A 71,383-nucleotide genomic window follows, 5' to 3' on the forward strand; every position below is an offset into this window, starting at 1 on the left:
TGAAAACGGTGCTGAGCTCGAGTCTCCATGTGTGTCCTGTTTGGGGTGGCCCCGCAAGGCGGAAGGTGCTTTATAACTGTCCCCCTCCTCTAGGTCAAACTACAGGAAGGCTGGGAAGATAGCCCAGGGGCAGACCACCTGCCTAGCATGCACAAGCCCTAAATTCAGTCCCCAGTATTGTAAAAAAGAAGATGAAGTTAACAGGAGAAAATTCTGCCCAGTTTCTTAAACTTTAAGTGGTGCAAGTGTTTCCATAATGACGACTGGGGGCTGGTGGGTGACTCGGAGGTGAAGGAGCTTGCCACTCTGGCCTGTTGGCTTATCTTTGATCCCTGGGTCGCACATGGTGGGAGAAGAGACTGACTCTCCAAGCTGTCCTCTGGCCTCAGCACCCATGCTCCTGTTCATTTACATGTGTGGATGCACACACACACACAGTGAACTTATAAAGTATTATGACTCTTAAGTGCCAGGTGTGGTGTGTGCCTGTAATCCCAGCAAGCAGGAGGCTGAAGCAAGGGCATCTTCAGTACACTCCCTTCAAAAGGGCCCTGCCCACCTCCCATCTCTTTCCCTCTCCCTTTCTCTTTCTCCAGTTTTCTCTCTCTGTCTTCCCCTCATTTCTGCTGCTTCTGTCCCACAGAGGCTGTCTCTCCCCTCCCCACGTTTCCATTCTCTTCTACCCTCCTCTCTCTCTCTCTCTCTCTCTCTCTCTCTCTCTCTCTCAATCACAATAACACCACACACACATTTTTCACTTCCTCGCTGTTATTGTCTGTCCTGTCCTATTTTCTTCCTGGTCCTGATTTTCCACTTTACCCAACTTCTGTCTCCAGCACAAGGAAGGAACAAAGGAAAAGGAACAACAGGGTGGTTCATTTCCCAGCACCCACACTGAGCAGTCTTCCCCCCATCTCTCTCCATTTTATTCATTTAGGGTTTTTTTTTTTTTTTGGTTTTACGAGACAGGGTTTCTCTGTATTGTTTTGGAGGCTGTCAGTCCAGCCTGGCCTCGAATTCACAGAGATCCGCCTGCCTCTGCCTCCTGAGTGCTGGGATTAAAGGTGTGCGCCACCAACGCCCGGCCCTAGTCAGGATTTCTTAATTGAGCCCAGAGCTTGATGATACAGACCAGGTTGCTGTGTGGTGGTGGGGGGGGTCCCCTTTCTCCAACTCCCTGTGAACTGGGATTCCAAGAGAGTTGTCATACCCACCAGCATTGAATGAGTTCTGGGGATTTGAACTCGGGTCTTCATGCTTGCATGCAAGCACTTTATCCACTGAGTCATCTTCCCAGCCCTCTCCTCCCTTTTAATTATTCTTTTCTTAGTTTTATTTCTATGCATAGGTGTTTGACCTGTGTATGTATGTGTGCCATGCAGAGGCCATGCAGGTATTGGGAACTGAACCTAGTCCTTTGGAAGAGCAGACAGTGCTTTTAACTTCTGGGCCATTTCTACAGCCCCTCCCCACCCACCTTTATTTTCAGACATGGTCTCACTCTGTAACCCAGGTCGGCTAGGAACTCACAAGTGTCCTGCCCCAGCTTCCCAAGTGCAGACATGAAACCCTACCACCCCTCTCTCCACCGCCACCACTTTCAGGCGGTGTGGCTGGGAACAATCGTCTGCCTCTTGGAGCCCACCTCATCAGATGGGGAGGATGGCTTCAGGAGACCCGTGGCTGGGAATCTTGGGCTAAATTCATCGATTTCTGTGTCAGGCCTGCAGGAGCGCTCAGTAGTGGCAGCAAGCAGCTCTTGGAAGCAGTTCCAGGAAGCAGGAGCCTTATCCTTTGAGGACCCAGCAGATGTGACCTTGACCTTGCTGGAGTGTGGGTATGCTGGCACCTGAAGGAGTCAAGAAGCTATCGGGGGCTGATCTTTCCACTAGAGATTGTGGGCTTTTTTTCCAGGCTGGGAGAGGAGGTGCTCACACACCTGTGCATGGATTTCCGCCAGCAGAAGCCAAGGCCCAACAGAGTGCAAGGGCCTGGGGAGGTCTTCGGTGACTGCAGACCATAGTTGTCTCTTAGCGTGGTCTTTCTGTGTGGCCCACACTGTTAGACCATCTCTTCCCACCGAGGGTTCTCAGCCTGAGCCCCTGCGTGGGAGAATTTGTCCAGACTGCCCTGAAGGAGTCTGCAGCACCCACTGCCCTGAGGTGCCACTGGAAGGATGTCATTCAACCTCTCATCTCCGAAGAACCCTCTGGAAAATGGAGTTTGCTGTTATTTGTGGTTCTGGGGATGTAACCCAGGTCCTTCCACACACTAGGGAAGTGATCTATCGTCCAACTACATTTCCAGTTGTTTTTGTTTTTGGAGGGGGGGATGGTTTTTTGAGACAGGGTTTATTTGTGCAGCCCCTGGCTGTCCTGGAATTCACTCTGTAGAGCAGGCTGGAGGAGCAAGAGTGATTCTGTAGCCCAGGTTACAGGACTCTCAATTCTCCTGCCTCAACCTCCTGAGTGTTGGGATCACAGTCACATGCCACCATGCTTGTTTTATTTTCTTGTGGTCATCTTTTTCTTCTGAGAACATGTGCACCCATGTGCGTGCATGCCTGTGGTGTGTGTGTGTGTGTGCGCACATTGGTAGGTGTTGATCTCAGGGCCTCTCATGAGCTAGGCAGACACTAAGCACTCTGGTGCTTCCTCAGGAACTGGGATCATACATGGCAGAGGTTAGAATTGAGTTTATCACTCACTTAGGAGAGGAACAGTTGATTCTGCAATGACTCACACAGAGGACCACACTCCAGGAGAGGTTGGGAGTGGCTTCCGGTATGCCAGCAAAGAGAGAAAATCAGCTGGCTGGTACTCTAACTCTCTGAACTCACAGGTTTTCACCCTAGCCTTTGAATCTCTAACACATAGAGATTTAGTTAGAACCACCTTTAGGGATTGCAACAGAGCCATTGTCAGAGGAAACAGAATTCTTCCCAGGTTACGATCTTAGCGCCAGACGCTAGTAGTCACTGTAACGAAGGTAAAACAGCAGAGTTCGGATCCGCAACATCTATGGAAAAGCTGGGCACGGGGCACAGAGACAGGCAGAGCCCTGGAGATTGCCAGCCAGCTAGCCATTCTAGCCGAATTGGTGAGCTCCAGTTCAGCAAGAGACCATGTCCCCCTAAAATAAAGTGCAGAGTAACTGAGGAAGAAACTCTGATATTCACAGCCACCAACATACACATGCACGCACACACATACGATACTTGCGAACACACATGTACACACGCCAGACACAAGGTACACACAGGCAGGCATGGTAGTGCATGTCTGTAATCCCAGCCAGCTGGAGGTGGAGGGAGATGGACTGGAACTTTGAAGCCAGCGTGGAATACACAGTGACCAAAGCCAGAGTCTGGAGATGTAGCTCAGTTAAGTGTTTGACCAGCATCTGCAAAGCCCTGGGTTCCACCCAGAAGAGAGAAGTCCATGTCGACACAAGGAGGATTGATTGGTAGTAGTCATTGGTGGGGGAGGAATAATTACCAGTTGGAGCAAGGTTCTTCTTGGGATGATAAAAATGTTCTAATTAGAGGTGATGGTTGCACAACGTAGTGAAAGCATTCAATGCCACTTATACACTTTCAGCCCCTAATGTCATGGTATCTAAACTGTGAACCCCCCCAAAAGTTACACGTTGGTCAGAAGGCTCAGTGGCTACATATACTCTGGGCCAGGCTTGACTGTCTTCATTTTGATCCCTGGAACCCACATGGTGGAAAGAGAGAACCAATCCTTCAAGTTGCCCTGTGACCTCCCCATGTGCACCATGTGTACGTACACACATAATGAACAAACAAACACAAGTTTTTGTTTTTGTTTTAGTTTTTGTTTTTTACAAGACAGGGTTTCTCTGTATTGTTTTGCAGGCTATCGGACCAGCCTGGCCTCGAACTCATAGAGATCCGCCTGCCTCTGCCTCCCGAGTGCTGGGATTAAAGGTGTGCACCACCGCCCGGCCAAACACAAGTTTTTTTTTTTTTTTTTTTTTTTTTTTTCGAGACAGGGTTTCTCTGTGGCTTTGGAGGCTGTCCTGGAACTCGCTTGGTAGTCCAGGCTGGTCTCGAACTCACAGAGATCCGCCTGCCTCTGCCTCCCGAGTGCTGGGATTAAAGGCGTGTGCCACCAACGCCCGGTCAAGCACAAGTTTTTAAAGTGTAATGCCACATACACACTTGATATATCTCTACTAAAAGTCCTTGCTAATCCACAAGTCACACCTAAGGCTTTAGAACTTCACATCCAAATTTTCTCACAAACCTCCACTGGGGAGTGAGAAAGGGAAGCGATGTTTACATGGTAGAAAAAAAATTAAGATGTGTGCCTGGGATTCGGCAGATCTACACTTGAGCAACCTTGCTCTGCCGTTTGCTGGCTGTGTGACCTCAGGTAAATCGCTTCAGCTCTCTGAGCCCATTTCCTCCTGTGTGAAGTGCATGGCAGCACCAGGCAGTGACAGTCCCCATACAAACCCAAGCATCACAAGACAACGAAGGCAGCAGCAATCATCTCCACCTTGTCCCCTTCTCCCAGGTGTCCAACAGGATAGATGCCCCAGCCCTTGAAGCTAGACTGTGGATGGAGGACCAGATTCTCAGTCAGGGCTGGGGAGGGCTTGTCCAGCAAGCATGAAACCCTGGGTTCAATCCCCAGCACTGTGTAAACTGGGCAGGGTGGGATGTTGGGGGGCACGCCTGGGGCTCACCTGCCACCCTGGCACTTGGAGATAAGCAGGAGCATCAGAAGCTCAGGGTTGGGCTTGGGTTAGGAGTGTGCTCTTGTTGCAGAGCACCAGGTGGCACCCCCAGCACCTCTGTGGTGTGTGTGTGTGTGTGTGTGTGTGTGTGTGTGTGTGTGTGTGTGTGTGTGTGACAACTACCTGTAACTCCAGCTCCAGGGAATCTGACACCCTTCTTGTGGCTTTTGCGGCATCTAAACTCAGCACATGCACACACTGACACATGGACATACACATGATTAAAAGTAAAATAAATCTTTTTTTTCAAAAGATATTCTGGGTTATCCTCAGCTACATAGCGGGTTGAAGGTTTTCTTCAGGTACCTAAGTGAATTCCAGGACAGCTTGAGACTTGGCAAAAAAGGAAAGAAAATAAGAGATTTCAAGGTCGGAAAACTCCAGAACCCATCCCCTTGGTGAGGAAATGCCAGCTACAAATCCATGACACTGTTTTCAGTGATCTCTGACTGGCAAATCCCTCGGGGTTGTTCCCCCAGCAGGCTCAAGGCCAGCCCACAGTGGTTAAGTGAAAAGCAAACAGCCTTATCGTGGAAGCGTGGGGCCCCCGACTATAAAGAGAGCAGTCACTTGAGTTCTCCCTTCACTCAAGATGAAACTCCTTCTGCTGATCACTCTGCTCACAGGTAGGACCCTTGTCCCCTCTGAGTTCCCCACCATCCCTCTTGTCTTCAATGCACAGCCCCTTGCTGGTCACACCTGAAGTTCTGATTTGCGGTTCCCATTGGGGCTATAGCCTGTGGATTGGGTTTCCTTCCTTTCCTCCATGTCTGCAAGACTGGCACCTTTATTCTGTATGTCTGAACTCAGATGACTCCTTAGACGAGTCCACTGCATTCACCTACCCAAGCTAAGAAAGGCCTCTCTCTGCCTCTGCCGTATTGCCCCGGCACCCGTTTCCCTGGCCCTAAGGTGGCCTGGCAATTTGGTTTTTCTCATTCTTTTAAAAAATGTTGACTTTACTTTATGTGTATGAGCGTTTTCCCTGCATGTGTGTCTGTGAACTGTGTGAGCAGAGCCTACAGAGGCCAGAAGAGGGGTCTGATCCTACAGAACTGGGGTCACAGACAGCTGTGAGCTACCATGTGGGTACTACATAAGCCTAGCAGGTGCTCGTGACTGCAGAGCTGTCTCTCCAGTCATCATCATTATCGTTATTACTTTATTATTATTGTTATAATTTTATAATGCAGCCTAGGAAATCACCCAACTCAACATGTATAGCCCAGACTTGCCTCAAACTCTCAAGTGTTAGGATTACATACATGCCGGGATTATGTCTACAATTCTTTATTTCTTTTCCTTCCTTGTTTTCATTGTTTTGAGACAGGGTTTCTCTGTGTAGTCTGGCTGTTCTGGAACTCACTCTTTAGACCAGGCTGACCTCAAACTCAGAGTTCTACCTGCCTCTGCTTCTCAGTGCTGGGATTAAAGGCATGCGCTACCACCGCCTGGTGTGTCTGCAAGCCTTATCTTGTTAATTCATTTATGTATTTTGGATTTTGGCCCCATCTACACACACACACACACACACACACACACACACACACACACACACACACACACAGACACAATGTTTTAGGTGCAATGACAGAGTCTAAAGAGTATGAAAACCATGAGACCTGCCCTTGGGAACTTCGTGTCTTACAGAGAAGGAGGGAGAATGTTAGAACATAGGTGTAAAGGGGATTAGAAATGCTATGAAGGCTGGAGAGACAGCCCAGTGGTTAAGAGCACTGAATGCTCTTCCAGAGGACCTGGGTTTGATTCCCAGTACTCATACCCATAACCTTCTGTGACTCCAGTTATAGGGTATCTGAGGCCCCCTTCTGGTCATCAGAGGCACCAGGCATGCAAGTGGTGCACATGGGCTTACGCATAAAATAATCTTAAAAAAAAAGAGAGAGAGAGAAATGCTATGAAGCAGCATGACCCTGAGTTAGGGTGGCTGGCACCCACAGAAAAAGCCAGGCACAGTGGTGGCACACCCCCATAATCTCAGCATACTTGGAAAATAGAGACAGGAAGATCTTTGGGGATTGCTGGTTAACAGCCATAGCCAAACAGCAAGCTCCTGGCTCATTGGGAGGCCCTGTCTCAAAAACTAGAGAGTGATTTAAGAAGACTCCAGATGTTGACCTCTGCATACATGTACACACACTCATGAGCATCAGCGTGTGAACACGAATACAAATAGAAACCAAAGTATTACGCAGTAAAAAGAAGACGGAGAGAAGTAACGGCAGAGGATCTCCTGGGGTGCGTGGCCAGGAAGGGCCTCTTTAATGGGGAAAGCACCGGAACCAAACTCCCTCTAGCCTTTCAAGATGTGAGATGACTCTGCCTGCATGGTGGCTGGTGCATGCCGGTAATCTTAGCATTCAGGAGGCTGAGGCAGGAGGATCAAGAATTCAAGACCAGCTTGGAATATAGGCAGTCCCTTAAATAAGAGCAAAAGATTAAGTAAATAATAAAAATTCTGCCCAAGCACTTGTAGAGAGTGTCTCAGAAGAGGCCAGTGTGTTGGCACTTCCGGCCTCTTGTTCATCTGTGACCTGGGCAGGCACGCGAGTGGAGAGAAGGAAGAAACGAGGTAGAGTCCCAGGCCACGGAAGGGAGAAGCTGCGGGTTGAGGCGCAGGAATGACACGGGGAGGGGGGGGGGCCGGGGGCGAGGCTGGGAGGGGGAGTCTGAGGGCAATCCAGGGCATTCCGTGTATTTATGAACACAGTCCTCCTGAAAGGGTACATGGAGACAAACCCAGAACTGACCCACACTGACCTGGCTTCAACATGAACCTCCTAGCTGATCGACTTCCTATTGGGATTTCCTGAGTGTGAGGGTGTGGGGACCACTCTGCGTTTCCATCCCCGCCTCTGTCTTCTCTTCCTCCTCCCCCCTCTAGTTCCTTCTTGTGAGGCAGGGGTACCACATGGCCTCACATGCACCATTCCATCCGGTGTTTCCTTGAATTTCTGATCCTCCAGGGATTTGGGGGATGTGTTTGTGGTGCTGGGAGTGGAGTTAGAGCTTCCTCCGAGCTTGACAAGTACAACCCAAACTGAACGGAGTCCTCAACCCCTTGCCTGGTTTGAGTGCAACCGGGTCTTATATTGCCTAGGCAGGCCTTGAACTTTCTTTCTTTTTTTTTGAGACAGGGTTTTTCTGTATTGTTTTGGATGCTGTCCTGGAACTTGCTCTGTAAACCAGGCTGGCCTCGAACTCACAGAGATCTGCCTGCCTCTGCCTCCCGAGTGCTGAGATTAAAGGCGTGAATCACCAATGCCCGGTAGCCGAAGACCACCTTGAACTTCTGATGCTCTTGCCTCACCCTCCATAGTTCTGGGATTACACACTATGTGTTACACTGTACCTGGCTTCTCCTTCATTTTAATGGCGGCCAAGTATCCTGCTGCAGATTGAATCCTGGCTTATTTACCTACTCCTCAGCTGATGAACAGTTTATGTCAAATACAGATGTTACACATGATGACCTGACCGTTAGCTTTATATGTGAGCCTTGTGTGGTCATACAACACATTCCTTCTAATTCTCCAGTGTAAAACAATAAGCATGTGTTGGCTGCTTCTCTGGTTCAAGGTCTCAGCTAGAACTGTGATGAATCCCACTGCTGGCTAAGGCTGGGGTTTCACCTAGGCTTGAGTGGAGGCGGAGCAGGTTTCACACTCAAGAGACGGTTGGGTTGTTGGGTTATTTAACTAAGAGGTCAGTACATCACTGACTTAAAAAGGTAGACACCTTCCTGCTCAGGCCAAGTGACTTGAGTTTGGTCTCTAAGATGTAGTGGAGGGAGAAACCAGCTCCCTAAAGCTGACCTCTGACCTCCTCATGTGTAGCATGACTATTATAAGTACTCCCAAGTTTGTGCTTTTAAATGGGTATGTGGGCAAACACACACACACACACACACACACACACACACACACACACTCCCATCTCTATTCACTGCTCTTCAGATGCAGCAGCTGGTAGGAGTCCAGGAGGAAGCCAGCAGGCAGGCATCAGACCCTGGTAAAGCCAAGTGGGACTGATGGAGTGTGCTGTGCATTCTTGCAGCAGGCGCCGCTGCACACAGCGTCAGTCGTCGGGCTCTATGGCAGTTCCGAAAGATGATCCAGTGCACCATTCCTGGGAGTAGTCCCTTGAAGGATTACAACAATTATGGCTGCTTCTGTGGTTTGGGTGGCTCAGGCACCCCAGTGGACGAATTAGACAGGTGAGTGAATCAGGTGGGGACTGGGGTGTCTGTGTTGGCATGGGAACAGGGCACAAACAGAGACTCTCATGAAGCATGAATAGGAGACAGACATTTTCACTAAGCATCACACACACACACACACACACACACACACACACACACACACACACACACACACACATATATATATATATATATATATATATATATATATATATATATAAATTTACTTGTTATTGTTGTTTGTGTTTTCCAGACAGGGGTTTAAACCTCTGTGTAGCCCTAGTTGTCCTGGAACTCTCTTTAGACCATGCTGGCCTTCAGCTCAGAGATCCTTGAGTCTCTTCCCCCCAGTGCTGAGATTTGAGGTGTGCATCACCACCCAGCATGTATTTTCCCCTCTTGTCATGTAGAGAAATCGTCCAAGAGAACCTTGTATCTAGTGGTCCTGGAAAGCAGAATGTGTGAGATGTAAGTAGTGGACAATGCTGCCATCTAGTGCCAGACTAGGGCATGGCCAAGCATCACAGCCACTGTCAAAAAGCATCACAGCCACCGTCAAAGTGTCAGACTTGGGTTTAAAAAGTCATCACAAATTCAGGACACATAATTTCACTATGCTTGAGAAGTTTTGTTTTAAAAAAATCACTTTTTTGAGACAGGTTCTCATTTATGTATCAATGACTGATTTTGAACTGATCCACCTGCCTCTGCCTCCAAGTACTGGTATTAAATTCCAGTACCAACTACACTTGGCAAAAAAACGGCTTTCAATGAACATATCCTAATACTGGGCGGTGGCTCCACAAACCTTTAATCCAGCACCGAGGAGGCAGAGACAGGTGGATCTCCGTGAGTTTGAGGCCAGCCTAGTATACAGAGTGAGCCCCTGGACACCCAGGGCTGTTGAGGAGAAACCCTGTTTCGAGAGACAAACAAACAAACAAACACCTAAAAGTAAACACATACATGCTAATAGAGATCACAGGTTCTCGAGTCTTAGGGCTCTTTCTTCTGGGACATCAGGTTTAGTAACAGTAACATGTGAGAAAGATGAACAGATTTGAAAAGAACTGACCTCGTGTGTGTCCATGCTCCTCCTCAGCTGTTCCTTCCTCTCTCCAGGTGCTGCCAGACTCACGACCACTGCTACACTCAGGCCAAGAAGCTGGACAGCTGTAAATTCCTCATAGACAACCCTTACACTAATTCGTACTCATACTCCTGCTCTGGGAATACGATCACCTGCAGTGGTAGGTTTACCTTCCGGGATGACTGGACTCGCAGGTTTGGAAGAGGCATGGAAGTAACAAGGACAGTCACCAATTTAGTGGACAGTTCCTTGGCTTCATTTGACCCCTCAACAACCTTATGAGGCAGACGCTAAAATATAGATGAGGTCACTGACCAGGAAGGAAGTTGAGCAAGGCTGGGCACTTGCCCAAGGCCACCCAGCTTAGAAGTGATGGCGTTCGGTTCTGGGACAAAGATCTGCATCATTCCAAAGCCTCTTCTTAAAAACATTTAAAGATTTTATTTGTGGTGGAGGCATGTCTGTGCCACAGCACAGGTGTGAAGATCTGAGGACACCATGCAGGAGTCTGTTCTCTCCTTCGACCATGTGAGTCCTGGGGATGGAACTCGGGTTCACACGTGGCAGCAAGTGCCTTTATTCCCTGAGCCATCTTGCCTGCCCAAAGCCTCTCCTATTAGCTGCTATGTTATGCAGATTCCATATTTACTAAACTATTAGAATCTGTGTCATTGGGTATAAGCCAAACACTGGATTAAACAGGTATTCAGGACAAGATTTATCGTTCCCATTTTACAGGTGAGGATTTAGAGGGCTGGGACTATGGTTCACTTGCTAGAGAGCTTGTCAAACCCTGGGTTCCACCTCCAGAACCCATACATTGAGTGTGGTGGTGCACACCTGCCATCCCAGCATTTGGGAGGTGGAGGCAGGAGGATTGTCTTAAAGCATATGATTTTAGAAGTGGTGGTTGATGTTTGTACTTTTCCTGGTTTTAGGGTCAAATACACAGGCTCATTTATTTTTATGTTTAGGAATGAGTCAGCATCCAGTGTCTTCTTCAGTCACTCTCTACCATGTCTTTAGAGGCTGGGTCTTTGACTAAACATGACACTCACCTTTAGCTAACCTGGCTGACCAACAAGTTTTGGGGATCTGTGCTCCCCACTTCCCAAAAGAGTTGCAGATGCCCAACCACACCTTGCTTTTCACGTGGACTCTGGGCATCCTAGCTCAGGCCTCGTGATTGCATGGAAACCACTTTACCAACTGTGCCATCTCCCTACCACACAATGATGAATTTTTAAATTTTTGTATGTGCCAGCAATTTGGGCAACGCAATGTCCTTTTGTGTGCTTTGTCTCTCAATCCCGAGTCTGCACCTGTGGGAGGGCCACCAGTGTCTTTGGTTATAAATTGTACAGAGCAGAGTCATGGCCTCCACTCAACTTCCTTTCTTGTTTCTCTGCAGACAAAAACAAACCCTGTGAGGCCTTCATCTGCAACTGTGACCGGGAGGCCGCCATCTGCTTCTCCAAGGCTCCATACAATAAAGAGAACAAAGACATTAAGTGTTAGACTTGTCACATCAACTGCTGCCTACACCACCCCTGCCTGCCTGGCTGTGTTCACCACACACTGTGCCCTCTAATAAAGCACCTATTGAAAGAACTGGGCTTTGGCGCCTGTATTCTCCATCTACAGAACATAACTAGATCCTCAGAGAACATCATTGCCTGTAGTCTTGGAAGCTGAGGATTAATGGGAAAGACATTGCCATTGGGGGAGCACCTTGAAGAGTGGGTGATGAGCCCAGCCATGCCTTTAACTCGGCATTCTGGGATGCAGAGGCAGAAGAAGGCAGATATCATGAGTTCAAGGCCAACCTGGTCTAAAGAGTTCCAGAGCAGCCAGGACTGCTACACAAAGAGACCCTGTTTTGAAAAACAGCTACAACAAAAGGATAACTCAGCCTGAGATACATAGGGGGTAGGGACAGGCAGAAGGGGATGGGGAGGGGAGAGATGAGGCAGGGACAGGGACAGGAAAGGAGGGGGAGGGAAGGAAAGAGAAGGAAGAGAGATAGGCAGAGAGAGAAGAGAGAAGCAGCGCCATCACATGGACACTAAAGGAACATCTTGGCCCTAGAAATAGTGGATTGAAAGAGCTTCTGCTGTGCGCTCATTATAGGAAGTCGGATGTTAAGACACCAAAGTGGAGTGACAGCAAATGACCTGAGGGCAGGATTTGAGTTTTCACTGTGCCTAAACAAATATGGAAGTGCACAGCAACCTAACTTTTTACAACAAACAAAAGAGAACACTTCGTCTTCTCTACCTTTCTCTATCATGGGACCTCCCAGGTGAAGCCAGGTTAATCTCTGGTTCCCTGGTGAACCAGAGCTAGGAAGAAGCTGTCTTATTGGCTGGTGTAAGGCTAACTGACTCTCAGTCTCTCTTTTCCTTTAGGGAACAGCTGCACAGTCCTCTGCCTTTCCACCCCCACCCCCATTCTGACTCCTGCCCGAACCTCAGGCCTTGCCCTCCCTAGGTCAGGCCTGGTGAGCCACAGGTGCAGCTAGAGGGCGCCCCCCCCAAGTGCAGTGACTGGAAGTCTCTGTTAGTGGCTGTCCAGAGTCTGCTGGAAGGGTAGGGGGATCCTGAGCATGCAGACAACCAACTCAACTCACCCCTACATGGTGTTTATCCAGGGAAGAGGTGAGAAGTGGGGAAAAGGGGGTGCTGGGGTGCTAAGGGGGAGGGAACCTGAGAGATGGCCAAACACAGAGACCAGAGGGCATTGGACCAGCAGACACTGTTCAACAGCCACCATGTGGTTGCTGAGAATTGAACTCCAGTCCTCAGCAAGAGCAGAAAGAGCTCTTAAGAACTGGGCCATCTCTGCAGCCCCTGTAGTGGTTGATGGTCAGCTTCACACACTGGGGAGGAAGAGCCTCAGCTGAAGGATTGCCTGCATCACATTTGCCTGTGGGCACAGCTGTGGGACATTTCCTTTCCTTGTTTTTTTTTTTCATTTTTCTGTTTTGTTTTTTGAGACAGGGTTCTTTGTGTATCTCTGCCTGTCTAGGAAGTCACTAGTAGACCAGGCTTGTAGTAGTAGTAGTAGTTGTTGTAAGTTTACTTATTTATTTTTTTGGTCTTTTACTCCTTTGGCTCTTTTGTTTTTGGGGGTGCATCACCAAGCTTCCAAATAAATGAAACGGAGTATTCTTCTTTCTTATGAATGTCCGGCCTTAGCTTGGCTTGTTTCTAGGCTGTCTTGCCAAATTCTGCCATCTACCTTTTGCCTCTGGGATTTCATCTTTCTGTGTTCTATATACGTGTCCTCACTTCTTACTCCATGGCTTGCTGTGTAGCTGGGTGGCTGCCCCCTGGTGTTCTCTGTCTTTTTTCTCATTACCCAATCTGTCCTCTGTATCCTTTTTCCTGCCTTGCTATTGGCCATTCAGCTCTTTATTAGACCAATCAGGTGTTTTAGACAGTCACAGTATCACAGCTTCACAGAGTTAAACAAATGACACATAAAAGAATGCAACTCATCTTTGTATGTATCTGTAAGCAAATGTTCCACAGCATAAACAAATGTAACACATCTTAAAATAACATTCCACATTTCCCACTTTTGCCTATATAAAAATGAAAGGTTTTAACTTTAACATGGTAAAATTATGTACAACAAAAACAATTATCAAGTCAGAATTACATTTACAATATTCAGTCCATTTATATTTAGCAAATTCAGAGAAAATACTCACTTATCTATCATATCTTACTAGCTCCAAAATTTTACACCTAATTTACTTTCTAACATAATTAAGGAAAACTACAACTATATCTAGTGTTCACCTCCAATCAACGCCCCAGAAGGATATAATACTATATGAGTTAACAGGAAGTGCCTTGCAAACAAATTCCAAAACTCTTGAAATGACAGAGACATCTGACTGTCTTGAAAGTCACCCAAAGTTCTCTGCAATGTTGGGCATCCATCTTCAGCCTACAGGCCTAGAGTATCTGACAGACTTTTCAGTGAAGCAGGAAAATTGAAGGACTGTCATTCCTTGTTTTGGCAAAGTTCAGTAGTCACTCTCCTGTGGGTCCTGCAAGTCCAGTTTACACAACATCCTGTCAAGCAGTCTAGGCGAGGGCAGTTTCTTGCAGAAATGGCTAGCATTGCCACCTTGAAAGCAAACTATTATGCAGTTTCTTTAATGCCCATTATCTTCTCTAAAGTAAATTGGTACTGCCAGGAGCAGATGTGTCTCATTGTGATGAAAAACCTTTTGTTAACAAAACATTTTCAGTGTCATGTTCAATAGGTCTTTGAAGTGCTTGAAGACCATTTATCTATCTAAATATGTCTATTTAACCTGGAAAACATACCCAATGTGACTACAATTTTGATTATTATAGATTAACTACTAACCTCATTTAAAAAAAAGATTTATTTATTTATTATGTATACAGTGTTCTGTCTGCATGCATCCCTGCATGACAGAAGAGGGCACCAGATTTCATTACAGATGATTGTGAACCACCATGTAGTTGCTGAGAATTGAACTCAGGAGCCTCTGGAAGAGCAGTCAGTGTTCTTAACTGCTGAGCCATCTCTCCAACCCTAACCTCATTTCTTAATTATACATTTTTTTGTTTGTTTTCCAGAGACTGGGTTTCTCTGTAGCTTTTGGAAATACATTTTTAATACCTGTTTTTTTATTTAAATGAGAAACAAGCTTGCTTCACATGTCAATCCCAGCTCCCTCTCACTCCCCTCCTCCCCGGACCACCAACCCCCTGCCCAATTCCAACTCCACTCTCCAGGGAGGGTGAGGCCCTTCATGGGGGATCTTCAAAGTCGGTCATATCGACCCTGGGCAGGGGTTAGGCCCTCCCCCATGTGTCCAGGCTGAGAGAGCATCCCTCCATGTGGTATGGGCTCCCAAAGTCCATCTGGATGCCAGGGATAATACTGATATATTGCCTGAGGCCCCAAAGAATGTCGAGACCACCTCACTGACACCCACGTTCAGGGAGTCTGAATCAGTCCCGTGCTGCCCTCTCAGCTACCAGTCTGGGGTCCATGAGCTCCCCCTTGTTCAGGTCAGCTGTTTCTGTGGGTCTCACCAGCTCGGTCTTGACCCCTTTGCTCATTGCTCCTCCCTCTCTGCAACTGTTTAACTGTGGGTGTCTGCCTCTGCTTCCATCAGCTACTGGATGGAGGCTCTAGGATGGCATATAAGGTAGTCATCAGTCACATTATCAGGGAAGGGCATTTAAGGTAGCCTCTCCACTATTGGTTAGATTGTGAATTGGTGTCATCCTTGTAGATCTCTGGAAATCTCCCTAGTGCCAGATCTCTCCTCAAACCTATAATGACTCCCTCTATTATGGTATCTCTCACCCTGCTCTCCTCTATTCTTCCCCTAACTCAACCTTCTTGCTCCCCCATGCCTTCCTCTCCCCTCTCTTTGACCCCTCTGTTCTTCCCAGCTCCCTCTCACCTCCCCCCATGCTCCCATTCCCCTCAGGAAATCCTGTCCTGTTCCCCTTCTCTAAGGTACCATGCACATCTCTCTTAGGGTCCTCCCTGTTTCCCAGACTCTCTGATGATTGGATTGTAGGCTGGCAATCCCCTGCTCCATGTCTAAAATCCATATATGAGTGAGTACATACTTGTTTGTCTTTTTGTGACTGGGTTACCTCACTTAGGATGGTTTTTTCTAGTGTCTGGAGATACAATTCTTAAATGAAATGCATTAAGTACAATACCACAAACAAGAGTAGAAACATATAATCAGTGTAACAAAAATAACTAAATTTGTATCAATATACTAAAACTCACATCAATGCAAATATATGAGATTAATAGTTGTTTTGTTATCCTTTAATCATATATTCCCCTAAATATAGCAAACGTCCATGACCCACCAAATAACCAAAGGCCTTCCACAACCCAACTCTTGGGAATGTGGGTGTCATTTTCTCTAGACTGCTCCCTGTTGTCTGTGGGAAAAGGAATCTTTAGGGGTCCCTGAGAAAAACTGAGGTAATGGTCAAGTACTGAGAAGACCAGTGGTGATCTTTTTGTTCTATAGCACCTGTCAAGATTCAGGAGTTTTCCTCCAGTTAAACCTGACCCATATCGATCCTGAAGGAACCCTACAGCCTCTCCTTTCCTGTGGAAATAAAAGCAAAGCCTCTTCTCCGAAGCATTTTTTGACTTGCATTTGACAAATACATTTTTGACTTCCATTCTAAAGGCATTCTTAAAATATCTAGGCTGGTTTATTTCAGCAGTACTTTCAATCCCATGTCTCTTGGCACCCATTGTTTGCTTATCAATAATCAAAAAATTCAAAGCCAACATAACTAACATACAGTATCCAGACTCCCTATGCTTTTCCCGTCTTGCATGGCTTTTTTCCTTTTATATTACTTTTACTCTCTCTTTAAAGGCTCCAAAAATTTTTTAACTGTTCATGTCTTTCTATGACTGTCCATTGCCATTTTCTTAAGCCCAAGCACACTGTGAAACACACTGGAACCTGTTTAGAGGTTTTCCCATCCTGACATCTTTTACTGTGTATCTTTTAGCCTTTTTTGACTCTGTGAGCAAACTTTATACTTCTAAGCTATAGCTGGGTCCCCCACACAGCTCTACGGACTGACTCCACTGGCTCGGCATGCTTCTAGGTTTGTGAGAGCCAAGCTTAAAGCTTGTGGCCTGGTCAGAGGTGTGTTTGACCAGGAACTGCATTCAACTCCCTAGCTGTGGAATTCCAGTGCCCTGCACCTTGGCAGGTGCATTCTCTCAGTTCTTTTTGTTTTTATTTAGTGTGAGCTAAGCTGTTTACATGCTCTGCTATACTATATGGCAGGACCTTTTAAAGGAGCTGTGTGTTTTTGTTTTTGTTGTTTTTTTTCTAACTTTCTCAGACCCTATGGAAATTTGAGCCCCATGTTGGGTGACAAATTGTAGTTTTTTTTTCTATTTTGGCTCTTTGCTTTTTGGGGGGCCACCACCCAGCTCCAAATAAATCACAGGGAGTCATATTCTCTCTTATGAGGGCCTGGCCTTAGCTTGGCTTGTTTCCAGCTAGCTTTTCTTAAATGATCCCATCAATGTTTTATCTCTTGGCTTTTGTTTCTCTATTCTATATGCCTTTCTTTACCTCTTACTCTATGACTTGCAGTGTAGCTAGGTGACTGGCCCTCAGTGTCCTCTCTCCTTTTCTCATTCCCCTATTTATTCTTTTTGCCTGTCAGCCCCCCATTCTTTTTCCTGCCTTGCTATTGGCCATTCAGCTCTTTATTAGACCAATCAGGTACTTTAGACAGGCAAAGTAACACAGCTTCACAGGATTAAACAAATGAAATAAGAAAGAATGCAACAAATCTTTGCATAATTAAACAAATGTTCCACAGCGTAAACAAACATAACACATCTTAAAATAATATTCCACAACAGAGAATACAGTCTCCAAAGCGCAGTTCTTTTCCTAGGTTCTTTTTTAGAGGGCTCAGCATGTAATGAAGACAAGCAGGCAAGCTGGAATGGTGTAGGCAGTAACTGAGATGACAAGTCTAACAGTGAAAGACTTTGTATTGTTTGTTGATGGAGCCTTGGAGAAGCAGATGGCTGCCTGGCGGTCACAGTGGCAGATGAAGGCCTCACAGGCTTTGTTTTTGTCTGCAGAGAAACAGGAAAGGAAGTTGAGTGGAGCCCATGGCACTGCTCCCTATGATTTGTAACCAAAAGACACTGGTGGCCCTCCCACAGGGGCAGACTCAGGGTTGAGAGACAAAGCAAACTAAAGCCATTGTGTTGCCAAAATTTCTGGAACACACTTATAATAAGAAATTACTTGTTTTCGGGCTTGGGAGATGGGTCAGTTGGTAAATCAGTGGCCATACAAGCATAAGCGCCTGAGTTAAGATGCCCAGAGTCCATGTAAAAAGCAAGGTCTGGGTCTGGAGGATGGTTCAGTGGTTAAGAGCACAGGCTGCTCTTTCAGAGGACAGGGGTTCAATTCCCAGAACCCAAATGGCAGCTCAGAGCTGTCTGTAACTCCATTTCCAGGGGATCTGAAACACTCACCCCAATATGCATAAAATAACGTTAAATAAATAAAAAAGCAAGCATCTATAATTCTCTTGGTAGTGGGGGTACACATCCCCAAAACTGTTGGTCAGTCAGGCTAGCTATATGTTTAGTGAGAGACCTAGCCTCTAGAGCCATGGTAGGGAGTGACTAAAGAAGACACATTAGTATACATAAAAATAAAGAAACCCACATATTTAATTCTAAAACCCAGAAAACTACAAATATTAACTATCACTTCCAAAATTATATGATTTAAGACAATCCTCCTGCCTCCACCTTCCAAGTGATTAAAACCTTCACTTTTTGTTTAGACAAAAAGGGGGAAATGTTGTCAGACATTTTGAATGTATTCTGACAAAAAAACTTGCTTGGAGTCAGAGGGTGGAACTAACCACTAGCTACCATAGAGATCTGGAGTTGTAGACAGAGAGGACACATAAGTGGTCAGGTGAGGAGGAGAGGGGATCTTGGCCTTTATGGAGAGAGGAACGGAAGAGGGAGGAGCCAGAGGGAGGAGCAACTGGTAGTTGCCCCCTGCTCTCTAATCTTTCAGGCTCTTACCCCAATATTGGACTCCCCATTTTTTTTATTGATAAAGATAAATTAGTGTTGGGTCCCGGCTCCCACGGACCTCTGTGAGTTGCTTGTCAGCTGATAGTCACAGATGAATCATGTTGTCTAGTCCTAGCTTACAGCCTGGCCTTGCCCCACTGACATCAACATCTAGTACCAGGGAAATGCGGACTTTTATGCCTGGGGTTTCTCCACTGTGCTCTAAGTCTGTATATAAGACTGCTCCCTCCTTGCAATAAAGACACACACACACACACACACACACACACACGCACGCACGCACGCACGCACGCACGCACGCGCGCACACACACACACACACACACACACACACACACACACATTCTCTTAGCACAAACGGCTGGACGTCTTGTCTTTCACTTACATCTCCAGGTTTTGTCCCATATGTTAGACTTGCTCGTGGTGCAGGCACCACAAGTTAAGTTAACTCTTCAGAGATCTACCTGATGCTGATACTGCAGGTTTTTTTTTAAACTTAGCTTTTTTATTATTATTAACTTAATGTACTCTCTGCTTAAGGGCTTGATGTAAGGCAAAAACTCCTGAAGTAGCCCCGAATTTTAAGTTTTCTTTGGCTCTAGGGATATTCAAGCTCACCTTGGTACACCAAAATGTTGTTGTTTTTACTCTTAACTCTTTGTGGGGCCTGTCACCCACCTCTCAAATAAATACATGGAGGGTTATTATTACTTATTAATGCCTGGCCTTAGCATGGCTTGTTTTTAGCCAGCTGCTCTTAAATTATCTTGTCTATCTTTTGCCTCTGGGCTTTTACCTTTCTCCATGTGTGTGTATCTTTTCTTGCCTTCTTATTTTGTGGCTTGCTCTGTAGCTGGTGACTGGGCCCCAGAGTCCTCCTCCTTGTGCTCCTCTATTTCCCGTCCCAAATTTCTCTTCTTATTTATTCTCTCTGCCCACCAGCCCCACTTATCCTTTTTCTTGCCTCACTATTGGCCATTCAGCTCGTTTCTAGACCAATCAGGTGTTTTAGGCAGGCAAAGTAACACAGCTTTGCAGAATTAAAGAATTGTAACCTGAAAGAATGCAACACATCTTTGCATCATTCAACAGATGTTCCACAGCATAAACAAATGTAAAACATCTTAAAATGATATTTTACAACAGGACTTCATCTATATTTAATACATACCTAGTAAGGCTGTTGTGATATCAAATGGAACCAAGGAAATGATGCTAAATGGTGACTGTCCTTGTCACTTCTGCACCTCTTCCAAACCCACTGAGGTCAAACAGAATCCAGAGGTCCCATAGGGTAAACCTACAACTGCAGGTAAATTAATTCCCAGAACATGAGTATGAGTAGGAGCTGGTGTAGGGGTTTTCTACAAGATATGTACAAATTTCCAGATTACTGCTCTGAGTGTAGCAGTGGTCCAGAGTACTGCAGCACCCGGAGAGAGGAAGGGACAGCTGAGGGAGGAGCATGGACACATATGAGGTCAGTTCTCACCTGCAGTCTTCCTCAATCATGTGAGGTTAACAATGTTTCAGAAGAAATGGCTCTGAGGCTCAAGAATCTGTGATTTCCATTAAGGATATGTTTATTGAGAGCAACTTCTGTAGAGTGTGGTGGTGTATGCTGTTCATCCCAGTACTGGGGAAGCAGAGGCAGTTGGATCTCTGGATTTGAGATCAGCCAGGAATATATGTTAGACCCTATCACAAAAAGTGTTTTTTTAAAAACAAAGCTACAGGAATACAGTGAAATTATACATTCCGGAGTTTCCATAAATTTAAAGCCACAGCTGACACTTTGATGGTGGCTGTGATTGTTGGCCGTGCCTTAGTTTGGTGCCTGAGGACAGCGATGCCCACTATTTGCTTCTCACACATTCTGCTTCCAGGATGGGGATTGGTCAGATTTCAATGCCGAGCTCAGATTGGCTAGAGCTCCTGCTCAATGATGGTTACTTTTCTGCACAGGGTTAGGGTCAGATTTGGCTTTGGTTTCAGGGCCAAAGTGTGTTTCTTTCACTGGTTCTTTTTAGCCTTTTGGCTCTAGTTTTAGGGCCAGAGTGTATTTCTTTCACTGGCTCTGATTCCAAGGACAAAGTGTGTTTCTTTGGCACTGGTTTCAGGATCAGGGTGTATTTCTTTGGTTCTGGCTGCAGGGCCAAAGTGTGTTTCTTTGGCTCTGCTCAGGGAGTGTTTCTTTGGCTGGCCCCTTTTCCCTTCACTCTGCCTCTGCCATATTGCCCTGGCACCCATTTCTTTGACCCTAAGGTGCCACTGGCAATTTGATTTTGTTCATCCTTTTAAAAATATCCACTTTTATGTATATGAGCATTTTCCCTGCATGTGTGTAGGTGAACTGTGTGAGCAGTGCCTACAGAGGCCAGAAGAGGGGTCTGATCCTATAGAACTGGGGTCAAAGCTAGTTGTGAGCTGCCATGTGGGTGCTGGAACTGAGCCTTGGTCCTACACAAGCTCAGCAAGTGATGCTGACTGCAGAACCATCTCTCCAGCCCTGATTATTTTTTACATGATCTTATAATATGACTCAGAATGTCCTCCAGCTCAACAGTGTTGCCCAAACTTGAAAGCTTACTGCCTCTACCTTCCAATTGTTATAATTACATACATGCCTAACTTGCTTCTACAATTATTTTTTCTTTTTTTTCTAAACAGGTTTTCTCTGTGTAGCCATGGCTGTCCTGGAACTCACTCTATAGACCAGGCTGGCTTTTATCTCAGATATCCACCTGCCTCTTCCTCCAGAGTACTGGTATTAAAGTCCTGATCCTCTTGCCTATGTCTCCAGATAGCTGGGATTAACCAGTGTGTGATCCTAATAACTACATACAGATTAGATAAAACTCCTACTATTGGTTCTCCTGTAACTAAGAGCTCTTCCAAAGAAGCCCCTCCTCATCCCCCGTTCTTTTTTGACAATACTGATCCCATCTCCTTGTCATAACATCTCTTGTTTAAAACCTTAATCTCTACATATCAGTTATTAAATAATGCCTTGCCTAACCACTTTAAAAAATGCTGATTGTTTGTCCCTCCTGGCTCAAATTCACAACCATTTGTGGCCTTATCCATTGTCTTATCAGACTTTCCTACCTTGCCACTTGTAAACTGCTCTGAGCCAAACGTAACTACCATCCTTATCTTTCCCGTCTCTCTTCAGTATCACAGCCTGCTTTAACTCCTCAGCCACACCTTGTGTGCACTCTGGATTCTGCAGATTACAATAATACCACAATGCTTAGTACTACCACACAGCCCCTATGTCCAAACATTCACAGTACTTTTTTAACTCTCTGTAACACACAAGTATACCACTGCCCACCTGCTAGGTGGACAGAGACATACGCCCCGGTGTTCCTTTCCCCTAAATTAGGGATGGTACCAGTTGAAGAGCCCTTGACAATTCCTATCACTAAATTTATGGCAACATGGAATGACATGAGTAATCCAGGTCATATCCTTCAGGCAGCCCTGGGCATAACTGCAGGGATAGCCACTGGAGCAGCAGGACTGACTACTTCTCTAAATAGGTACCATAGGCTTTCCTCATCCTTCAGTTTACCTAGAATGTTGCTTCTATGTCAAGCAGGTGTAGTAAAAGTTAAGATTCAACCTCAGACAGACCTTCATAAACTTAAGGAACAGCTTGATGCTTCTGGCCAGTGGATCACTAGTAATCCAATATAAAACTGGATGCTACCTTTCTAAAACCCTCTTCCCTCTATTTTCTTAATCCTACTAGTGGCACCCTGCCTTATAAACTTCTTGTCTAGATTCCAACAACAAGTTCAAAGGGTTTCTAACCAGACTTTCAACTGGTTGCCATTGCAGGATTACCAGTCCCTAGCTATGGAGCCAGAGAGCTGCAACACCTGGACACATCTGGACAAAGATGAAGACTGTCCCATGAACCTCGACACCCCAATTCAGCAGGAAGTAGTCTAATGATAACACCACCCCTTTTCCAAACCCCAATCAAAAAAGGGGGAATGTGGGGAAAAGGGGACAGCCAAAGAAACAAACCCTGAGCAGAGCCAAAAAACACACTTTGGCCCTGCAACCAGAGCCAAAGAAATGCACCCTGATCCTGAAACCAGTGCCAAAGAAACAGACTTTGTCCTTGGAATCAGAGCCAGTGAAAGAAATACACTCTGGCCCTAAAACTAGAGCCAAAAGGCTAAAAAGGACCAGTGAAAGAAACACATTTTGGCCCTGAAACTAGAGCCAAATCTGACCCTAACCCTGTGCAGAAAACTAACCAATTGGCAGGAGCTCTAGCCAATCTGAGCTCAGCATTGAAATCTGACCAATCCTTACCCTGGAAGCCCTATATAAACCCTGCGTCTGTTAAGCTTGTGGCTGTTTGTGCTACCACTGTGGCAGAGGGCAGCCATTCTCCTGGATTCTTCCCTCCCAGTAAACCCCTTGGATGAGCTTTGGGTGAAGACCTTCTTTTGCGCTGGAGCAGAGGAGAACCTGGGTAGAGCCGAGCGAGGGCAAGCGGGGCTGTAACACTTTTGCCTGGGAAACCTTCCCTTGGCAGAGTGGAGTTGTTAACACTCCGCTCTCCACTCTCCCGGGAGCAGAGCTGAACTGTAGCAACTTGGCCTGGGAAATCTCCTTCAGGAGCAAAACTGCTACACTGGGCAAACATCCCCAGCTAGAAGACCCTCGCCTGCTGGAGCAGAGCCAATGCACTGGGGAAGCCTGTCCGTGAGACAGTGCTGTAAGATGCTATGCTTACTGAGGCCTGTGGTGGTCCTTGGCTCCCGATCTTCAGGATACCTTTCCATCTGAGCTGTGTAACACTTGGTATTCCCTGACTCCTAAGTGCCAGAATACCTGTCCCTCCTGATCTGTCCAAAATGTTTACACAGAGGGTCTTTCTTTGCTTGGACAGTGGACTTTTATAATGGGTCATCTGAGTTTAGATCCAGAGACTACAGGTGCTGGCTGTTGTGGACATGGGGGAGAGGAGAGAACACCAACCCAGAGGCTGTTAGACCCCAATGGGAACCCAAAACCAGAACTTCAGGAGTGACCATTGTGTGCTATGCATTGAAGACAAGGGAGATGGTGGGGCACTCAGAGGGGACAAGGGTCCTACCTGTGAGCAGAGTGACCAGCAGAAGGAGTTTCATCTTGAGTGAGGGGAGGACTCAGGTGACTTCTCTCTTTATAGTCCTGTGGCTGTGCTCTGACAGTGTCCAGTCAGCACACGGGGCCTGTGACTACTGTGTGTAGCACAGAAGTAGAACATGTCCATCCTCACAGCTGTCAGAGCTACTGTAGATGGTGGCAGAGCCTGGATCAGTGCTGTCTGTTGTCTGATATTCTGTTTGTGTTCTGACAAATAAAGCTTGCCTGGAGATCAGAGGGCAGAGTCGGCCACTAGTTAACCATAGAGGCCACGGTGTGATGGTGCATGCCTTTGATCCTGCATTGGAAGAGTGTAGAGTCTCTGATGCTGGCTGATCTGCTTCTCTGATCTTTCAGCTTTCACCTTTGATATCTGACTCCAGGTTTTTATTGTTAAGACTAATTAGGCTCACACTTCAGCTGCCACAGAGGGAAAGAGAAAGTTCTGCCTCAACACCCCAACCAGATCACGTGCAGTGACTGACAAAGTGCCAAGTCCCTCCCCCATGGAGGCTTTGGGGTCATAAGAAGATATAGACATCGTTCTTAGTGTTGGGTCTGAGGGATGCTGATAGCAATATGTGGTCTCAGGCAGGAGTAGCTGACACCAACAATCTTCCATGTTAACTGTATAAAGTAAGTACTGAGTCTGCCCCAAGACCTGACACAGCCTTTGAGGCAGATCCAGTTACAAATTTGATTTTAATTAATTAACAAACTAATATGAGAGAGAGAGAGAGAGAGAGAGAGCACACTTGGAGGTCTGAGGACAACTCTGTGGAGTCAGTTCTCTCCTACCTTTAAATGTGTTTGAGGGATTGAACTCAGGTCAACAGGCTCGCATCTTAGGCTGCTTGTTAGTAGCCCACAATCTCCATCAGAAAACTGGTAATGTAGGCAGATGGTGGTGGCGGTGCACGTCTGTAGTGTCAGCACTCAGGACAATATTTGAGTTGGAGGCCAGCCTACTCTGCAGAGTGAATTCCAGGACAGTCAGAGATATACACAGAAACAGTGTCTTGAAAAACTACAAACAAACAAACAAATAAGACAGACAGAGAGGGAGAACAAAAGGAAGGAAGGAAGGAAGGACAGCAAATGCCCAGCAACTGTGACCACAGGCCAATGTGATGCAGGCAATCCTTCAGCTGAGGCTCTCCCTCCCCAGTGTGTGAAGCTGACAATCAACCAGTACAGAGCCTGGAGAGATGGATAGCACTGAAGAGCACTTTCTGCTCTTGCTGAGGACTGGGGTCCATTTATCAGTAACCACATGGTGGCTGGTGAACAGTGACTGCTGGCCCAATGCCCTTTTGCCTCTGGGTTTGGCCATCTCTCATGTTCCCTCTAACATAGCACCCCATCACCTCCTTTCACCCACTTCTCACCTCTTCCCTGGACAAAAATCATGGAGTGGGTGAGTTGAGTTGATCCCCCTACCCTTCCATCTGTCCTTTGTACAGTCACTAACAGCCTCTACCAGACACTGCACCAGTGGGGGGCTCTAGCTGCACCTGTTGCTCACCAGGCCTGATTTGGGAGGTGCAAGGCCCAAACTTTGTGACACTAGTGGGAATAGGGTTGGGGGTGGAAAGGCAGAGGAAAAGAGCAACTGAGAACCATGTAGCCTTAAACCAGCCAATGAGACGTCTTATTCCTAAATCCAGTTGAGCAGGAAACCAGAGATTAACCCGGCTCTACATGCAGATAGAGAAGGTAGAAGAGATGATGTGAGATGATGTGTTCTCTTTTGTTTGTTCTAAAAAGTTATACTGCTATGTACTTTAGTGGGACAGTTATCCTTAGATTTTTGTTTAGACACAGTGAAGACTCAAAGGTCACCAGGATGTAATCCTGCCCTCAGGTTATTTACTGTCACTCCACTTTGGTGTCTTAACATCCAACTTCCTAGAATGAGCGTACGGAAGAAGTCCTTTGAGTCCAGTATTTCTAGATCCAAGGAGTTGCCTTTGGTTCCCATGTGACACTTCTTTCTCCCCTCCTACCTCTGATTCTCTTTCCTTTCCTCCCTCCCCTCATTTCCTGTCATTTTCCCTGCCTCATCTCTCCCCTCCCCTTCCTCTTCTGTCTGCCCTGTCCCCTATGCACCTCATCCCGAGTTCTTTTTTTTTTTGGTTGTTTTTATGAGAATGGGTTTCTTGGTATAGTAGTCTAGGCTGTCCTGGAACTTGCTTTTTAGACCAGGCTTGCATTGAACTCAAGAAATCTGCCTGCCTCTGCCTCTTCCTCTCTATCCCAGAGTTATGGGAGGAAAGGCATGGCAAGGATCCCCTAATGGCAATGTCTTTCCCATTAACACTTAGCTTCTATGGCTAGACATAATGATATTCTCTGAGGATCTAGTTCTGTTCTATAGACACAGAATACAGTCACCAAAGTCCAATCTTTCAATAGATGATTTACTAGAGGACACAGTGTTTAGTGAACACAACCAGGTAGGCAGTGATGGTGTAGGCAGTAAGTGAGGTGACAAGTTTAACAGTGAATGCCTTTGTACCGCTTGTTGTATGGAGCCTTGGATAAGCAGATGGCTGCCTGTTGGTCACAGTGGCAGATGAAGACCTCACATGCATTGCTTTTGTCTGCAGAGAAACAAGAAAGGAAGTTGAGTGGAGCCCGTTATCTTACTCTATATAATTTATAACCAAAAAACACTGGTCGCCCTCCCAATTGTGTTGCAGACTTTAGGGTTGAGAAACAGGCCACACAAAAGGACATGGGGTTTTCCAAATTCTGGAACACACAAAAAATAAAAAAATCATTGTTGTGGTGTTGGGGAGAAGACACAGTTGGTAAAGCAGGTGCCATACAAGCATGAGGGCCTGACCGAGGATGCCCAGAGCCCATGTAAAAGGCAAGGTGTGCTTGGTGCATCTGCAACTCTATTGGGAAGTGGAAAAAACAGATCCCAACAACTTTTTGGTCAGTCAGGGTAGTCAAAGGTGAATCTCCTGTTTAGTGAGAGACCCAGCTTCTAAAGGCATGGTAGAGAGTGACTGAAGAAGACAGAGGATGCCAACTCATTCCTATACATAAAAATAAATAAACCCGAGTATTCAATCCTAAAATCAGGAAAACTACAAACATCAACTACTACTTCTAAAATTATATGATTTAAGATAATCCTCCTGCCTCTACTTCCCAAGTGCTGGGATGCCGGTGTGCGGGGCCACACTCAATGTATGAGTTCTGGAGGTGGAACCTAGGGCTCTGTGTACACTAAGCAGGTCTTCTATCAACTGAGCTACTTTCACAGCCTACAGAATCCTCATCTGTAAAACGGGAATGATAAATCTTTCCCTGCACAGGTGTTTAGTTCAGTGGTTTGCTTATAGCCAATGATAGCAGCTTTAAGTTGTTTAGTAAATGTGAAATCAGTGTGACATAGTAGCTAATAGGAGAAGTTTTGGGCAAGCAAGATGGCTCAGTGAATAAAGGCACTTTGCTGCCATGTGTGAACCCAAGTTCCATCCCCAGGACTCACATGGTTGAAGGAGAGAACAGACTCCTGCATGTTGTCCTCAGAGCTCCACACCTGTGCTGTGGCACAGTTATAACTCCACCAAGAAAAACATAAAATATTTAAATGTTTTTAAAAAGAGGCTATGGAATGATGTAGATCTTTGTTCCGGAACCAAATGCCATCACTTCTAAGTTGGGTGGCCTTGGGCAAGTGGCTGGACCTTCCTCACATTTCTTACCAGGGACCTCATCTATATTTTAGTGTCTACCTGATAAGGTGGTTGTGATGTCAAATGAGATCAGGGAAATGCCCACTAAATGGTGACTGTCCTCGTGCCTTCCCTGCTTCTTGCAAGCCTGTCCAGAGTCCCCATAGGGTAAACCTACCACTTCAGGTGATCTCATTCCCGGAGCAGGAGTATAAGTAGGAGGTGGTGTAGGGGCTGTCTAGGAATCTGCAGCTTTCCAGCTCCTGGGCCTGATCGTAGCAGTGGTTGTGAGTCTTGCAGCACCTGGAGAGAGGAAGGAACAGCTGAGGGAGGACCATGGACACACAGGAGGTCAGTTCTTACCTGCAGTCTTTCTCAAACAAGTGAGGATGACTAAAACACAATGTTCCAGAAGTAATCATCATTGGGCTCAAGAATCTTAGATTTATATTAAGCACATGTTTATTGAAGTCATCTTCTGTGGAGTGTTGGTCGGTGCTCGACTTTAGTCCCAGGACTTGGGAAGCAGAAGAAGGTGCATCTCTGAGTTTGAGACCAGCCAGATATACAGAAGAGACCACCCAGGGATACAGAAGTGAGACCCTGTCTCAAAAAAGTGATTTTCGAACAAAGCTGCAAGAATAGTTAAATTATGTACTCAGAAGTTTTTATGACTTTTCAAAGCCAAGTGTGACACTTTGATGGTGGCTATGATGGTTGGCTGTGTCCTAGTCTGGCAACTGAGGACAGCATGGTCCACTATTTACATATCACACATTCTGCCTTCCAGGACCACTAGATACAGATTTTTTGCACAGATTTTTTACATGACAAGAGGGGAAAAATGCATGCTGGGTGTGGTGGTGCAGACCTTTAATTCCAGCACTCAGGAGGCAGAGGCTGGAAGATCTCTGAGTTCAAGGCCAGCATGGTCTCCAGAGACAGATTCAGGAAACCTAGGCTACACAGAAATCCCCTGTAGGAAAACAAGCAAATAAAATTAATAATTAATAGACAAAACAAATATATGATGTTTGGTGAACATGCACATCTCCTGTTCTTGCTTTAGGACATGTTCTCCTTATGCCCAGTCCCCACCCCACACAGACTCTGCAGTCTCCCACCAGATGGATCACTCACCCGTCTAACTCATCCACTGGAGTGTTTGAGCCTCCATAGCCACAGTAGCAACCATAGTTGCTATAACCCTTCAAGGATGACCATCTGGGATGGTGCACTCCATCACATTACCGAATGGCAACAGAGCCTGAGGGCTGATGCTATGTGCAGTAGTGCCTGCTGCAAGAATGCACTGCACATTCCAGCAGTCCCACTTGGCTTTACCAGGGGTCTGATGCCTGCCTGCTGGCTTCCTCCTGGACTCCTACCAGCTGCTGCATCTGGAGAGCAGTGAATAGAGGTGTGAGGCGGTCAGAGGAGTTGGTTTTCTCCCTCTGCTGTGTAGGTCATGGAGGCCAAACTCAAGTCACCAGGCCTGAGCAAGTTGGTGTCCACCTTTTAGAGACAGAGAGCTGCCCTGTATCCCAGGCTAGATTCCCTGTCTGTAGCAAACCTCTGGCATCAGTCTCCCAAGAGGTATGATTATAAGCAAGCACCACTCTAGTGATCCTGGTCCCTTCTCTGAGATTAAGTTCATAACTGTTGCCTTCTGCCTTGCTTGCCCTCTCATTTCTGACTCTCAGACAGACAGCTGCCACATAGTGAGCTGCCCTGAGGTCCCTGTGTTGAGGAGCTGAGGACACTTTCCAGTTAACAGCCACGGACAGACTGACCTCTTAGTTCAATTACCCAACAATCCAGCCATCTCTTGAGTCTGAAATCTGCCCCATCCCTCCTTAAGCCTAGGTGAAACTCTAGACTTAGCAGTGGGATTCCTCACAGTTCTAGCTGAGACCTTGAGCCAGAGAAAAGGCCACACATGTGTCGCACATGGGAATCAAGATTCGCTAGACCCAGTACAGGTTAAAAGGTTTATTTAGAGAGATAACACTTATATAAGAGGCGGGTGGCTGACCCAGGTTCCAGCTACAAGGATCCTCCCAGAGCCGGGCATTGGTGGCGCATGCCTTTAATCCCAGCACTCAGGAGGCAGAGGCAGGCGGATCTCTGTGAGTTCAAGGCCAGGCTCGACCGACAGCCTCCAAAACAATACAGAGAAACCCTGTCTCATAAAACCAAAAAAAAAAAAAAAAAAAGGATCCTCCCAGGCTGTCCTCCATGACCTGGGCTGCAGTGAGAGAGCAAGTGCCTCCCAGAGCCAACCTAAATCCTCCCCTACCCTTCATTTGGGCGAGGTCAGCACCACAGGCGTGTAGTTAGATCTCTCAGCTACAATTCCCCTTTTAGTCTAAAGAGAAGATTTAGACTTGATGCAAAAATACATACAAAGATAACAAATATCAAGTGTGCTCTAGGAGAAGGAAAATAAGAACAAACACACCTAATACCTATTGCCAGTGAAGCAACTAGAGCAAATGGCAATAATTACCTATCCGGTCATCACTATAAGGTTATCCTAAGCTGCAAAGCTTAAGTCTTGTACCTAATATTTCTATCTAGAGAGAACGATAATTGTGACAGTCTAATCTTCAACCTTGTCAAAGACCTGAGAAGGAAGATAACAATACTAGGGTAGGCAGGAAGTATAGGTGAGCAACTTCCAAAGGTGCAGTGAAGACAGAAACAGCAGGCTACCTGGACAGTCACCCAAAGCCTTCCAGCAGCAGAGGGGCAACCAGCTTTGGCTAAGTCCTAGAGTATCAGACTGACCAACACAGAAGCAGGGAGGTAGAAAGGCTGTCTTACCCTGACTTGGCAAGGTTTAGCAGTTTTCAAAATTATCTCCTGCAAGTACAGTAGGATAGCAAGTCCAAAATCAGCGGTGAAGGTGGGGGCAGTTCTTTGCCCAAGAGGCCATTAGCTGAGGAGAGAACGGACTCCAGAAGGAGTGACATTGGTGCCCAACATTTTCTCTGGAAGCTTGGTGCTGTCAGGAGCAATTGTGTCTCATGTCAGCAGAGGACTAATATTAAAACATTTAAATGCCAAATTCTGCAGGTTTATGAAGTATTTGAAGATCAAAATCTATGTCTGACTAATCTCGTACATATAAGAATGTGGATTAAAATATCTGTAACTCTCGGGAACCTAGTTGTACAGTGACTTAAGCTTCCCAAAATAATTTATCAAAGATCAAGATTACATCAATATAACTATATACACATATATGTGTGAATCTCTAAAGCAGAGATAGAGTTGAAGTGTTGTAACCAGAGGTAGAACTGTATAGTGCAGCATGATAAGAATATACAAATTTTGTCAATATACAAATATCTTAAACCCATGTAAAAACATATATACCTAGAATATGATAAGGATATTTGTGCACCAAATATCATAAATAGACCTTACACAGTATGGCAAAATGTAATATACAAATTATCCAAGAAAGGAATACAACTTGATCGTACAAGTTACATCATAAGAAAATCTATAACAATGTAAGTTGTCTAAGCTAATAAATTACAAAGGTAAATCACAAGAAGATATATTAATCTACCTATATCCCATCCTAACCATACCTTTCCCATTCATTCCCTAAATTTATCTAAAAGAGATATCCGAGTCTGCACACCCCCTATCCATACCCAACCCTAAACGACTGAAAACCAACCCTAAACAGGTGTATATTATCCTTTAGTGTCAACAGTAGGGAAAAGGGGACATTGTATTCTTAGAATTACTTCCTGCTGAAATGGGATGACAATAACCTCCTGGGTCCTGTAGGAAGAAAAATTTTAGAGTAAGGAAAGTCTTGAGGGGACTAGGTGTAACATTTGTACCAAGTCTCTGTTTGGTGGGAGATGCTTTACTGAAGTTCTTATCTGAAGCTCTTGCCGGAGTGTAATAAGAAGGTGCACCATTTCAGCTAGATAGTCTATAGTAGTATAGAGCAATATAGTCCCAAACTGACTTTAGGGTGGTATTGTCAGTTCAAAGGCATCAAATTGGATCAAGTGGAATTGATGAAGTGGGGCCCCATTTTCTTTCTGGAGAGTTCAAAGATTGCTGTTAGGAAATTCTTTGTTCGCTGTGGAGGACTTAAACATTAATATCAACACAGAAATTTCAACTTTTATAGGTATGAATACTGGCAATGGCAACAATAATGAAGATAATATCAGGGAAATTAGGCTTTCAGAAAAGAAACTGAGTTCAGACAAATGACAGACCCTAGGTTTTTTTTTTTCCTGTTTTACATCAATTGGCTTCTTGATATAATACAGAAACTCTGAATTTTATTTTAACAACATGCTTGGATTTAGAGGAGGAAAGCCAAATCCAACTCCAAAGCCAGCATAGGTTTGAATGAATTGGGACTAAAAGAGTGCTAGGAAGTAAAGAGAAATAGATTTTGTATAAAAATAGCTCCAGAGTTTACCACGTGTCAGGTTCTTCTTTGTTTGATGGTTCTTTTTGGACAGCTACCCTCTCTTCTTTAGGCATCTACACGTTCAGTGTCTTTTTGCTTTTTGGAGATGGGTTTTCCTGTTAATATAAGAACAAAACACCCCTGCTTCCTTTGTGAGGTCTCCATACAACTCGTGGGATATACCTTGGTGTATGGCCTGTCATTTCTCCTCATCAAGAGTTTTCTCCTGTTTAAACTGAATCTTGACCAACTTTGATGGTATCCAAAGCTTTTCTTCTTCTGTGGAAACAAAGGTGAAATCGCTACCCCAATGTAACACACATCCTGGTTTCCATACTGAGGTCAATACATCCTTGAAGTACACCGGCTGATTTAATTCAGAAGTTTTTCTATTGTCCACTGTCTTTCTGCAGCTGTTTGTCCTTTCTCATTAGCATTAAGAAAGTTTAATGCTAACAAAGTCTTTGTTCCCCTTGCCTGTTTATAGAGCATTTTTAAAAAGTATGATTAGCTCTCTCAACCACTGCTTATCCTGTAGGATTGTGTGGTATACCAGTTATGTGCTTTATGTTATAGTATTTAAAAAACGGTTCCAATTTGCTGGAGACATATGCTGGAGCATTGCCAGTTTTTATTTGTGCATGTTCCTACTTCTAATAGGCGAGTGATAACATAATCAGCCTTTTCAGAGCTAAGAGTAGTAGCCATTGAAACCCTGAAAATGTGTCTATTGTATGGTGCACATATTTTGAATTTCTAAATTCTGCAAAGTGAAACACATCCATTTGCTAAATTTCATTTCTATGTATACCTTTGGGATTACTGCCTGCTGGTAACAGAGTATGGGTATGAACAAGTAGGACACTTTTTTACTATTTCCTTGGCTTGTTGTCAAGTGATGGAAAAATGCTTTTTTAAACCATTGCTATTCACATGGTGTTTTTATGAAATTCTGAGGCATCTAGCACACTTCTTATTAATAAATGATCAATCTCATTATTACCTTGTGCTAGAGGACCTGGCAGACTCATAAGGGATCTGATGTGTGATATATATATATATATATATATATATATATATATATATATATATGATGAGTCCTATTCCTGATTGTTTCTTGTAATTGTATAAACAATGAAGTTAACTCTGTATCATCAGGAAAAAATTCAGTAGTCTCAATGTGTAAAACGACTCTCTGTGCATATTGAGAGTCAGTAACTATATTGAGAGGCTCTGTAAAATCCATAAGTACCATGAGAATGGCGTACAATTCTGCCTTTTGTATGGAGTTATAAGGACTTTGAACTACTTTACTTATATTTCCTGATTTATATCCTGTTTTACCTGATTTGTTTGCATCAGTGTAGAATGTAGGGACTCCGGAGATTGGTGTTTCCCCTACAATATGTGGAAGGATCCAAATCATTTTCTTTATGAATTTGACTCTCTCAGTTTTGGGATAATTGTTGCTAATTGTTCCCAAAAAGTTACTACAAGCCCTTTGCTAGTATTCATTATCTTTCTGTAAGGAGGAAATTTCTTCATTAGTTAAAGGTATTATAATTTCTGCTGGGTCCCTTTCTGTCAATTGATGCAGTCTTAATTTGCCTTTTAATATCAAATCAGAGATCTTTTCTATATATGTTTTTAGTTTTTTATTTTGTTTATGTGGTAGAAATATCCATTCTTCCCTTTGCATCAAAATTACTGAGGGGAATATAACCAGAATACAGTCTAGTTTTGGATCCACATGGTCCACATGTGCCTCTAGTATTCTCTTTTCTACCCATTGTAATTCTTTTTCAGCTTCAGCTGATAAATTTCATGGACTATTTAAGTCCTTGTCCCCTTCTAGGGCCATTTTAAGTTTTTCAAATCATGCCCTTCAGCTTCAATAATGGCTTGTAGTTGAAAAATCTCTCCTAGTAGTTTTTGATAATCACTAAAAGTCTGATAACATGTTCTATTCAGGTATTCTCTCAGACAGTGCTGCAATGAGAGAACCTCATTCATTATATATCTTGTACATAGGTCCCATAGGATAAATTCCTAGAAGCACAAGAATTATATGTTTTAGTTTGAAAAATATGAAAAAGAAAAATGTTCTCGTTTGCAATAATGAGAGATATTGGCCATCCATAAGCTGTCACCACTCTACCTTAACATCAATAAAGGTTGAAGATTTTCCCACTTAAAAAAATAAAATAAAATAAAAAAGAAACCCTGTTGCAAAAAATAAAAAAAGTCTGATAACAATCTTTCCTGATCTGTACTTTCTGTGGTCTAATTTTTGTAGACCTATTTTATAACCTAAATAATTGGTAGAATCTCCTCTTTGTATTTTTTCAGGGGCAATCTCTAGTCCTCAGTGAGGTAAAACTTCCTTTACTGTCTCAAACATCTTTTCCATTGTTCCTTCCTTAGAGTCAGCCAATAATATATCATCCATATGATGGTAAATTATGGATTGTGGAAATTGTTTGTGAATTATTTCCAAAGGTTTTTGCACAAAATATTGGCACAGGGTGGGACTATTTAACATTCCCTGTGGCAAGACCTTCCATTGATATCTCTTAACCGGCTGAGAATTGTTGTAAGTAGGCACCATGAAGGCAAATTTTCCCTATCTTTTTCTTGTAAAGGTATAGTGAAGAAGCAGTCTTTTAGATAAATGACTATAATAGGCCATCCTTTATGTATCAGAGAAGGCAAGGGTATCCCAGGATGTAGAGAGCCCATTGGCTGAATTACTTTATTGATGTTTCTCAGGTCTGTAAGCATTCTCAATTTACCAGTTTACTCAATTCTTTTTGATAACAAATACAGGAGAATCCCAAGGGCTTGTAGATTCTTCGATATGTCCAGCATTCAGCTATTTCTGAGTCAGCTTTTCTAAAGCCTCTAGCTTCTCAGAGGTCATAGGCCATTGCCCTACAGAAAGGTTCATGTTAACCATTTTAAGGGTAGTGTTTTGGTTCCTCTGTAGGTTTGCATTTGTATTCTGTTTATGTACAGCATGGATGGTTGGTATCTGTTTTCTGTAGTGCCTTACAATATTTTTTATACCACCAAGAGCTTGTTTATGATTCATATATGATACAGGAGGAATGTTAATCTGGGTATTCAATTGCTGCAATAGATCATGACCCCACAGATTTATTGTGGTGTCTACAACATATGGCCTCAGTCTTCCTCTTTGTCCTTCTGGCCCTATACATTCAACCTATTCCATGCTCTGTTTTACCTGAGATGGGGTTCCAATCCCTAAGAACTGAACATTTACCTCTTGCAGGGGCCATCTTGGAGACCAAGATTTTTGAGTTATAATGGTCACATCAATTCCTGTGCCTAGTATCCCTTCAATCATCCTGTTATTCAGTTTTACTCTTTTTATCTTATTTTATTTTTTTGGTTTTTCAAGAGAGGGTTTCTCTATATTGTTTTGGAGGCTGTCCTGGAACTCATTCTGTGGACTAGACTATCCTCGAACTCACAGAGATCTGCCTGCTGAGTGCTGGAATTAAAGGTGTGCTTCATTTTTACTCTTAATTTAGGCCTTTGATCATTTATAGAAGTTTGCCAAAATATGCTTTTTTATTTCCTCCAGTTACATTTGATTCATTCTTCATAGCTAATTGATCATCTAGAGTGGTGTGATTTTGCATATTAGGCACTGGATATTCTAATTATCCTGGGGAAGATTAGATTGGGAATGATTGAACCACTTTTGACATGGGGTCCTTCGAGAGATCCCCCCTTCAAGGAGTTTCCCAATTGTAAAGGGTTTCCTTGTTTGTCTCTGATCAATCTACATTCATTGGTCCAGTGTCTGTCTTTGCCATATGGTCTACATAACCCAGAAGGTTGAGGCCTTCTGTTTGAGTCATTCCTATAAGGAGGATTACTTCTAGGATGCCTTGCCTACAATTTATTCTTAGCTGTTCTGTTCTACCACAGTTAAAACATCTGGCATTTTGATGTTTTTTCAAACCTTTGGAGATCGTTTCTCCTAGCCAAGCTCCAGTGTCATAATCATTATACTCAATGCTGACTGTATACAGGACCCATTTACCCAATGGTGCTGATCTGATCTTTTAAGGGACAAAGCATCTTTTTGCATTGTGGATTTGCATTCTCATAAGCTAGAGATTCTGAGTGTTTGCCTAGAGTCTGATTCTGTTACCTGTAACTCTACTGCTCTGGACAATCTTTGGAAGAATTCACTGTATCGCTCTCTTGGTCCCTGTACCACTTTGGTATAGGGTTCTATTCTCTCTCCTTGTTCATGAACCTTATCCCAAGCATTCAAAGCCACTGTATGGCATAGAGACAAGATGTGTTCATCATATGCAGCTTGAGTCTCTGGGTCAATATAAAGATCCTCAACAAGAATCTTATCTTGGGGAACTTCATAGCCTTTTTTTACCCCCATGAAGTTTGAGGGCTTTTGCTTCTTCCCTCTATAAAGCTCTCCATTGTATCTGAGACAAAATTTCAAGTACAGCTGATATTAGTTGGCCTCAATCCTTAGGCGTCACTCTATTAGTCCTTGCCCAGGAGTCCACCAATGAGCTCACTTAAGGTTAGTGCAGGCCATAAGAGACCATGGCTTCTTTCATGCCCTTAAGGTCCTTCATCTGTCTTGGCTCCCACTGATACGCAATGAAGACTTTTGGGGGTCTTTTGTTTCTGGTTTTTAAGTCATAGCCACTGGGAAAACCATAGGAGAAGGCATAATGACCTTAGGAAGGTCTTCTCAACGTCTGAAAGGTATAGGTAATTTTAAATTTTCATGGCCTATTATTCATATCTCTGATTCTGATGTAGCATATTGAAGGTCTTTTAACGCCTGTAATCTACTACCATTGTTTCTCTGAGTGTTTGAACTTCCTGGGCCATATAATCTTCTAAAGGTTTCACAGAATCTGTTAATTTTTTGTTCTTTTCATTTATATATGATTGTAAACATTTAATATTTTCATCCTTAGATATCATCTGAATGGCATGTAAACTGCCTTCCATAAGCAGCGTTCTATCTGCTATCTTGTCATTAGTGTCAGACATGGACCAAATTCTTTCCATTAGTATTTCAATCTTATGTTCCAGTCTTTGCATTTTATTAGTGAGATCATCAGACACAGAACAGGTTTTTTGTTTAAGTAGTTCAACATTATGTTCCCCTATTTCTATTCTGTCTGTTGAATCAGTAGATACGGAACACATTTTTCCTGAGAGTAATTCAATGTTATGTCTGTATTTTGCATTCTGTTTGTCAGATCTTCATTATCATCTTGACTATTCTGAATCTTTTTTTTTTTTTTTACCAAATTTTCCTTACCAGTTTGTAAGGAATTCTCTATTGTCTGGATCCTTCTTACCACGTTTTCCCATCAGTCTGTAAGGAATTTTCTATCATCCGAATACCTTTTACCAATTTTTTTCTTACCAGTCTGCACAGAATTTTCTATTGTTTGAATACTTCTTACCAAGCTTTCTTTATCAGTGAAGTATCTTCTATTGTCTGAATACTTTGTACTAGGTTTTCATAACCAGTCTGTGATGACCATATGATTTATATAAGTTGCTCATTTTTTACCCTATTGTCAAACAATTTCTTTAATGATATTATATGGATTACCAAACTGATAGCCACTACAGCAGATAGAAAGTGTATTCCAGATAGGTCCTCAACCTCTTCTAATAACTCATCCATACAAGAAACAAAAAATTCCTACTGTCCTGCATTATAATATTATCTGCCATAGGTATAGAGTAGTTAATATTATTTATTATTATTAGTTTAAAATACAAAGAATGCAGCTCTTACTTTCAGCAGAAACCTGGTGTTTTTTGATCTCGATTTCTTACTTGTAGTAACTATGTTTGGCCAGCAAGTGGCGCGGGTGCATCCGGTGGCAAGATAACTCTGGATTGTTTCTACTTTGTTAAGATTCTGTAAATTCTAACCAAAACTTTTAGAAAATCCAAATGAAGTGAATTTTTTTCAGAAAAGGGGAAATACGAAGTTCATGAAAATCGTGGGGACCCAGAGGCCCCAGGAACTGCACGAATAAATCAGCAGTGTTAGAGCATCTGTGTATGCAGCAGCAACCAGCAGGAGCAGGGCTACTTGGACAGCATCCGCCCGGGGAGCAAGCAGCACTTGGAGCCAGGCCCCAGGGGAAAAGCGGCTGGGGCAGATCGAGATCAAGGTTCAAAGTGTCCCTCTGGCACTGGTGTGTGAGCTCCTGAGGGCGAGTTCTGTGGGGAGCAGTGAACCCGGCAGCGACTCGGGGATAGGAGCTGGGACACTTGATGCTGGCAGGAAAGCAACCACTGCTGCATCAGCTGGGCTGGGGAATCTAGTGCTCATACTGGGCGCTGCCTAACCGCGATGTGTGGTCCCCGTGGGCAAATTATCACACTCGTGACACCGATGCCACCTGTGGGAATCAAGATTCGTTAGACCCAGTACAGGTTAAAAGGTTTATTCGGAGAGATAACACTTACATCAGAGGTGGGTGGCTGCCCCAGGTTCCAGCTACAAGGATCCTCCCAGGGTGTCCTCCATGACCTGGGCAAGAGTACCAGCGCCTCCCAGAGCAACCTAAGTCCTCCCGTCCCCTTCATTTGGGTGTGGTCAATATTCCTGAAGTTTTGGTTTTGGGTTCTCATTGGGATCTAACAGCCTCCGAATTGGTGTTCCCTCCTCTCCCCCACGTTTTAGACTGGCAGAATTAGAAGGAATCTGTTGATTGGCTATACAAGTCCCATATACAAGGCTAATGGTCAGACCATCATGTGTAACATCTGTATTTAACATAACAAACTGTTCATCAGCTGAGGAGTAGGTAAGTAAGCCCGGATTCAGTCTGCAGTGGGATACTTGGTTGTCACTAAAATGAAGGAGAAGCCAGGTACAGTGGATCACACACTGGTTAATACCAGCTATCTGGAGGCAAAGGCAGGTGGATATCTGAATTCCAAGCCAGCTTGATCTACACAGTGAGTTCCAGGACACCCACGGCTACACAGAGAAACCCTGTCTTGTAAACTGAAAAAAAATGGAATTGCAATACAAGCCAGGCATGTATGCAGTCCTAACACTTGGGATGTTGAGGTAAGCCTGGGCTATAATGTTGATTTGGAGGCATCCTCAGCTGCATTATAAGATCACATCAACAACAAGAACAACAAAGGTGATGGTGGTGGTGATGAAGATGAAGATGATGATGATGCCTAGAGAGATAGCTCAGCAGTTGGGACCACTTGTGAAGCTTGTGTAGAACCCAGGCTGGGTTCCAGCATCCACATGGCTGCTCACAGTTCTGGAAGATCAGACCCCTCTTCTGTCCTCTGTAGGCACTGCTCACACACAGTGCGCAGACACACATGGAGCCAAAACACTCATACACATAAAATGAAAGTGGGTATTTTCAAAAGGATAAGAAAAATCAACCTGCCAGGGAAACTTAGGGCCAGGGAAATGGGTACAATATGGCAGAGGCATATTTTTCTTGGGTAGATTATGTAGTAGACTCTTCTAAATGCTCATCTGAGGTCAGACATAGAGAATATAGGCACTGGCTGTGTGGACATGGGGTGAGCAGGAAAACCCAACCCAGAGGCTATTAGACCCCAATGGGAACCCCAAGTCAGAACTTCAGGTGTGACCAGTGGGGGCTGTGCATTGAAGACAAGGGGGATGGTGGGGCACTCAGAGGGGACAAGGGTCCTACCTGTGAGCAGAGTGATCAGCAGAAGGAGTTTCATATTGAGTGAGGGGAGGACTCGAGTGGCTGCTGTCTTTATAGTCCTGTAGCTGTGCTGACAATGTCCAGTCAGTGCACAGTCCTGCTGGCAGAGTGACTGTAGATGCTGGCAGAGCCTGAATCAATGCTGTCACAGAGACAAAGAGAATGGGCTATCTCGACATCCCACAGCAGCTCAAATGAAGAGACTGACAAAGTGCCAAGTCCCTCCGCCATGGAGGCTTTGAGGTCATAAGAAGACATAGCGTTTGCTACTGGGGTTGGGTCTGAGGGATGCTGATAGTGACATGAGGTCCCAGGCAGGAGAAGCTGACACCAACAATCCTCCATGTTAACTGTATAAACTAAGCGCTAGGTCTGTCCCAAGACCTGACACAGCCTTTGAGGTAAATCCAACTACCAATTCAGTCTTCAATTAATTAATTAGTGTGTGCATGAGAGAGAGAAAGCAAGAAAGAGAGACTAGAGAGTGCTTGTGTGTGCATTGGAGGTCAGAGGACAACTCTGTGAAGTCCCTCCTCTCTTTTGGGTCTGTATGCTTGACTCCATTTTAAAAATTTCTTCTTAAGAAAAAAAAACAGCACATGCCCAACAGTGTGCCCACAGATCAATGTGATGCAGGCAATCCTTCAGCCGAGGCTCCCCCTCCCCAGTGTGTGAAGCTGACAGCCAACCACTACAGGAGCTGGAGACACGGATCAGAACTTAAGAGCTCTTTCTGCTCTTGCGGGGGACCAGAGTTCAATTCTTAGCCCCCTCATGGTAGATGGGGAACAATGTCTGCTGGCCCAATGCCCTCTCACACTGTGTTTGGTCATCTCTCACGTACCCTTCCCCTTAGCACCCCAGAACCTCCTTTTCTCCACTCCTACCCTCTTCACTGCATAAAGACCTTATAGAGGGTGAGTTGAGCTGGTTGTCTCTACATTCAAGCTCCCTCTATCCTTCCAGTAGGACTCTGGACACCCACAACCAGCTTCTACCAGTTAGTGTGCCTGTGCATGGGGCTCTAGGTATATCTGTTGCTTACCAGTACTGACCTAGGGAGGGACAAGGCTGGAGCTTTGGGACAGGAGTGGGCATGGAGCCCTAAACTAGACAAAGAAACACCTTCTTCCTAACTCTGGTTGGTTGACCAGGGAACCAGAGATTAATTTGGCTTCATGTGTTGGGTCCTGTGATAGAGAAAGGTAGAGGAGACAATGTGTTCTCTTTTATTTGTTGTAAAAACCTTGGATACTGTGAACGTCAGAGGAACAATTATCCTGTGGTGTGTGTTTAGTCACAGAGAAGACTCAAAGGCCACCAGGATATAATCCTGCCTTCAGGTCACTAACCATGAGTCCACTTTGGTTTCCTGTATCCCACCTCCTATAATGAGGGCACAGCAGAAGCGCTCTGAGTCCAGTATTTCTAGGGCCAAGATGTTCCTTTAGTGCCCATGTGACACAGCAACTTCTCTTCCCTCTCCTCCTCTCTCTCTGTCTTCCCTTCCCTTCCCTCCCCACCTTTTCTGTCCCTATCCCTGCCTCATTTCTTCCCTCCCCTCCCCTCCTGTCTGCCTCTACCACCCTGTGCATCTCAGGCTGAGTTCTGCTTTTGCTGTACTTGTTTTCTGAAATGGGGTTTCCTTGTGTAATAGTCCTGGATGTTCTGGAACTCACTTTTTAGATCAGATTGGCCTTGAACTCAAGAGATGTGCTTTCTTCTGTCTCTGCATCCCTGAGTGGTGACAAGAAAGGCATGGCTGGGCTCATCACTTACTTTTCAAGTGCTCCCCTAGTGGCAATGTCTTTCCCATTAATCTTCATCTTCTGGGGCTGAACTGAATGATGTTCTCTGAGGATCTAGTTATGATTAGTAGACAGAGAATACAATCACTAAAGCCCAGTTCTTTTAGAGGGCACAGTGTGTGGTGAACACCAGGCAGACAGGGATGGTGCAGGTAGTAAGTGAGGTGACAAGTCTAACAGTGAATGACTTTATACTCTGTTGTACAGAGCCTTGGAGAAGCAGACAAGGCCTGGTGGTCAAAGTTGCAGATTAAGGCGTCACACACATTGTTTTGTCTTCAAGGAAAGAAGAAAGGAAGTTAAGTGGAGCCCATCACCCTACTCTGTACCATTTATTTTTTAAAATAAATTTTATTTAAATTAAAAACAATCTTTTTTTTGTTTTTTGTTTTTTCACATATTTATTGACCTAAATACTAGACAGATTTCTTGCAATAGCGAATAAACACAGACCTACAAATCTGTACACACGAATACATTTCTATTCATAAAGTGGTAGTATCCAAGCCCTAAAGGAGAAAGCTGTTTATTATTCTCTTGCCATATTAGATTCCAACTTCCCCTACATTTTCATGAACAAGAATAAATGAAGCAGTTTCAAACCAAAGATAATTCTTACTGATCTTGTTAGAAATTACACACAAACTCCATCCCCTTTTTACCTCTTCTCACTCATGGCAATGCAAGCTGTGGGGCTGAATCTTAACATTCACACAGAGACAGTGAATGACACATGCCACTTTCTCAGATCATGCTTGGCAGTGGCCTTTTTGTTTCCCTTAACAGAATTTGCATACAGTGAATTAAAAACAATCTTATTTTTTACCATTTATTTTTTAAAATAAATTTTATTTAAATTAAAAACAATCTTATTTTTTACCATTTATTTTTTAAAATAAATTTTATTTAAATTAAAAACAATCCCATGTCCCCCACTGTTCTCCTCCATCCCACCCCCCATCCACTCCCCAGGGAGGGTGAGGCCTTCCATGGTGAATCATCAAGGTCTGACGCATCATTTGGGGCAGGACCTAGGTCCTCCCCCATGTATCTAGGCTGTGAGAGTATCCCTCCATAGGGAATGGACTCCCAAATCCCATTTGTGCACTAGGGATAAATACTGACATGGCTCATTACTTAAGAGCACTTTCTGCTCTTGCTGGGGACTGGAGTTCAAGTCTCAGTACCCACACTGTGGCTGTTGAACAATGTCTGCTGTCCCAATGCCCTGTCCCCTTGTGTTTAGCCATCTGACATGTACCCTCTAACTTCACACCCTTGCAGCTCCTCCCCCTGACTTCTCATCTTCCCTGGATAGCAACCATGTAGGGGTGAGTTCAGTTGGTTGTCTCCATGATCAAGATCTTTTACCCTTCCAGCAGGAGTCAGGGAGCCACTACCAAGTCATACAGGTCACTGCACCTGCACAGGTGGCTCTATGTGCACCTGTTCCTCATCAGGCCTGACCTTAGAAGGGGGGAGGCCGGAGCTTTGGGCAGGAGATGGAATGGGGATGGGGGTGGAAAGGCAGAGGACTGGGCAGCTGTTCCCTAAAGGAAAAGAGAGACTGAGAGTCAGGTAGCCTTTAAACAGCCAATGCAGCACCTTCTTCCTAAATCTAGTTGGCCAGGGAACCAGGGATCAACCTGGCTTCACTTGTGTGGTCCCATGGAGGAGAAAGGTAGGGGAGACGACAGGTTCTGTTTTGTTTGGTGTAGAAAGTTAGGCTGCTGTGTGCTGTAGTGCTCCTCACAGGTAGTGGATACAAGAAACCAAACTGGACCGATGGTAAATGACCTGCAGGCAGGATTACATCCAGGTGACTTTCCACTCTTCACAGTGGCTTAACACACCACAGGATAATTGTCTCACTAAAGTTCACAGCAGCCTAGATTTACAACAAACAAAAGAGAACACGCCATCTCCTCTACTTTTGTATATTACCTGACTCCCTTGCTAAAGCCAAGTTAATATGTGTTTTGCTGGTAGAGTTAGGAATAAAATCTCTCATTGGCTGGTTAAATGAGACAACCAACTCACCTCACCCCTACATGGTTTTTATTCAGGGAATAGGTGAGAAGTGGGGAAAAGGAGGGGCTGGGGTGCTAAGGAGGAGGGAACATGAGAGATGACCAAACACAGAGACCAGAGAGCATTGGACCAGCAGAAATTGTTCAACAGCCACTATGTGGATGCAGAGACTTGAACTCCGGTCCTCCAACAAGAGCAGAAAGTGCTCTTAAGTGCTGAGTCATCTCTCCAGCTCTGTAATGGTTGATTGTTAGTTTCACACACTGGGGAGGAAGAGCCTTACCTGGAGGATTGCCTGCATCACATTGGCCTGTGGGCACAGCTGTTGGGCATTTGCTTTCTTTTTCTTTTCTTCTTTCGTTCTGTTTTTTTTTTATTGGTTTTTGAGACATGGTGTCTTGTGTACTTCTGGCTGTCCTGGAACTCACTTTTTATTTCAGGTTGGCCTTGAACTCATGTATTTCCCTGCCTCTGCCTCCTGAGTGCTGACATTAAGGGCATGCTTCACCATTACCACCATCGGGCTACAGTCTCAGTTTTTAATGGAGTTTGTAGTCTCGTAAGATGCAGCCTATGATCAAGCCTGTCCATCTGAGTTCGATTCCTGGAACCCACTTAAAGGTAGAAGGAGAGAACTGACTCCTCAGACTTGTCCTCTCACCTCCCCCATGTGAACACAAATGCTCTCTCTCTCTAACTCTCTCTTTTGATTGCTCTTACACACAATGAATATGCAAATTAATAACTAATTAATTAAATATCCAGTTTGCAAGTAGATCTACCCCCTAGGCTGTGTTGAGTTTTTGTGACAGACTAGGTGCTTAGTTAAAACAGTTAACATGGAGGATTGTTGGAGTCATCTACTCCTGCCTGTGAGCACAAGTCATTCTCAGCATCCCTGAGACCCAACCTCAGGAGCAATGTCTATGTCTTCTTATGACCTCAAAGCATCCATGGGGAAGGGACTTGGCAATGTCAGTCACTGCACTTGAGCTGCTGTGGGGGGGTTGAGCCCTGATTCAGGCTCTGCCACCATCTACAGTTGCTCTATCTGTTGAGACTGTCTGTGAGGATGGACATATTCTACTTTTGCGCTGCACATGGTAGTCACAGTCCCTACCTGCTGACTGGACACTGTCAGTAGAATGTGTCCACCCTCACAGGCATTCCTGACCACAGAGCCTGAATCAGTGCTGTCACAGAGACAAAGAGAAAGGGCTGGCTCTTATTTTACATACCAGTTCCAGTTCCCTCTCCCCTCATCCTTCCATTCCCCCCACCAACCCCCATCCCAACCTCCATCCACTCCTCAGGGAGGGTGAGGCCTCCCATGGGGGATCATCAAAGTTTGTCACATCATTTGGGACAGGGCCTAGGCCCTCCCCAGCGTATCTAGGCTGAGAGAGTATTCCTCCATGGAGAGTGGGCTCCTGGAGTCCATTCGTGCACTAGGGATAAATACTGGTTTCATTGCCAGAGGCTCCATAGACTGTCCAAGCCCCCCAACTGACATTCACGTTCAGAGGGCCTGGTTCAGTCTTATGCTGGTTTCCCAGCTCTCAGACTCGGGTCTGTGAGCTCCCACTTGCTCAGGGCAGCTGCTATTTCTGTGAGTTTCCCCAGCATGGTCTTGACCACTACATTACATTTTTAGATGAACTGTATAAACACAATACCTAAACAAGAGTAGAAATATACATATAATAAAATTGACTTTAAATTTGTATCAATAAACCAAAATCCATAGTAATGCAAAGTATTCATTTCTATATCATATTACCTTTTTCTCTTTAGAAAGAAATTGATTGTGATCATTAACCATTTATAATCAACCCTGTTTAAATGAAAACAAACATCTATAAACAGTATTTGGGAATGTGAGTGTAGTTCTCTCCAAACTGCTTCCTACTTTTTAATTACTATATTTCTTCTATTTTTTGGTTTTTGAGAAAGGTCTTTTCTGTTTTTCTGGAACTCACTTTGTAGACCAGGCTGATCTTGAAGTCACAGTGATCCAACTGCCTCTGCCTCCAAGTGCTGGAATTAAAAGCGTGTGCCACCACACCCAGCTATTCTATTTCCTTTTAAGTACTTTCTCTATCCTTTTTTTCTCTACCAAGCCTAGGTACATTTTAAACACACTGTAAATCCTTTAGAAGTTTTTCTTCATCTGAATCAGATACCGTATATCTCTATCTTTTTCTGACCATGAGTCTTTAATCTGCTAAACAGCATGGCTAGAATTAATGTGGCTGCTAGTTCTGTCCTACTCTTTGGGTTCCTGAGATAGTCTAGCCTCATGGAGGAGCTATTGGGAAGGTAGGACACCTGGGCATTCTTTTGTAAGCCAAGACCACATAGAGATACACAGATTAATAGATATGGGTTAATAATTAAGAAAGCGCTAGTCAGGGCTGGAGAGATGGCTCAGAGGTTAAGAGCACTGACTGCTTTTCCAGGGGTCCTGAGTTCAATTCCCAGCAACCACATGGTGGCTTCCAACCATCTGCAATGAGATCTGGTGCCCTCTTCTGGCGTGTAGGCAGAACACTGTATATGTGACATATAAATAAAAAAAGAAAGAGCTAGTCAATAAGAAGCCTGAACCATCGGCCAAGGAGTTTATAATTAATATAAGCCTCTGTGTATTTATTTGGGACTACATGGCTTCAGGACTGGGAAGGACAGACACTTCCATCCACAGAGGACTGGGAAGCTATTCACTAAAGGAAGCAAGGCCAAGAGCCATGTCAAGACTTAAACCAGTCAATGAGACATCTTATTCCTAAATCTTGCAGGGAACCAAGGATTAGCCTGGCTTCACCTGTTGGGTCACATGATAGAGAAAGTTAGAGGTGAATATCTGTTCTCTCTTATTTGTTGCAAAGCTATGCTGCTGTGTACTTTAGCAGGACAGTTTTCCTGTGGCGTGTTTAGGCACAGTGAAGACTGGAAGGCCACCCAGATGTTATCCTGTCTTCAGGTAATTTCCCATCAGTACTGATTGGTTTCCTATGTCTCACACCCTAGAATGAGCACAGAGCAGAAGTTCTTGGAGTCCAGTACTTCTAGGGCCACGATGTTCCTTTAGTGTCCATGTGACATGCATCTTTCTCTCTTCTCTCTCCTCCTACCACCCTGTCTTTTCTTTCCTTCCCTTCCCAACCCTCCCCTCCTTTCCTTTCCCTTTCCATGCCTCATCTCTCCACCCTTCTTTCCCTTTGGTCCACCCTCCTCCTATGTGTCTCACATTGGCTTCTTCTGCTGCTTTTTATCTTGGAGGAGGGTAAGGTTAGACATAGGGTTTCTTTGTCTAATAGTCTTGGCTGTCCCGAAACTCAATTTTTAGGTCAGGTTGGCCTTGAACTCAGACAGATCTGCCTTGCTCTTCCTCTGCATCCCAGAGTGCTGTGATGAAAGGCATAGCAGGGCTCATTACACACTCTTTTAGGTGCTCCCTGAAAGGCAATGTCTTTTCCATTAATCTTCAGCTCCAGGGGCAGAGGGAAGGATCTCCTGAGCATCTAATTATGTTCAGTAGTCAGATAATGAAATCACCAAAATTGAGCTCTTTCTATAGGTTCTTTATTAGAGGACAGATTGCATAGTAAACACAACCAGGCGGGCAGGGATGATGTAGGCAATAACTGAGGAGACATGTCTAACAGTGAATGCCTTTGTGCTGAATGCTGATAGAGCCTTGAAGAAGCATATGGCAGCCCGGTGGTCACAGTTGCAGATGCAGGCCTCACAGGCACTGTTTTCATCTGCAGGGTAACAAGAAAGGAAGCTGAGTGGAGACTAAGACCCTGCTCCCTATGATTTGTAACCAAAGACACTGGTGACCCTCCCATCTGTGCAGAATCAGTGTTGAGAGACAAAGCACACAAAAGTACATGGGGTGTCCAAATTGCTGGAACACACTTACAATAAAAACTTAGTTGTTGTGTGGCTGGGGAGGTGGCGCAGTTGGTAAAGTGGTTGCCATACAAACATGAGGGCCTGACTAGGACGCCCAGAGCCCATGTAAAAAGCAATGTGTGCTTGGGGCATCTGTAAGTCTATTGGGAAGCAGGGAGAACAGATCCCCAAAACTTGGTTATAAGTCAGGCTAGCTAAAGGTTAATGTCATGTTTAGTGACAAACACAGCCTCTAAAGACATGGTCATAAGTGACCGAAGAAGACACAGGATGACAACTTATTTCTATATATAAAAGTAAATAAAGAGGTCTATTTAATCCTAAAGCCCAGAAAAGGACAAATATCAACTACCAATAAAGGGAAATACACACACAATACCACCACCACCACCACCACCAAACCAAAAATAACAGGAATTAACAATCAATGGTCATTAATAGCTCTTAACATCAACAGTCTCAATTTACCTATAAAAAGACACAGGCTAACAGAGGGAATATGAACACAAAAATCCATCCTTCTGCTGCATATAAGAAACACACCTCAACTTCAAAGACAGATGTTACTTGAGAGTAAAGTATTGGGAAAAGATTTTCGAATCAAATGGACCTAAGAAACAAGCTGCTGTAGCTATCCTAATATCTAACAAATTAGACTTCAAACTAAAATTAATTAAAAGAGATGGAAGAAGGCCATTTCATATTCATCACAGGAAAAACGTATCAAGATGAAGTCTCAATTCTGAACATCTATGCCCCAAATAGAAAGGCACCCACATTAGTAAAAGAAACATTACTAAAACTCAACTCATACATAAAATCCCACACACTTATAATGGGAGACCTCAACACTGGGCAGGACTACCAAACATAACTTAACAAAGAAACAAAGGAACTATCAGAAGTTATGACCCAATTTGGTTTAGCAGACATGTATAGAAAATTCCACCCAAATACCAAAAAATACATCTTCTTCTCAGCACCACATGGAACCTTCTCTAAAATCAATCACATACTCGGCAACAAAGCAAAACTCAACAAATTAAAAAAATTGGAATAACCCCTGTATCTTATCAGAGCACCGTGGCTTAAAGTTAGAATTCAACAATAACACAAGCTGCAGAAAGACTACAAGTTCATGGAAATTGAACAATGATCAGATGAACCACTATTGGGTCAAGGAAGAAATAAAGAAATGAAAGACTTCCTAGAATTCAATGAAAATGAAGGCACAACATACCCAAACTTATGGGACACTTTGAAAGCAGTGCTAAAAGGAATGTTCATGTACCCACATAAAGAAACTGGAGAATAGTCACACTAGAGAATTAACAGCACACCTGAAAGCTCTAGAACAAAAAGAAGCAAACTCACCTAGGAGGAGTAGATGCCAGTAAACAATCAAATTGAGCGCTGAAATCAACAAAGTAGAAACAAAGAAAACAACATAAAGAATCAATGAAACAAAGAGTTGGCTCTTCAAGAAAATTAACAAGATAGAGAAACCTTTATCCAAACTAACCAAAAGGCAGAGTTAGAAAATATGCAAATTAACAAAATCAGAAATGAAAAGGGGAACATTACAATGGACACTGAGGAAATCCCAACGATCATCAGATCATACTTTGAAAACCTGTACTCAATGACTTTTTAAGCTAAGGCTGACACTTTGATGGTGGCTGTGATGGTTGGCTGTGCCCTAGTCTGGTGCCTGAGGACAGCATGGTCCACTATTTACATCTCACACATTCTGCCTTCCTGGACCACTGGATACAGGGTTTTCTTTGGTTGATTTCTTTACATGACAAGAGGGGAAAATACATACACCTTTAAACTCAGCACTCAAGATGGAGGCTGGAAGATCTAGGTTCAAGGCCAGCAGGGTCTCTAGAAAGAGTTCTAGGACAATTAGGGCTGCCCAGGGAACCCCTATCTGGAAACAAACAAACAAAAATGAATAATAAATGAACTAGACAAGGTATGGTGTTTGGTGACTGTGCCTGTCTCCTACTCATGCTACAAGAGATGCTCTGCTGGTGTCCTGCCCCCTCCCCAACCCGGACACTCCCGTCTCCCACCAGATGGATCACTCACCGGTCTAAGATTTCCAGCCCGCTGCTCCAGATGACATAGTTGATATAGCCACAATAGAAACCATAGTAGCTGAAGTCTGCGAAGGGTTGAAGTAAAGGGACGGTGCACTTTAAAGCATTGTCAAATTGCCACACAGGCCTAGGACTGATGCTGTGTGCAGTAGCCCCTGCTGCAAGAACGCACGGCACATTCCATCAGTCTCACTTGACTTTACCAGGGTTCTGAGGCCTGCTAGCTTCCTCCTTGACTGCTACCAGCTGCTGCATGGGGAGAACAGTGAAGACAGAGAGATAGATAGATAGATAGATAGATAGATAGATAGATAGATAGATAGATGGAGAGAGATTGCTTGCCCAAACACAGGTTGAAAGCACACACTTGTTAGCACTCATAAATGTCATGCAACACACGAGGATGTCAAAGAACAGCATTATCTAGTTTTTAGTTTGTTTGTTTTGCTTCCACTATGTGGGTCTTGGATACCAAACTGAAGTCACCAGGCCTGAGCAGGAAGGTGTCTACCTATTTGAGACAGAGAGTTGTCCTGTAGCCCAGGCTAGCCTCCGAGTCTGTAGCAAATTTCTGGCCTCAGCCTCCCAAAAGGTAGGACTATAAATGAACACTACTCTACGGTGCTTGGATGCCTTTCTGAGATTAAGTTCATAACTATTGTCTTTTGCCTTGCTTGCCTTCTCATTTCTCACTGTCAGGACAGACAGCTGCCACACTGTGAGCTGCCCTGTGATCCTTGTGTTGAGGAGCTGAGGACACTCTCCTAGTTCAATACTGACTTCCTAGTTCAATAACCCAACAACCCAACTATCTCTTGAGTGAGAAAGCTGCTCACCCCTACTCAAGCCTAGGGGAAACCCTAGCCTTAGCCAGCAGTGGGATTCATCACAGTTCTAGCTGAGACCTTGAGCCAGAGAAGTAGCCAACACATGCTTATTGTTTTACACTGGAGAATTAGAAGGAATGTGTTGTATGGACACACCATGGCTTTGAGGAAAACACTTTCTTGTAAAACTCGGGGAAAAAAAAGAAGACACAAGCAAGGCATGCATGTAATCTGAACAGTTGGGCGGTTGAGGGAAGGTTTGAAGTTTGGGCTATAACTTGAGTTGGAGGTCATCCAGAGCCACATAACAAGGTCATATAAAGTAATAATAATGGGTGGAGAGATGGTTCTTGCGGAGCTTTTGGTGGACTCAGGTTTGGTTCCAGCACCCACATGGCAGCTCACAGCTGTCTGTGACCCCAGTTCTGTAGGATCAGACCCTCTTCTGTCCTCTGTAGGCTCTGCTCACACAGTTCGCAGACACACATGCAGAGAAAATGCTCATCCACATAAAATAAATGTAAATACTTTTTAAAAGGATGAGCAAAATCAAAATGCCGTGGCAGCTTAGGGACAGGGAAATGGTGCCAGGGCAATATGGCAGAGGCAGAGGGCCTTTCTCTGCTTGTGTCAATGAATGTAGTGGGCTCTTCTAAGGAGTCATCTGAGTTCAGAACTAAAGGGTAAAGGTGCTGGTTGTTGTGGCCATGGAGGTGAGCAGGAAATCCCAACCAAGAGCCTATTAGAACCCAAGAGCAAGCCAAAATCAGAACTGCAGGTGTGACCAGTGGGGGCCTATGCATTGAAAGCAAGCAGAGTGACCAGCAGAAGGAGTTTCATCTTGAGTGAGGGGAGGACTCAAGTGACTTCTCTCTTTATAGTCCTGTGGCTGTGCTCTGACAGTGTCCAGTCAGTACACGGGGCCTGTGAGTACTGTGTGTGTAGCACAGAAGTAGAATGTGTCAACACTCACAGACAGTCTGACCGGCAGAGCTACTGTAGATGGTGGCAGAGCCTGAATTAGTGCTGTCACAGAGACAAAGAGAAAGGGCTGATGTAACACCTGACAGCAGCTCAAGTGCAGTGACTGACAAGTGCCAAGTCCCTCCCCTGTGGAGACTTTAAGGTCACTAGAAGATATAGATGTTGCTCCTGAGGTCTCGGGGATGCTGAGAATGACGTGTGCTCACAGGCAGGAGTAGATGACTCCAACAGTCCTCTATGTTAACTGTTTTAACTAAGTACCTAGTCTGTCACAAAAACTCGACACAGTCTAGGAGGTAGATCTACTTGCAAACTGGATATTTAATTAATTGGTTATTAATTTGCATATGTATTGTGTGTAAGAGCAATCAAAAGAGAGAAAGAGTTAGAGAGAGTGAGGGAGAGAGAGAGAGAGAGAGAGAGAGAGAGAGAGAGAGAGAGAGAGAGAGAGAGAGAGAACTTGTGTGAAGGTCAGAGGACAAGTCTGTGGTGTCAGTTCTCTCCTACCTTTAAGTGGGTTTCAGGACTTGAACTCAGATGGACAGACTGGCATGGCAGGCTGCCTGATACTAGCTCATAAACTTAATTACAAACTGAGAATGTAGCCCGATGGTGGTAGTGGTGAAGCATGCCTTTAATGTCAGCACTCAGGAGGCAGAGGAAGGGGAATACATGAGTTCAAGGCCAACATGAAATAAAAAGTGAGTTCAAGGACAGCCAGAAGTAGACAAGACACCATATCTCAAAAACCAATAAAAAATAGAATAAAAGAAGAAAAGAAAGAAAGCAAATGCCCAACAGGCCAACGTGATGCGGGCAATCCTTCAGCTGAGGCTCTCCCTCTCCAGTGTGTGAAGCTGACAATCAGTCATTGCAGGATGAGGGAGCCAGACCCAAAGTTAAAAAGATATATCCCTCACTTAAAAATTATCCAAAAATCAACAGCCCATGGAAGACAGTCTTAGTGACTCAGAGTGGGAAGATTTGGCGGAAGAGGCAACTAAATATCATGGTCCAGACTACCCTCCATTAGCAGAACATCTTATATACCTCCTCCAACAGTCCCCTCTCTGCCTTGCCCATTTTTAAACCCTCAAAAAGAGCTACAGGACAAATTCAGTATCTTAAAGAGCAGATTTGATTAGAAACAGAACATCAAGACCTGATTACCCAGCTAGAGAGTTTGAAAACAGGCAAGTTCACCAACACCTCTCAGAAAGGTGTTTCCAAGTCACCTCTCGGGGGGGGGGGGCTGCCCTTAAGACACCTCTTACCCACCAACATCAGACAGAGTCAGAGAATATTACTGCTTTTCCAGTAACTGAGACAACAGATGCACAAGGCACTGCCTGGCGACATCACACCGAGTTTGATTTCAATGTAATTAAAGAAGTCAAAACCGCAGTCTCTCAATACAGAGCTACAGCTCATTATACCACTGACATCATAGAATCTGTGGCAAACAATTAGCTTACTCCATCTGACTGGTACACTTTAACTAGAGCAACCTTGGCAGGGGGAGATGGAGATTATCTTTTATGGAAGTCAGAACTTTGAGAAGCTTGTAAAGAAACTGCAAAAAGAATTTCCTAGGCAGGTAATAACTGGAATGCAGATATGTTAATGGGGGAAGAAAATTATGAGGCAGAGGATGTTCAAATGCGATATGAACCTGGACTATTTGCCCAATTTCAAACAGCTGCCACCAGAGCCTGGAAGAGACTACCTGCTAAAGGGGACATGAGCTCTTCCCTTACAAAGATCAAACAAGGGCCCGACGAGCCTTTTTCAGACTTTATCCATCACTTTCTAACAGCAGCAGGTAGGATTTTTGGAAATGCTGATTCAGGCACCCACTTTGTTAAACAATTGACTTTTGAAAATGTTAATTCTGCCTGCCAAGTAGCTATTCAGCCATATGTTAAAAAAAACAAAACAAAAACCAAACCTTTCTGGCTACATTCTCCTCTGTGCTGAGATAGGCACAGCTTATCATCAAGGACTCGCCAAGGCAGCTTATGCAAGGCACTACTGTTAGACAGTTCTTGTCTAATCAGGGCAGAAACAAATGTTTTAGTTGCAGTGAGTCAGGCCATTTTTCAAAAAACTGCCCACAAAACTCAAAGACTGTTTTTTTTTTACTATACCTTTACATAAGGATGATCAAAAATGCTTTGCTTTTAGTCTTCTTTCTCCAAATTTTCAAGCACCATACGCCGGTGTCAACAGTATGTTCTCCCCCAAGGCATGGCCAATAGTTCCACATTTTGTCAATCTTTTGTAGCATCTGCTATCCAAGCAGTTAGGGACTCATGGCCACAGATGTATATTATACACTATATGGATGATATCCTTTTAGCAGGACAAAAAGGGGAAGAAGTGTTATTTTGTTATAAAGAGTTATGTGATGCTCTAACAAAAAGGAGATTACAGATAGCACCATAAAAAGTACAACTCAAAGATCCCTATACTTATTTAGGTTTTCAAATGTTTGAAGATAAAAATTTATCTCAAAAAATTACTTTGAGATCAGACAGACTTCATACCCTTATGATTTTCAAAAATTACTGGGAGATATTAGTTGGCTACTACCTTATTTAAAAATTAGCAAAGATGAATTAAAAGCCCTTTATGACATTCTCCCTGGCAATTCAGATCTTACCTCATCAACTTTCACCTGAAGGCCGCAAAACAATAACTTTTGTAGAACAAGTCATACAATCTCAAACAGTTACTTTTCTTGGTTACAATCGCCCCTTGTGGTTTATTATTTGCAAAACAGATCAGTCTCCAACTGCAGTTTTTTTTGCAAACTGCTCCCATATTATAGGTCCATTTACCAGTCAGTCCAAAAAGGGAGCTAAATCCCTATTTTCAATTGGTCTCAGATATTATTCTTATAGGCAGAAAGCAGGTCAAGTCTGTGAGCCAAACCTCATTATTTAACCTAATACCAAGGAACAGGTTGATTGGCTTATGCAAACAACAGAAAGCTGGCCCATAGCCTTGGCCAGTTACATAGGAGACATAGATAACCACTATCCCCCTAATAAGCTAATTGATTTTGCCAATAGTCAGGAATTTATTTTTCCAAAAATATTCGCCTAGATCCTATACCAGGTGCATTAACTGTGTTTCCTGATGGCTCCTCCACGGGGATAGCTGCTTATGCTTGGAATGAAAAGATTACTAGTTTTCAAACTGGGACCTCATCTGCCCAATTAACAGAATTATATGCTGTCATAGCTGCCTTTACTGCCTTTCCAAATCAATTACTTATACTGATAGCGCCTATGTTGCTCATTCAGTACCACTTTTAGAGACTATAGGTCAAAATAAGAATATCTCTGAGACTGGTAATTTATTAAGAGAACTAACTTCTCTCATAAGAGTCAGAAAGTTTCCTTTCTTTATGGGGCACCTTCGTGCTCATTCGGGTCTACCCAGACCCTTATCCAGAGGCAATCATTTGGCAGACCAAGCAACCCATTGTCATCTGGTGCTGCCTGTTGATTCTGTCCAGGACACAGGCATTGAAGCAGCACCTAAAGGACATTACATCACCTTAATGCCCATACTTTACACCTCATGTATCATATTACTATAGAACAAGCTAGACATATAGTGAAAAACTGTTCAGAATGCATCCAATATTTACCTGTACCTCATTTGGGACTTAATCCTCCGGGACTTGTGCCCAATGCTCTCTGGCAAAAGGATGTTACCCATCTTACAGAATTTGGACATCTTAAGTATATTCATGTTAATATACATACATATAGTGGTTTTATCTTTACCTCTCTTCAAACTGGAGAAAGCACTAAACATGTAATCAGCCATTTGTTAGCTGCATTTTCTGTCATGGGCACTCCTCAACAAATCAAGACTGATATTGGGCCTGGATATAAAAGGGCCAATTTTATTTTGGTTTTATGAGACAGGGTTTCTCTGTATTGTTTTGGAGGCTGTCGGTCCAGCCCAGCCTCGAACTCACAGAGATCTGCCTGCCTCTGCCTCCCGAGTGCTGGGATTAAAGGTGTGCGCCACCACCGCCTGGCTACAAGTGCCAATTTTAAGACCTTCTGCAAACAATTAGCTATTAACCATGTCACTGGAGTTCCATATAATCCTCAAGGACAAGATATAGTAGAAAGAGCTAACCTTACACTTAAGCTAACTATTAATAAATTAAAAGAAGGAGCTTGGTATCTCACCAAAGGCATGCCAAGGAATATTCTGACACATGCTCTTTTCATTGTTAATTTTTAAAATTTGGATAATGATGGAAAATCTGCTGCCACATGGTTTTGGCACTCTGATACACAGAAAACCTTTGCCATAGTCATGTGGAAAGACCCCTTAGACAACACTTGGCATGGACCTGATGCAGTCCTAATATGGGGATGAGGATCAGTATGCATATACTCCAAAAAAATGAAATCTTCCAGATGGCTTCAGGAAAGATTAAACAAATAGATGATAACATAAATTCTCCTAGGAGGAATTGCTCCTCCTGAGAACTTTATTCCTTTCTGTTGTCAAGAAATGAAGGTCCATGCCATACTCAGGACTGTTCTCCTATTGGTCCCCCTTTCAGAAGAAGAACTTGAGAAACCTGCAGAGAATTGTTTGAACAGCCAGTTTGAAGTGCCTGGAGTGGAATTCTGCCTAACTTCTTCCCTTGTTAGGCCCCCTGCTTGGCTTATTAATTCTCCTATCACTAGGAACTTTTCTCTTTAACTGATGGCTTTCGTTAAGAGTCAGATATATGCTATCAAGATGCAGCCTATACAGGTGCACTATCACCGTCTTGACCAAATGGCCAAATGGGAGACAATTGTAATGAACCTTAATCACATACTACTTAAATTATGCAGCTATGAGATCACTTTGGTTCATCTCCTCCTTGGTGAGCTGGGCTGGTTAGCCAATGACAGACAACAGAGGAAGGACAGAGGGTGTCCCATCCTGATAGCCTCCTAAGACAGGAATGCTCATCATGAGATGTCATCTCCAATGATGGGTAGGGCTATTGCACATTCCTGATCTACAAGATCCTCTGATCTAAGACAGGCATGGCCCCCTCAAGGATATCCCAGCTTATGACCTTTTTACTTTATACAAAAAAGGGGGACCTGTGGAGGGCCCTAAATAAGGATAGCATAATAAAATCCATCTTAACATTCCTACTCTATTATTAGAGACTAACTCTTAGTTAAGTTTCTGCTTATCTTCCTGTATAGCACATTTTCAAGGCCTGCAGTCCAGACTCCCCCAGCTGCAGACTTGTGTCCTTGGAACACAGTCTGCCAAGAACTTCTGCTCCCCCGCCCTTCTGCTACCTGCCTTACTTAAGCCCTGTTGGTACTTTCAATAAATGAGATTTGATCAGAATCCTGTCTTGTCTCTGTCTCTTGTCCCCCCATTTTCACTCTCCCCTAGGGTCCCCGTTGACTGACCCCATGGACCTGGGCAATAACACCCTCCCGGGGGAGCATATGAGGGGTGGGATAGGGTGGTTGCTGAGGGGCATGGGAGGACAGGAGGGAGCCGAGAACTGGGACTGGTATGTAAAATAAGATTATTTTTAATGTAAATACAAATTATATAAAAATAAGCTGTACAGAGTAGGGTGATGGACTCCATTCAAATTCCTTTCTTTTTGCTCTGAAGACAAAAACAATGCCTGCGACACCTTCATCTGCAACTTTGGCCACCAGGCCCCCATCTGCTTCTCCAAGGCTCTGTACAACAGAGTAAAAAGTCATTCACTGTTAGTTTGTCACCTCACTACCTACACCATCCTTGCCTGCCTGGTTGTGCTCACCACACACTGTGCCCTCTAATAAAGCATGTATGAAAGAACTGGACTTTGGCGTCTGTATTCTCTGTCTACAGAACATAACTAGATCCTCAGAGAACATCATTCCCTCTAGCGCTGGAAGCTGAGGATTAATGGGAAAGACATTGCCATTGGGGGCGCACTTGAAAAGTAAGTGATGAGCCCAGCCATGCCTTTCATGTCACCACTCAGGGATGCAGAGACAGAAGAAAGCACATCTCTTGAGTATAAGCCAAACCTGGTTTAAAAAATGAGTTCCAGGACAGCCAGGACTATTACACAAGGAAACCCCATTTCAGAAAACAAGCACAGCAAAAGAAGAACTCAGCCTGAGATGCATAGGGTGGTAGAGGCAGACAGAAGGGGAAGGGGAGGGGAGAAATGAGGCAGGGATAGGGACAGAAAAGGTGGGGAGGGGAGGAAAGGGTAGGAAAGGGAAGACAGAGAGATAGGAGGAGAGGGAAGAGAGAAAGATACCTTGTCATGTGGGCACCAAAGGAACATCTTGGCCCTAGAAATACTGGACTCAGAGCACTTCTGCTGTGCACTCATTATAGGAGGGGTACAGGAAACCAAAGTGGACTGAAGGTTAGTGACCTGAAGACAGGATTATATCCTGGTGGCCTTTGAGTCTTCTCTGTGACTAAATACACACCACAGGACAATTGTTCCTCTAAAGTTCAAAGTATCCTAGGTTTTTACAACAAATAAAAGAGAACACATTGTCTTCTCTACCTTTCTCTATCACAGGACCCAACACGTGAAGCCAAATTAATCTCTGGTCAATCAGATTTAGGAAGAAGGTGTTTCCTTGGTTGGTTTAAGGCTACATCTCTCTTTTCCTTTAGTGAACAGCTGCCCACTCCTCTGCCTTTCCACACACACCCCATGCCCACTCCTGTCCCAAAGCCCCAGCCTTGTCTCTCCCCAGGTCAGGTCTGGTAAGGCACAGATGGACCTAGAGGCCCAATGCATAGGCCCAGTGACTGGTAGTAGCTGGATGTGGCTGCCCAGAGTCCCACTGGAAGGGCAGAGGGAGCTTGAACATGGAGACAACCAACTCAACTCACCCCCTACAAGGTCTTTATCCAGAGAAGAAGGTAGAAGTGGGGAAAAGGAGGTTCTGGGGTGCTAAGGGGAAGGGTACATGAGAGATGCCAAACACAATGTGAGAGGGCATTGGGCCATTTACTATGTTTCCCATATACTATGTGTGTGCTGAGAAGTAAACTCCAGTCCTCAGAAAGAGCAGAAAGTGCTCTTAAGTGCTGAGTCATCTCTCCAGCCCCTGTAGTGGTTGATGGTCAGCTTCACACACTGGGGAGATAGAACCTCAGCTGAAAGATTGCCTGCATTACGTTGGTCTGTGGGTACACTGTTGGGCATTTGCTGTCTTTTTTCTTAAAAAGAAAAATTTCACGTGAAGTCAGTTATATAGACCCAAGTTCAATTCCTGGAACCCATTTAAAGGTCGAAGGAGAGAAGGTGCTCCACAGAGTTGTCATCTGTCCTCCAATGTGCACACAAAACTCTATCTCAGTCTTGCTTTCTCTCTTTGTCTCTGTCTCTCTCTCACACACACGTTAATTAATCCATTAAAGATCGAATTTGTGACTGGATCTACCTGAAAGCCTGTGTCAGGTCTTGGAACAGACTTAGTGCTTAGTTTATAGAGTTAACATGGAGGTTTGTTGGGGCCAGCTACTCTTGCCTGGGACCACACATCACTGTCAGCATCCATCAGACCCAACACCAGCAGCAATGTCTATATCTTCTATGACCTCAAAGCCTCCATAGGGGAGGGACTTGGCACTTTGTCAGTCTCTTCATTTGAGCTGCTGTGGGATGTCGAGATAGCCCATTCTCTTTGTCTCTGTGACAGCATTGATTCAGGCTCTGCCAGCATCTACAGTCACTCTGCCAGCAGGACTGTGCACTGACTGGACACTGTCAGAACAGCTACAGGACTATAAAGACAGCAGCCACTCGAGTCCTCCCCTCACTCAATATGAAACTCCTTCTGCTGGTCACTCTGCTCACAGGTAGGACCCTTGTCCCCTCTGAGTGCCCCATCATCCCCCTTGTCATCAATGCAAAGATCCTTGCTGGTGACGCCTGAAATTCTGGTTTGCGATCCCATTGGGGTCTAATAGCCTCTGGGTTGGGGTTCCATGCTCACCCCCATGTGCACAACAGCTGGCATCTTTAGCCTCTAGGTCTGACCTCAGATGAGCATTTAGAAAAGTCGACTACATAATCTACCCAAGCAAAGAAAGCCCCTCTGCCTCTGACATATTGTACCCATTTCTCTGATCACAAGCTGCCCTGACAATTAGATTTTTCTTATCCTTTTGAAAATACCCACTTTCATTTTATGTGTATGAGTGTTTTGGCTCCATGTGTGTCTACGCACTGTGTGTGAGCAGTGCCTACAGAGGACAGAAGAGGGGTCTGATCTTCCAGAACTGTGAGCAGCCATGTGGATGCTGGAACCCAGCCTGGGTTCTACACAAGCTTCACAAGTGGTCCCAACTGCTGAGCTATCTCTCTAGGTATCATCATCATCATCATCATCACCACCACCACCTTTGTTGTTCTTGTTGTTGATGTGATCTTATAATGCAGCTGAGGATGCCTTCAAGTCAGCATTATAGCTCAGGCTTGCCTCAATATCCCAAGTGTGAGGATTACATACATGCCTGGCTTGTATGTGCAATTCCGTTTTTCTTTTTCCAATTTACAAGACAGGGTTTCTCTGTGTAGCCATGGGTGTCCTGGAACTCACTGCATAGATCATGCTGGCTTGGAATTCAGATGTCCATCTGCCTTTGTCTCCAGATAGCTGGGATTAACCAGTGTGTGATTCACTGTACCTGGCTTCTCCTTCATTTTAATGGTAACCAAGTATCCCCCGGCAAACTGAATCCTGGCTTATTTACCTATTCCTCAGCTGATGATGAGTCTATTATGTCAAATACAGATGTTACACATGATGATCTGACCATTAGCCTTGTACATGAGCCTTGTGTGGTCATACAACAGATTCCTTCTAATTCTCCAGTGTAAAACAATAAGCCTGTGTTGGCTGCTTCTTTGGCTCAAGGTCCCAGCTAGATCTGTGATGAATCCCACTGATGACTAAGGCTCGGGTTTCACCTAGGCTTGAGTAGGGGTGGGGCAGCTTTCTCACTCAAGAGATGGTTGGATTGTTGGGTAATTGAACTAAGAGGTCAGTATACATTGGTTGCTGACTGGAGGGTGCCCCTCCTCAACACAGGGACCACAGGGCAGCTCACAGTGTGGCAGCTGTCTGTCCTGACAGTGAGGAATGAGGAGGCAAGCAAGGTAAAAGACAATGTCTATAGAACTTAATTTCAGAGAGGTGGCCAGGATCGCTACCATGGTGTTCATTTATAATCCTATTGCTCAGGAAGCTGAGGCCAGAAGTTTGCTACAGACTCTGAAGCTAGCCTGGGTTACAGGGCAACTCTCTGTCTCTAATATGTGGACACCAACCTGCTCAGGCTTGGTGACTTGAGCTTGGTCTTCAAGACCTACACTGTAGAGGGAGAAAAGCAACTTCTCTGACCTCCTCACACAAAATCTATTCACTGTTCTCCAGATGCAGCAGCTGGTAGGAGTCAAGGAGGAAGCCAGCAGGCAGGCATCAGACCCCTGGTGAAGCCAAGTGGGACTGCTGGAGTGTGGAGTGTGCATTCTTGCACACAGATCAGGCGTCGGGCTCTGTTGCAGTTCTGTAATATGATCCAGTGCACCATCCCTGGGAGTCATCCCTTGATGGATTACAACGACTATGGCTGCTTCTGTGGCTTTGGAGGCTCAAACACTCCAGTGGATGAGTTAGACGGGTGAGTGATCCATCTCCTGGGAGACTGCAGAGTCTGTGTGGGGTGGGGACTGAGCACAAAGACAACATGTCATAAAGCAAGATCAGGAGACATGCGTGTTCCCCAAACATCATATGTTTGCTCATTTATTAGTTATTCATTTTTATTTGCTTGTTTCCAGCCAGGGGATTTCTGTGTAGCCTAGGTTTCCTGAATCTGTCTCTGGAGACCATGCTGGCCTTGAACTCAGAGATCTTCCAGCCTCTGCCTCCTGAGTGCTGGAATTAAAAGTCTGCACCACCACACCCAGCATGCATTTTCCCCCTCTTGTCATGTAAAAAATCTGTGCAAGAGGACTCTGTATCTAGTGGTCCTGGAAGGCAGAATGTGTGATATGTAAATAGTGGACAATGCTGTCCTCAGTTGCCAGACTTGGGCACAGTCAGCCATCACAGCCACAATCAAAGTGTCACACTTGGCTTTGAAAAGTCATCACAACTTCTGAATACATAATTTCACTGATCCTGCAGTTTTGTTAAAAATCACTTTTTTTGAGGCAGAGTCTCACTTCTGTATCTTTGGCTGGTCTCAAACTCAGAGATGCATCTTCCTCTGCTTCCCAAGTCCTGGGATTAAAGGCCAGCGCCGACCACACTCTACAGAAGATGATTTCAATAAACATAAGCTTAATACAAATCTAATATTCTCGAGCCTGGGGATGATTACTTCTGGAACATTATTGTTAAGTCATCCTCACATGTTTGAGAAGGAGTGCAAGTGAGAACTGACCTCGTGTGTGTCCATGCTCCTCCCTCATCTGTTCCTTCCTCTCTCCAGGTGCTGCCAGATGCACGACAACTGCTATGGTCAGGCCCAGGATCTGGAAAGCTGCAGATTCCTAGACAACCCCTACACCACCTCCTACTCATACTCCTGCTCCGGGAATGAGGTCATCTGCAGTGGTAGGGTTACCCTTTGGGGACTCTGGATTCTGCTTGGACCTGGAAGGGGCAGGGAATTAACAAGGGTCACCATTTAGTGGCCATTTCCCCGATCTTGTTTGACATCACACCCACATTATCAGGTAGACACTAAAATATAGATGAGCTCACTGACGAGGAAGATGAACAAGGCTGGCCCACTTGCTCAAGGTCACCCAGCTTGGAAGTGATGGCATTTGGTACTAGAACACAGATCTACATCATTCCAAGGCTGCTTTTTAAAAAAACATCTAGAGATTTTATGTATTTCTGGGGAGGGATGCCTGTGCCACAGCACAGGTGTGGATGCCTGAGGACAGTGTGCAGGAGTCTGTTCTCTTCTTCAACCATGTGAGTCCTGGGGATTAAATTAGGGTTCATACTTGGCAGCATGTGCCTTTATTACCTGGGCCATCTTATCTGACCAAAGTCTCACCAAGTAGCTGCTGTGTTATCTGATTTCATATTTACTAAATGGTTGCAAGCTGCACAATTGGAATAAAGCAAAACACTGAACCAAACACCTATGCAGGGTAATATTTATCATTCTCATTTTACAGGTGAGGATTCAGTGGACTGAGAAAGTAGCTCAGTTCTAGAAGGCTTGCGTAGTGTGCACAGAGCCCCGAATTCTACCTCCAGAACCCATACATTGAGTATGGTGGTGCACACCTCAATCCCAGCACTGGGGAAGTGGAGGCAGGAGAATTGTGTTAAAGCATATGATTTTAGAAGTGGTAATTGATATTTGTAGTTTTCCTGGTTTTAGAATAAAAAACTCATGCTCATTTATTTTTATGTTTAGGAATGAGTTGGAATTCTCTGTCTTTCACTCTCTACCATGTCTTTAGAGGCTGGGTCTCTCACTAAACAGGACACTTACCTTTAGCTAATTTGACTGATCAACAAGTTGCAGGGATCTGTTCTTCCCACTTCTCAAAAGAGTTGCAGATGCCCAAACCACACTTTTCTCTTTACACAGGCTCTGTGCATCCTAGCACAGGGCCTCATACTTGGGTGGAAAACACTTCACCAACCTTGCCATCTAACCTGCTCCACAACAATGAATTTTGTATTATAAGTGTGTTCCAGCGATTTGGGCAACCCAATGACCCTTTGTGTGGTCTGTTTCTCAACCATCAGTCTGCACCGTTGGGAGGGCGACCAGTGTCTTTTGGTTATAAATTATATAGAGTAAGGTGATGGGCTCTACTCAACTTCCTTTCTTGTTTCTCTGCAGATAAAAACAATGCCTGTGAGGCCTTCATCTGCAGCTGTGACCAACAGGCCGCCATCTGCTTCTCCAAGTCTCCATACAACAAGGAGAACAAAGGCATTCACTGTTAGACTTGTCACCTCACTTACTGCCTACACTATCCCTGCCTGCCTTGTTGTGTTCACCATACACTGTGGCCTCTAATAAAGATGGAAAGAACTGGGCTTTGGTGATTGTATTTTCTGTCTACCAAAGATAACTAGATCCTCAGAGGACATCATTCCCTTTACCCCTGTAAGTTGAGGTTTAATGGGAAAGACATTTCATTAGGGAAATGGGATTTGAGCCCAGCCATGCATTTCCTCCCATAACTCTGGTAAAGAGAGGAAGAGGCATAGGCAGGCAGATCTCTTGAGTTTAAGGCAAGCCTGGTCTAAAAAGTGAGTACCAGACAGGCAGGGCTATTACAGAAACATTTTCTCAAAAAAGAAAAAAAAACATGAAGAAAAAGTCATCCTGAGATACATAGGAGCTAGAGTCAGACAGAATGGGAAGGGGAGTGGAGAGATGATTCAGGGACAGAGACAGGAAAGAATGAGAGGAATGGGGAGGGATGAGTTGACCCAGCCTCACAGAATACACCAACCAAGACAACAATTACCCTCATTTTCTCAAGGAACACCCAAAGATACCAGCGCCCATAGACAACAGGGAGCCATCTAGAGAACAACGAACCAGCTCCCCAGTCACACGACAAATAATTTTTCATTATAAGTTGTTTTTTAAGAATGTATCCCACATCATCCCAGTTCCCTACCATATGCCAACTAGATGTCTCTGCTCACCTTTCCTTTTTTATTTATTTTTAAATTTAAATTTAGATTAGAAACAAGTTTGCTTCACAAGTCAGTTCCAGTTCCTTCTCCCTCTCACTCCCCTCCTCCCGTGCCCTCCCCCTAACCCCCCAATATCCCCTCATTTCCCCAGGGAGGGTGAGGCCCTTCTTGGGGGTGTCCATAGTCTGTCATTTCATCCAGGGCAGGGCTCAGACCCTCCCCCCAAGAGTTCAGGGTGAGAGTGCATCTCACATTGTTGGATGGGAGTCCAAAGTCCATTTGTATACCCGGGATAAATACTGATCTACTGCCCAAGGCTCAATAAATTACCTAGGCCTCCTCACTGACACCCCCATTCAGGGGGTCTTGATCAGTCCCATGCTGGATTCCCAGGCATCAGCCTGGGATTCAAGAGTTAACCCTTGTCAGGTCAGCTGTTTCTGGGGGTTAAACCAGCCCAGTTAATCCCTTTGGTCATCAGTCCTCCCTCTCTGTTACTGGCTTTCTTGAGTTCAGCTCAGTGCTTAGCCGTGGGCGTCTGCCTCTTCTTCCATTAGCCATTGAATGAAGGTTCTGTTTCCAAGACTCTCTGGCCATGGGATTGTAGGCTGGCACTCCCCAGATGTATGTCTAATATCCATATATGAGAGAGTACATGCCATGTTTCTCTTTTTGTGACTGGGTTACCTCACTCAGGATGGTTTCTTCTAGTGTCATCCATTTGCCTGCAAATCTCAGGATTCCATTGGTTTTTTTCTGCTGAATAGTACTCCATTGTGTAAATGTACCACATTTTCTCTATTCACTCTTCGGTTGAGGGGCATCTAGGTTGCTTCCAAGTTCTGGCTATTACAAATAATGCTGCTATGAACATAGTGGAACAGACATCCTTGTTGTATGAATGGGCATCTTTTGGATATATGCCTAAGAGTGGAGTTGTTGGGTCTTGTGGTAGGTTTATTCTCATTTTTCTGAGGAATCTCCATACTGATTTCCAAAGTGTCTGTATGAGTTTGCACTCGCACCAGCAATGGAGGAGTGTTCCCCTTTCACCACATCCTCTCCAGCATAAATTGTTAGTGTTGATTTCAGCCATTCTGGCAGGAGTGAGATGGTATCTCAGAGTTGTTTTGATTTGCATTTCCCAGATGGCTAAGGATGTTGAGCACTTTCTCAAGTGCCTCTCAGCCATTTTAGACTCCTGTATTGAAAATTCTCTATTTAGTTCTGTAGCCCACTTTTTAATTGGATCCTTTGGTGTTTTGGAGACTTGCTTCTTGAGTTCTTTGTAAATTTTGGAGATCAACCCTCTGTCAGATATGGGGTTACTGAATATTTTTTTCCATTCTGTGGGCTGCCTTTTTGTCTTGCTGACTGTGTCCTTTGCCTTACAGAAGCTTCACAGTTTCAGAAGGTCCCATTTATTAATTGTTGATCTCACTGTCTGTGCTACTGGTGTTACGTTCAGGAAGCTGTCTCCTGTACCAATTCGTTCAAGGGTACCACTCACTTTCTCTTCTAAGAGGTTCAGTGTGGCTGGATTAATGTTGAGGTCTTTGATCCATTTGGACTTAAGTTTTGTACATGGTGATAGACATAGATCTATAAACATTCTTCTACATGCCAGCATCCAGTCATGCCAGCACCAATTGTTAAAGATGCTTTCTTTTTTCCATTGTATATTTTTAGCTTCTTTGTCAAAGATCAGATGTTCATACGTGTATGGGTTAATATCGGGGTGTTCAATTCAATTCCATTGGTCTACCTGTCTATTTTTGTGCCAATACCAAACTGTTTTCAGGATTACAGCTCTACAGTAGAGCTTGAGGTCAGGGATGGTGATGCTTCCAGATGTTGCATTGTTGAGTAAGGTTGTTTTGCCTATCCTGGGTCTTTTGTTTTTCCATACAAAACTGATTATTGTTCTTTCAAGGTCTGTGAAGAATTGTGCTGGGATTTTAATGGGGATTGCATTGAGTCTGTAGATTGCTTTTGGCAGGATTGCCATTTTTACTACATTGATCCTACCTATCCAAGAGCATGGGAGATCTTTCTATTTCCTGAGGGCTTCTTTAATTTCTTTCTTTAAATACTCAAAGTTCTTGCGATACAGGTCCTTCACTTGTTTGGTTAGCATTACCCCAAGATATTTTATGTTTTTGTGGCAATTGTAAAGGGTGATGTTTCTCTGATTTCTTTCTCAGTCCTTTTATGATCTGCATATAGATTTTCTTGAGTTGATCTTGTAGCCTGCCACTTTGGTAAAGGTGTTAATCAGCTGTAATAATTCCCTGGAAGAATTCTTTGGGTCATTTATGTAAACTATTATATCATCTGCAAACAGTGAAAGTTTGACCTCTTCCTTTCCAATTTGTATCCCCCTTTTGTTGTCGTATGGCTCTAGCTAGGACTTCAAGTACAATATTGAAAAGGTATTGAGAGAGTGGACAGCCTTGTCTTGTTCCTGATTTTAGTGGAATCGCGTTGAATTTCTGCCCATTTAGTTTGATGCTGGCTGTTAGTTTTATTATGTTTAGGTATGTTCCTGTTATCCCATATCCCATATCTCTCCAAGATCTTTATCATGAAGGGGTGTTGGATTTTGTCAAAGGCTTTTCAGCATCTAGTGAGATGATCATGTGATTTTGTTTTTCAGCTTGTCTATATGGTGGATTACATTGATGGATTTTTGTATGTTGAACCATCCCTGCATCCCTGGGATGAAACCTACTTGGTCGTGGTGAATGATTGTTTTAATGTGTTCTTGGATCCGATTTGCCAGTATTTTTATTGCTTATTTTTACATCAATGTTTATGAAGGATATTGGTCTGAAGTTCTCTTTCTTAGTTGTGTCTTTGTGTGGCTTGGGGATCAAGGTTATTGAGGCCTGGTAGAAAGAGTTTGGCAAAGACCCTCCTGCTTCTATTGCATGGAATACTTTGAGAAGAATTGGTATAAGCTGCTCTTTGAATGTCTGGTAGAATTCTCCACTGAGGCCATCTGGACCTGGGCTTTTTTTGGTTGGGAGACTTTTGATGACTGCTTCTATTTCCATAGGAGTTATAGGTCTATTTAAATTGATTATCTGTTCTTGATTTAATTTTGGCAAGTGATAGCTATCTAGGAAGTCGTCCATTTCCTTTAAATTTTCAAATTTTGTGGAGTACAGGTTTTCAAAGTATGACCTGATGATTCTCTGAATTTCCCCAGAGTCCGTTGTTATGTCCCCCTTTTCATTTCTGATTTTGTTAATTTGCATGTTCACACTCTGCTGTTTGGTAAGTTTGGACAAAGATTTGTCTATCTTGTTGATTTTCTCAAAGAACCAACTCTTCGTTGCATTGATTCTTTGTATTGATTTCAGCCCTTAATTTGATTATTTCCTGATGTTTACTCCTCCTGGGGAGTTTGATTCTTTGTGTTCCAGAGCTTTCAGCTGTGCTGTTAATTCTCTCATGTAACTATTCTCCAGTTTCTTCATGTGGGCACTTAGTGCTATGAACTTTGCTCGTAGCACTGCTTTCAAAGTATCCCATAGGTTTGGTTATGTTGTGTCTTCATTCTCATTGAATTCTAGGAAGTCTTTAATTTCTTTTTTTATTTCTTCTTTGACCCAGGAATGGTGCAATTGTGCATTATTCAATTTCCACGAGTTTGTAGGATTTCTGCAATATGTGTTGTTGTTGAATTCTAATTTTAACGCATGATGGTCTGATAAGATGCATGGAGTTATTCCAATTTTTTTGTACCTGCTGAGGTTTGATATGTTACCAAGTATGTGGTTGATTTTTGAGAAGGTTCCATGTGGTGGTGAGAAGAAGGTATATTCTTTTTTATGTGGATGGAATGTTCTATAGATGTCTGTTAATCCCAATTGGGTCATAATTTCTATTAGACCCTTTGCTTCTTTGTTGAATTTCTGTCTGGTATTCCTGTCTAGTGGTGAGAATTGGGTATTGAAGTCTCCCACTATAAGTGTGTGTGGCTTTATATGTGATTTGAATTTTAGTAATGTTTCTTTTATTAATGTGGATGGCTTTGTATTTGGGGCATAGATGTTCAGAATTAAAACTTCATCTTGGTGGATTTCTCCTGTGATAAGTATGTAATAACCTCCTTCATCTCTTTTGATTGATTTTATTTTAAAGTCTAATCTGTTAGATATTAGGATTGCTACCCCCACTTGTTTCTTGGGTCCATTTGATTGGAAAATCTTTTCCCAACCTTTAACTCCAAGGTAATGTCTGTCTTTGAGGCTGAGGTGTGTTTCTTGTATGCAGCAGAAGGATGGGTTCTGACTTCGAATCCATTCTGCTAGCCTGTGTCTTTTTATGGGTGAGTTAAGCCCATTAATATTGAGGGATATTAATGACCATTGATTGCTCATTCTTCTTTGATTTGGAATGGTTGTTGTTGTTGGAATTATGTGTGGAATCCCACCCCTTTTTTCTTTTGGCTGTTGGTAAAGTGGGATTATCTAATGCCTATGTTTTTCTGGTTGTAGTTAACTTCCTTGGGTTAGAGTTTTCCTTCCAGAAGTTTCTCTAGGGCTGGGTTAGTGGATATGTATTGCTTGAATCCAATTTTGTCATGGAATATCTTGCTTTCTTTTTCTATAGTGATTGAAAGCTTTGCCTGGTATAGTAGTCTGGGCTGGCATCCATGGTCTCTTAGTGTTGGTAGAATATCTATCCAGGACCTTCTGGCTTTCAGAGTTTCCATGGAGAAGTCAGGTGTAATTCTGATAGGTTTGCCTTTATATGTTACTTGGTTTTTTTCCTTAGCTGCTCTTAATATTCTTTCTTTATTCTGTATATTTGGGGTCTTGATTATTGTGTGGTGAGGGAACTTTTTTGTGGTTCATTCTATTTGGTGTTCTGTAAGCTTCTTGTACCTTCATTGGCATGTCTTTCTTTAAGTTGGGAAAGTTTACTTCTTTGATTTTGTTGAATATGTTTCCTGCCCCTTTGAGGTGATTTTCTTCACCTTCTTCTATACCTATTACTCTTAGGTTTGGTTTTTTTCATGGTGTCCCATATTTCCTGGATGTTTTGTATTAGGGATTTGTTGGACTTAAGATTTTCTTTGGTTGATGAATCAATTTCTCCTAGTGTATCTTCAACACCTGAGATTCTCTCTTCCATCTCTTGTATTCTGTCGGTTATGCTTGTATCTGTAGTACCTAACCGTTTGCCCAGCTTTTCTATTTCCAGCCTTCCTTCAGATTGTTTTTTCATTGTCTCTATTTCAGATTTCAACCCTTGCACTGTTTGAATTGTTTCTTGCAATTTTTGCTTTGTCTTTTCATCCATTTGTTGCATTTTATGAATTTTTTGGTTTGTTTTTTCTTCCATTTGTTGCATTTTTTGGTTTGCTTTTTCTTCCATTTCTTGCATTTTTTTCATTTGTTTTTTCTTTCATTTCCCCCCCCTCCTCCCGTGCCCCCCCAATATCCCTTCATTTCTTCCATTTTTTGAGGGGTTTTCCTATATCCTCTTTTAGGGCCTCTATCATTTTCATGAAGTTGTTTTTTGTTTTTGTTTTTGTTTTTGTTGTTTTTTTTTTTTTTTGGTTTTACGAGACAGGGTTTCTCTGTATTGTTTTGGAGGCTGTCGGTCCAGCCTGGCCTTGAACTCACAGAGATCCACCTGCCTCTGCCTCTGAGAGCTGGGATTAAAGGCGTGCGCCACCACCGCCCGGCTTCATGAAGTTGTTTTTAAAGTCATTCTCTTCTGCTTCATTTGCATTGGAATGTTGGAGTCTTGCTGGTGTGGAGTCTCTAGAATCTGGCAGTGTCATGGTTTTTCTGTTGCTAAGTATGTTTTTGTATTGTCTCTTTCCCATCCCTTCTTCTAGTGGTTGCAGAAAGAGCCCCTTACTGGTGGTGATTAGGGGACCAAAGTTCTCATTTGGTGGGTGCAAGCAAGTCCAATACTCTTGTAGTTCTACTCTTCCTGGTCCTAGTCCTGGTACCGGGGGTGGAGAAGAAACCCAGGAATCTGGGGTGTGTAGTCTCCCACCTGGTCCCCTGGTTCCCTTGATGGAGGAGAAGTCCTGGGATCTGGGGTGCTTGGCTCCCGCCGAGATGGGAGGCTCTGTGGCAGTCAGTAGGCAGTCCCTAGGTATTGGAAGGCAGGCCCAGATGCGGGGCTTTGTGTACCTGGACCTGCTGGTCCCCTGGTCTCGTTGCTGGAAGAGAAGACCTGGGATCTGGGGTGCTTGGCTTCCTCCAGGATGGGAAACTCTGTGGCAGTCCCCAGGCAATCTCCAGGCACTTGAGCCAACTTTGATTAATTTTGATGAACTCCTAAGCTCTTCTCCTATAGAAACAAAGGCCAAATCCCTTCCCTAAACTGAGGTCATTACATCCATGAAATACACCAACTGATTTAGTTCAGAATTTTTTTCTGCAATCCAGTGTCTTTCTGCAGCTTTTTGTCCTTTCTCATTAGCATTAAGAAAGTTTAATGTTAATAAAGCATTATGTAATCTGTGTTTTGGGGTCTTTGTTTCCCCCTGCCTTTTTATGGAACATTTCCTGTAATGTGTGGTTAGATCTCTCAACCACTGCTTGTCCTGTGGGATTGTGTGATATACCAGCCATGTGCTTTATGTTATTTGAAAAATTGTTCCAACTTACTGGAGACATATGCTGGAGCACTGTCAGTTTTTATTTATGCAGGTATAGCCATAATGGCCATCACCTCTACGACGTGTTTGATAACAGAACCAGCCTTTTCAGAGCTAAGAGCAGTGACCCATTGAAACCCCCCAAAATGTGTCTATTGTATGGTGAACATATTTGAATTTCCAAATTCTGGAAAGTGAGACACATCCTTTTGCCAAATTTCATTACTATCAATGTTTGGGATTTCTGCCTGCTGGTAATGGAGGTTGATTATAGAATGAACAGGTTGGGTAGTCTCTTACTATTTCCTTGGCTTCTTGCCAAGAGATAGAAAAATCCTTTTGTAAGTCTTTGCTATTTACATAGTTTTTTAATGAAATCCTGAGGCTCTAGCACACTACCTATTAATAAATGATCAATATTATCATTGCCTTGTGCTAGAGGAGCTGGCAGGCCTGTATGGGATTTGATGTGTGTTATATATATAGGATGTGTACTATTCCTGATAGTTTCTTGTGTTTGTATAAACAATGAAGTTAGTTCCATATCATCAGGAATACATTCAGTGGTCTCAATGTGTAAAAC

At 44.0% G+C, this 71,383-nt stretch overlaps 3 protein-coding genes, 1 long non-coding RNA gene and 1 pseudogene across 10 annotated transcripts in view; 3 read left to right on the top strand and 2 right to left on the bottom strand.

Moving 5' to 3' along the window:
- Nucleotides 1-9, top strand: part of Msi1 (musashi RNA binding protein 1) — a 23,691-nt gene extending 23,682 nt beyond the window's left edge. For all 7 annotated transcript variants that reach the window (XM_040731422.1, XM_040731423.1, XM_040731424.1 and 4 more), the window contains one exon: nt 1-9. This exon is cut by the window's left edge and continues 1,685 nt beyond it. The gene's annotated coding sequence lies outside the window, so the exon portion shown is untranslated.
- A 5,304-nt stretch (nt 10-5,313) lies between these two features.
- On the top strand, nt 5,314-11,690 carry Pla2g1b (phospholipase A2 group IB). Its single transcript, XM_005079030.4, has 4 exons — nt 5,314-5,393; nt 8,845-9,004; nt 10,112-10,239; nt 11,491-11,690. The coding sequence occupies exons 1-4, from the start codon at nt 5,360-5,362 to the stop codon at nt 11,595-11,597; spliced, it is 429 nt and encodes a 142-aa protein (XP_005079087.1). The 5' UTR covers nt 5,314-5,359; the 3' UTR covers nt 11,598-11,690.
- A 5,746-nt stretch (nt 11,691-17,436) lies between these two features.
- LOC110342610 lies at nt 17,437-24,135 on the bottom strand. The gene is made up of 2 exons (XR_005870908.1): nt 23,838-24,135; nt 17,437-17,729 (listed from the first exon to the last, which is right to left on the bottom strand). It is a non-coding gene; the product is annotated as an uncharacterized LOC110342610 (long non-coding RNA).
- A 2,230-nt stretch (nt 24,136-26,365) lies between these two features.
- On the bottom strand, nt 26,366-39,787 carry LOC101825682 (annotated as a pseudogene).
- A 13,400-nt stretch (nt 39,788-53,187) lies between these two features.
- LOC101825945 (phospholipase A2, minor isoenzyme-like) lies at nt 53,188-63,464 on the top strand. The gene is made up of 4 exons (XM_040731629.1): nt 53,188-53,269; nt 60,912-61,158; nt 61,975-62,099; nt 63,358-63,464. The coding sequence occupies exons 1-4, from the start codon at nt 53,188-53,190 to the stop codon at nt 63,462-63,464; spliced, it is 561 nt and encodes a 186-aa protein (XP_040587563.1).
- The last annotated feature ends 7,919 nt before the right edge of the window (nt 63,465-71,383 follow it).

The sequence above is a fragment of the Mesocricetus auratus genome, unplaced genomic scaffold, assembly GCF_017639785.1.
Source record: "Mesocricetus auratus isolate SY011 unplaced genomic scaffold, BCM_Maur_2.0 Super-Scaffold_100025, whole genome shotgun sequence".
NCBI classification, from domain to species: Eukaryota; Metazoa; Chordata; class Mammalia; order Rodentia; family Cricetidae; genus Mesocricetus; species Mesocricetus auratus.

What these genes read in the sequence shown, in the direction of transcription:
- Pla2g1b (XM_005079030.4), top strand. Translation starts at nt 5,360, where the DNA reads ATGAAACTCCTTCTGCTGATCACTCTGCTCACAG. An exon ending in GCTGATCACTCTGCTCACAG is followed by an intron (nt 5,394 to 8,844) that starts GTAGGACCCTTG and finishes GCATTCTTGCAG; the next exon opens with CAGGCGCCGCTGCACACAGC. An exon ending in GAATACGATCACCTGCAGTG is followed by an intron (nt 10,240 to 11,490) that starts GTAGGTTTACCT and finishes GTTTCTCTGCAG; the next exon opens with ACAAAAACAAACCCTGTGAG.
- LOC101825945 (XM_040731629.1), top strand. Translation starts at nt 53,188, where the DNA reads ATGAGCTCTTCCCTTACAAAGATCAAACAAGGGCCCGACGAGCCTTTT. An exon ending in CCAGTGGATGAGTTAGACGG is followed by an intron (nt 61,159 to 61,974) that starts GTGAGTGATCCA and finishes TCCTCTCTCCAG; the next exon opens with GTGCTGCCAGATGCACGACA. An exon ending in GAATGAGGTCATCTGCAGTG is followed by an intron (nt 62,100 to 63,357) that starts GTAGGGTTACCC and finishes GTTTCTCTGCAG; the next exon opens with ATAAAAACAATGCCTGTGAG.